Genomic DNA, 57238 nt, shown 5'->3' on the forward strand with positions numbered 1-57238 from the left:
TTATATGGTCACAGAACAACCCCTCAGTGACTTCTAATATCCTTATCATTTACAGTAGGGGGTAGATATAGTGACTGCACAAGGAAACATAAGCAAATGGTTAAGTTGCCTTCCTGTATTACACAAAGCAGCAATTGTAAGACGCTTTACGGCAGAGCTTCCAGTCCCTGTATAAAAGAGCATTGAGTGCGCGATGGTTGAGCTCCTGCATTAAACCCATTATTTACATTATTCACCTCAGCCTTCAGGTGATTAATCAGAAGAGGGATAAGAAAGCCGAGTAAATCACATGAACCAACTCCGTGGTGTAAATTAAAGAGATCTGGATAAATTCACACAATCCAGCCATAATAATTCTAAAGATAAAAAAAAGTTGAAAGAACTATAAACGAAGGAATTTCCCACAAAAAACTACAACTCCCGGCCTCCACCGCTCCATTCTGCGCACGCGCTGTACCCGTTCCGATGCTCTTAAAGAAAAGTGGAAAGCGGCGCTCCCTGGAGAGTTCTCTGATTGGCTGCTAGGTACGCCAATCAAGTCGCGGGCTGGATCAAGTTCCCCAGCCGCCTGTTAGTGTGTGTGCTTGAGCTGTGGCTGCAGAGAGGGGAGGCTGCTGTACGGGCAGCGGGTGCGTCAGCTCGGGGCCGCCGGCAAGATGATGAAGTTTCGGTTCAGGCGGCAGGGCCACGACCCGCAGAGGGAGAAGATAAAGCAGGAACTGTTCGCCTTCAACAAGGTGGGATGTTAGTGTGTGGGGAGCCCAAGTGCGACTGCAGCCTCCTGTGTGTGCTTTGTGCTGCACTGGCTCTCTATGTGGCTATTACCCCACCGTCTACTACTTCATGGTACATTCCCCTCTGTGTATGGCTCCCCCCCTTGTATGTCTCCCCACTTTCCTTCCCCTCCTGTGTATGGCTCCCCCACTTTCCTTTCCCCTCCTGTGTATGGCTCCCCCACTTTCCTTTCCCCTCCTGTGTATGGCTCCCCCACTTTCCTTTCCCCTCCTGTGTATGGCTCCCCCACTTTCCTTTCCCCTCCTGTGTATGGCTCCCCACTTTCCTTTCCTACTCTGTGTATGGCTCCCCCACTTTCCTTTCCTACTCTGTGTATGGCTCCCCCACTTTCCTTCTCCTCCTGTGTATGGCTCCCCCACTTTCCTTTCCCCTCCTGTGTATGGCTCCCCCACTTTCCCTTCCCCTCCTGTGTATGGCTCCCCCACTTTCCTTTCCCCTCCTGTGTATGGCTCCCCCACTTTCCTTTCCTACTCTGTGTATGGCTCCCCCACTTTCCTTTCCTACTCTGTGTATGGCTCCCCCACTTTCCCTTCCCCTCCTGTGTATGGCTCCCCCACTTTCCTTCTCCTCCTGTGTATGGCTCCCCCACTTTCCTTTCCCCTCCTGTGTATGGCTCCCCCACTTTCCTTTCCCCTCCTGTGTATGGCTCCCCCACTTTCCCTTCCCCTCCTGTGTATGGCTCCCCCACTTTCCCTTCCCCTTCTGTGTATGGCTCCCCCACTTTCCTTTCCCCTCCTGTGTATGGCTTCCCCACTTTCCTTTCCCCTCCTGTGTATGGCTCCCCCACTTTCCTTTCCTACTCTGTGTATGGCTCCCCCACTTTCCCTTCCCCTCCTGTGTATGGCTCCCCCACTTTCCTTCCCCTCCTGTGTATGGCTCCCCCACTTTTCCTTTCTCCTCCTGTGTATGGCTCCCCCACTTTTCCTTTCTCCTCCTGTGTATGGCTCCCCCACTTTTCCTTCCCCTCCTGTGTATGGCTCCCCCACTTTTCCTTTCCCCTCCTGTGTATGCTCCCCCACTTTTCCTTTCCCCTCCTGTGTATGGCTCCCCCACTTTTCCTTTCCCCTCCTGTGTATGGCTCCCCCACTTTTTCCTTTCCCCTCCTGTGTATGGCTCCCCACTTTTCCTTTCCCCTCCTGTGTATGGCTCCCCCACTTTTCCTTCCCTCCTGTGTATGGCTCCCCCACTTTTCCTTTCCCCCCTCCTGTGTATGGCTCCCCCACTTTTCCTTTCCCCCTCCTGTGTATGGCTCCCCCACTTTCCTTTCCCCCTCCTGTGTATGGCTCCCCCACTTCCTTTCCCCCTCCTGTGTACGGCTCCCCCACTTTCCTTTCCCCCTCCTGTGTACGGCTCCCCCACTTCCTTCCCCTCTGTGTACGGCTCCCCCCTTTCCTTTCCCCCTCTGTGTACGGCTCCCCCACTTTCCTTTCCCCCTCCTGTGTACGGCTCCCCCACTTTCCTTTCCCCCTCCTGTGTACGGCTCCCCCCACCTTTCCTTTCCCCCTCCTGTGTACGGCTCCCCCCACTTTCCTTTCCCCCTCCTGTGTACGGCTCCCCCACTTTCCTTCCCCCCTCCTGTGTACGGCTCCCCCACTTTCCTTCCCCCCTCCTGTGTACGGCTCCCCCACTTTCCTTCCCCCTCCTGTGTATGGCTCCCCCACTTTCCTTTCCCCCTCCTGTGTATGGCTCCCCCACTTTCCAGTGGATGTAAATAACCTATAGACCCTCGGTTACTAGTTATTACCCTCCTACCCAATTACTGTGGTTATTACACGCTCGTTACTGAAAGCTGAAATCCAATTATCTAACAGTGATTTGTCTGTGACCAGATCCCCAGTTCTCTGAGTATTTGTGCTTTACTTTCCCACTCACTACATGGGGATCCCCCAATCAGCAAGGGCTGCAGGGGTGTCGGTGGCCTCCTCTATGGATGTCATCTCATGTGTGCTGCTCCCATGTTACTACTGGCATGTTATTTGCATGTTTCCTCTCTCCATTGATACTGGAATGGAAATGAGACCCCTCATCTAGCGCTGAAGTATGTGCAGGAGATACAATCAGTTCTACTAAGTGACTGTTTATACCAGGCACCAACATATCCCACAGCCCCGTACAATAGAGGAGTATAAATGGTACAATCACATTCCATGTTTATGAATGCGGAGATTATTACCATCTTCTTATCCCAAATTTTATTTGCAGTGTCTTACCCCCAACTGTCGTAACAGGTTTGTTCGACCTTTGCGTTAACATTTTAGTAGGATGTAAAGAGTCATATTCTGAGACTATTTGCAATTGTTTTTTTTATTATTTGTGGTTTTTGGGTTATTTAGCTTTTTATTCAGCTGCTCTCCTGTTTGCAATTTCCACAATCTGGTTGCTAGTTTGCAAATTCCCCTAGCAACCATGCAAGTGACTGGAATAGGAGAGACCTGAATAGAAAGATGAGTAATAAAAAGTAACAATAACAATACAATTGTAGCCTTACAGAAAATTAGTTTTTTTTTTTTGATGGGGTCAGTGACTCCACCCCCATTTGAAAGCTGGAAAGAGTTAGAATAGTAAAATAATAACCCAAAAACTATAAAAGAAGGATAATTGAATAAGTCATTCTTTAACATACTGCATGCTTCATCCAAAACATAGAGCAACTATGGGGAACAATTGAAAGTGCAGGGGCCTCTCATGTGGCAAACCAAAAATGCTTCATGCTCAATTTCATGTTGGGAAGAGTGTCTGACAGTTGTAGTTTAATAAAGGAAACCTACCCAAATGTGCCACTGGCATGGGCCACAACCAAAACAGAAGGGCCGCCTGTTGGGCATCACTGAGTTAGAAAGGATCTCTATTAAAGGGAATATAAACCTAAAAGGGATGTCTATTAAAGGGGGATATAAACCTAAAAGGGATGTCTATTAAAGGGGATATAAACCTAAAAGGGATGTCTATTAAAGGGGATATAAACCTAAAAGGGATGTCTATTAAAGGGGATATAAACCTAAAAGGGATGTTTTTTAAAGGAATCTAATCTTAAAAGGGATGTTTTTAAAGGGGAATCTAAACCTAAAAGGGATGTCTGTCAAAGGGAATCTAAACCTAAAAGGGAATCTAAACCTAAAAGGGAATCTAAACCTAAAAGGGAATCTAAACCTAAAAGGGAATCTAAACCTAAAAGGGAATCTAAACCTAAAAGGGAATCTAAACCGAAAAAGGATGTCTATTAAAGGGCATCTAAACCGAAAAGGGATGTCTATTAAAGGGCATCTAAACCTAAAAGATGTCTGTAAAAGGGCATCTAAACCTAAAAGATGTCTGTAAAAGGGCATCTAAACCTAAAAGATGTCTGTAAAAGGGCATCTAAACCTAAAAGATGTCTGTAAAAGGGCATCTAAACCTAAAAGATGTCTGTAAAAGGGCATCTAAACCTAAAAGGGATGTCTTTAAAATAAGTGTTTTAAAGTAATGAAAATATAATGTAGTGTTGCCCTGCACTGGTAAAACTGGTGTGTTTGCTTCAGAAACGCTACTATTGTTTATATAAATAAGCTGCTGTGTAGCCATGGGGGCAGCCATTCAAGCACAGGATACACAGTAGATAACAGATAAGTACTACTATAGTTTATATAAACAAGCTGCTGTGTAGCCATGGGGGCAGCCATTCAAAGGAGAAAAGGCTCAGGTTACACAGCAGATAGCAGATAAGCTCTGTGTGTCTAATGGTGTTATCTGTTATCCATTAGTTATCCTGTACCATATAGCCTTTTTTCAATTGCCGCCATTGCTCCACTGTAGCTTGTTTATATGAACTATAGTAGTGTTTCTGAAGCAAACAGATCAGGGCAACACTACATGATATTTTCATTACTTTAAAACACTTTTTGGTGTTACTGTTCCTTTCAAGGGGAACTAAACCTAAAAATAACATTTATGTAATTGCATTTCTAAGCAGTCCGTCTAAATTCATAGATCCGTTTTCAGTGATTCTAAAGATTTTTTTTTTTTTTTTGTCATGGAAACTTCATGGAAATCTGTATCTGCCCTGCTGCTTTGGACTTTTGAAACATTGTAGCAAACACCAGCCAATTAACAAAACCCCTGGAGAAGCAGCATTCAGGGCACTGTGGGAACTGCAATCTTGGCTGGTGGGGGGGAAAAAAAATAAGACTCAAAGTTTTTTGGGGGGCTTGTAAAAGTTTTTCCATGTGTGAAATACATGCGGGGTTGAGGAGTGTCCGCTGCCCCATAGGGGTTACTGACGACTTCATTCACTGTGAGTTCTATTTACAGATTTACAGTCAGTGGGGAAGGAACCAAAAGAGAAAAGTCATTGTGTGCTTCGTATATTAGTCTCTACTAATAGTGACTTGCACAGTGCCCTCGTCAGTGAGTGAATACCCCCCTGCTGTGCTGTTGTATATGGGCCGGCTCCTATTATCCCCTGTTATCCTGTGACCTGTTGCTGCAGGGTATCCTCCTCTTACAGTGAGTTTGCATATGCCCCTCCTTTATTCAAAGAAATATAAAATTCTGATGTTCTCTTTTTATACTGGAAGACACAGTAGATTCTTTCAAGGAAGGGTCAGATGCCTTTTTTTTTTATTGAGATTAGCACAGTGGTGTAACTCCTTTCCCTGGCTATATTAGTGGCAATTGACAGCTAAGTACACGGTAAAATCCCCCCTCGTTAGCACAGGAAGTCGTTAGCCCCACTTAATGGCTGGAGAGGTGGCTGCATTTCCCAGTCCAGAAGGCCCTGTCTGCCTTGTGTTTGTAATAGAGTGGCCCTAAAACAGAGGTTTTCTAGTGAACATTGTGGCCCCGCTGTTGTCGTTCCCAGCGCAGAATAAGAGCTTCACCTTTATATTAAATCTCCTTAGTAAGGCTGATTTCACTCTCTGCTTCTGGAAGGTAACCTGGATGGTTGAAATCCCCTCTCCGGGCTCTTCCTCTTGTCTCCGTCCTTCAGTAATAAATATTGATCTGTGTGTAACTGCACTTCCCTGGCTGCAAATCAGACTTCTGAAACAATGTAGCAGAACCCTGGCTAATTAACTTCTGTGGAGCCATGGCTTGTCTTGAAAGGGTTGTGTACTTTTGAGTTAACTCTTAGTATGATGTAGAGCACTGGTTCCCAACTTTTTATACCTGTGAGCCACATCCAAATGTAAAAAATGTTGGGGAGCAACACAAGCATGAAAATCGTTCCAGGGGGGTGCCAAATTAGGGCTGTGATTGGATATTTGGTAGCCTCAATGTGGACTGATAGCCTCTGTTTGGCAGTAGACATTTTTATGCAACAAACTGCCTCCAAAACAAGAATTAAAAATAAATAAGTAAATAAGCACCTACTTTGAGGCCACTGGGAGCAACTGGCCACTGTTTGGGGAACACTGATGTAGAGCGTGATATCCCGAGACAATTTGCAATCGGTTGTCATTTTTTATTATTTAAGGATTTTGCGTTTAGCTTTTTATTCAGCAACCCTTCAATTTGCATTTTAAAGGGGTTTTTCACCTTCCAACACTTTTTTTTTTTTTTTTTTTCGTTCAGTTGGTTTCAGATAGAAATTAATTGGAAAAAGTCTTTATTCCTGGTGAACTATTTTCTATGTGTGACTGTTTTTCCTAATATTGAAATTTAAAGTTTAATTTTCCACCTTCTAAGGGGAAGGCCACACTGGACATTTGGATAGATTTGGTCGTCTGGCGACTAATCGCCTTGTCTTTGCAGCGACCAATCTCCCCAAACGCCTTCCCTCACTCTGCGGCGGTTTGTTTTCCGATGTCGACCGGAGTTGCCTCACGAGGAGACTTCAGGCGACTTTGGAAAACGAACCGCCGCATGTGATTAGTGCCAGAGTTTTTTTCATTTTAGCCGGCGCAGAGTGAGGAAAGGCGTTTGGGGAGATCCCTAAAACGCCCGGTGTGGCCTTACCCTAAAGCAGCTCCGGGAGGGGGGGGGGTCACTAGCAGCCAGAAGACAGGGGGAAGGCAGTTTTGGGAGATTGTCGCCCCGAAGAAGAGGCGATTAGTCGCCAGGTGACTAAATCTCCCCGAATCTGCCCGTGTGCTAAAGCCCCTTAGTTGATACATTTCTTATCTTTTTTCCTGCTGAGCAGAATCTCTGGGTTTCATTAGTCAGCTGTTAGAATTGATACAATAGTCGCTAATACTCCAGAGATGCTGCTGAGAAATGGATCAACTAAATGTTGCAAAACTGTAACAGTTCAGAATCTGCACCTGAATTACTGAGCTGCCAGACTCAAACACCAGAGACATTCAACTTTACACTTAGATTTTGGAAAAACGATAAAAAAAATGGAAAGTAATTAAAAAAAGTCTTTCATTCTGGTGAACAATCTGAAAACAATTGAACTGAAAAAAGTGTTTGGAAGGTGGTTAAACCCTTTAAGGAACAGTAACACCAAAAATGAAAGTGTTTTAAAGTAATAAAAATATAATGCAGTGTCCCCGTGCACTGGTAAAACTGATGTTTGCTTCAAAAACACTACTATAGTTTATATAAACAAGCTGCTGTGTAGCCATGGGGGCAGCCATTCAAGCACAATATACACAGTAAATAACAGATAAGTACTACTATAGCTTATATAAATAAGCTGCTGTGTAGCAATAGGGGCAGCCATTCAAAGGAGAAAAGGCTCAGGTTACACAGCAGATTAGCTCTGTACTATACGGTGGAATTCTTCAGACCTTATCTGTTATCTACTGTGTATCCTGTGCTTGAATGGCTGCCCCCATGGCTACACAGCAGCTTGTTTATATAAACTATAGTAGTACTTATCTGTTATCTACTGTGTATCCTGTGCTTGAATGGCTGCCCCCATGGCTACACAGCAGCTTGTTTATGTAAACTATAGTTGTTTCTGAAGCAACGACATCAGTTTTACCAGTGCAGGGCAACACTACACTATATTTTCATTACTTTAAAACACTTTCATTTATTGAAGTTACTGTTCCTTAAAAATTGCATATTTTGTTCGGCACAATTGTATTTTTGGGTTGATTTCCCATTTAAATACCCTTGTAACATTTCTGATGTGTAGTAAAATTTGATGGGGATAAATTCTGATTTCTATTCGTCGTGTCATTGCTGTTTCTGGTCAGTAAATAGCTGACTGGTTATTCTGGATGGCAGAATGGAGCGGCGCATTGATTCCCAGCAGATGGTTATTGACGTGCGTTGCAGGGCTGTGCTAGACAGTCCAATTCATGGGGGATAGTATCTTCTCTTCATATCCTTACTAACCTACTATAAACACTGGGCTAATAAGCAACTGGGCAGTAGCCCATAGCAACAAATTAGTAATTGGATTTTCTTTTAGTCCTCTGCAAGGAGAGCAGTGAAAGCACACATCTGAATGGTTGCCCCACATAACTGCCCATGTGCAATTTGGCCCAGTGTTTATAAATGATCCCCCATCGTTTTCATATTGACTGGGGCTGCTAGTCGCAGTGCCAGTGTTATCCCATAAATAAGCTTAATACAGTTAAACCGTAACCCGAAAAAATAATTGTTTTAAACAAATGACTATAATGTACTGTTGCCTGCACTGCTTGTGTGTTTGCTTCAGAAACACAGCTATAGTTCAAGCACAGGATACACCGCAGATAACGGATAAGCTATGTAGGATACAGTGTGATTCTGCAGAGTGTATCTGTTATCTACTATGTGTCCTTTGCTTTTTCTCCTTTTTCAGCTTTGAATGGCTGCCCCCATGGCTACACAGCAGCTTGTGTATATAAACTATAGTCGTACTTATCTGTTATCTACTGAGTATCCTGTGTTTGAATGGCTGCCCCCATGGCTACACAGCAGCTTGTTTATATAAACTATAGTAGTACTTATCTGTTATCTACTGTGTATCCTGTGCTTGAATGGCTGCCCCCATGGCTACACAGCAGCTTGTTTATATAAACTATAGTAGTACTTAGCAGTTATCTACTGTGTATCCTGTGCTTGAATGGCTGCCCCCAATGGCTACACAGCAGCGTGTTTATATAAACTATAGTAGTACTTATCTGTTATCTACTGTGTATCCTGTGCTTGAATGGCTGCCCCCATGGCTACACAGCAGCTTGTTTATATAAACTATAGTAGTACTTATCTGTTATCTACTGTGTATCCTGTGCTGAATGGCTGCCCCCATGGCCACACAGCAGCTTGTTTTTATAAACTATAGTAGTACTTAGCAGTTATCTACTGTGTATCCTGTGCTTGAATGTCTGCCCCCATGGCTACACAGCAGCTTGTTTATATAAACTATAGTAGAGTATTTAAAGTGAACACTCCAGTTTTACATAAGCAGCGCAGCAGTACATAATATGTTAATTATTTTAAAAAACTGATATTACTGTTCCTTTATGGGCTGGCCCTTGGTCTATACATGCAGGGAACTCGGCGGGTGGTCCGAGCTGCAACTCTTCTCCCTTCCACATCTGCCAATGACCATGTACCTATCAGATTTTCAGTTTGGATAGACTCACTGTAATCTGATTGGATGGCTGGGTGGCCTATCAAAAAGGGCAGTCCAATCTTCTTCAAGGTAGCAAACAGGTGGACCCAAAGTTGTCCACCTGGCCACTCCTCTAATCCAACCACATCCTTCCCCTTTGGCAGAAAGACCCACCCCGTTCACAGTAGATGGGGCCTCTGCCCTCAAGCTGAACCACTCCCTGATCAGCCCAAACTTGCCTCTTATCCATCCAGACCACTTCCAGGACTCCTCCCCCTCAAACCAGGCCACTCCCCTGATCTACCCAAACCACTGCCTCTTTAGAAGGAAGCCCCACCCCTTCCATGACCGATTGATCCTGCAGCAGGATTCCTGCTTATCCATGGTTGGGCAGTAAGGTCCAAGGTCTGTTGAAAAGAAGAACAAAAAACCAAAGTGATGGGCTCTCAAGGAATCTACAGAGACCACATAAATAAAGTTTAAAGGAGTGGATCGATTCTAAGCAACTTGTAAATTGGTTTTCATTATATATTTTTTATAGTTTTTGAATAATTTGCCTCCTTCTTTCCAGTCACTGACCCCTTCCAAAAAACAAATGCTCTAAGTCTACATACTTTTTGTTATTGCTACTTTTTATTATCTTTCTATTCAGTCCCTCTCCTATTCTAATCTCTTATTCAACTTATTGCATGGTTGCTAGGGGAATATGGACCCTAGCAACAAGAATCCTGAAACTGCAAACTGGAGTATTTCTGAATTAAAAGCTTAATAACTCAAACACCACAAATAATAAAAAATGAAAACCAGTTGCAAATTGTCTCAGAATGTCGCTCTCTACATTATACTAAAATTTAACTCCAAGGTGAACAACCCCTTTTAAATTAAAAACTTGTATTCGAGACACCATCCCTTTAACTTTGTGTGTTGTACTCCGAGTAGCAGTTAGTTATAGGCCTCCTTCCTTTCTCGGATACAGCAGTTCAGTCATGCTTTGTGCCTGAGATTCTAGCTATCTAGCCACGGCTGCAGCCCTTTAAGAGGTGGTTCTCCTTTAAGTAAACTTTTAGTATGTTTATTATTTATTATTTTTGATAGAAGAAAAAGACAAATAATTATAAAACTGACTCTTTCCAGCTTTCTGATGGGCATCGCTGACCCCATCTAAAAAAATAAATGCTCTGTAAGGCTACACACTTATTATTTCTAGGGATGCACCGAATCCAGGATTCGGCCGAATCCTTCTGCCCACCAAACCGAATCCGAATTTGCAAATGCAAATTAGGGGTTGGGGAGGGAAATCACGTGACTTTTTGTCACAAAACAAGGATGTAAAAAAATGTTGCCTTCCCATCCCTTATTTGCATATGCACAAACTGAAATCCAATGTTTTGGATTCGCCCACATCCTTATTATTACTGCTACTTTTTATTGCTCATCTTTCTAGTAAGGTCCTTTCATATTCCAGTCTCTTATTCAAATCAATGCATGGTTGCTAGGGGAATTTGGACCCTAGCAACCAGATTGTTTATAATGCAAATTGAAGAGCTGCTGCATAAAAAGCTAAATAATGCAAAAACCTTAGATAATAAAAAATGAAAACCAATTACAAATTGTCTCAGAATATCACTCTCTACATCATACTAAAAGTTAATTTAAAGGTGGGCGCTGGGTTCATCAGTAAAGGAGGCGGGGGGTAAGAAAGCTCCGCAAGAAGAAAGGAAACGACTCCACTGCAGCTTTTACATTTATGGGAACTGTGTATATGTATAGCTGGGGGTATTCCCCTGAATAAGTCCATGAGAGCAGTTGTTCTATACAGGGTGTGTGTGTTTATGGGGGTGGGAATGGTTTGGCTGGAAAGCACCCCTGCCTGTCCCTAGACTCCCTCCAGCTGCAAGGTATTAATGGCCTGGGCTCTTTAAAACTGCAGCTCATGTCAGATTTGGAGAACATGAAGAAATCCCTCCTGTGACTAATCATTTCCCTGGCAACGTGCGCTGCTGGGGCCCCTCGGCCGGAGGGTTAACACCTTGTTTTTGGGAAGGTCCCCTCTTTGCTTTTGTTTATGGGACCCTTTTGTTTTATTTATATTGCTTAATAAAATCCATTTTCTCTGTTCCTTCCCCGGCTGGATTTCTGCTTCTCCCACACTCCAGGCCTTACTCGCCCCAATCTGCCCTGGGAGCTGCAGTTGTAACAGATATTTACTAAGCAGCTGGGAAGGTTTTTATTTTCCCCTTTATGTACCTGCGTCCCAGACAATGCGAGTGGAAACAAAACAAGCAGATCATTTCCAGGCTTCCCTGTTTCCTGTGATCTATATTAGGGATTGTGCTTCTCGGCGAGGCCAGGTGTAATATTGTGCCGGCTCCATATCTGGTTTCCTTTTTTGTACACATCACACCTCTTCTGCTCTCAAGCAGGAATCCAACAAAAATCCTAAAAACGCAAGTTTTTTTAAGTTTAAAGGGGCAGTTCACCTTTGAATTAACTTTTAGTATGTGGTGGAACAGTTCTAAGCACATTTTCAGCCTGAAACACTAATAATTCCTCCCTTCTCTTCCACTTCCTGAATTCCCAGGCTGTGCAGGGGAGCCGGCGACTCTCGGCTGCACTGTAGGACAGCAACCAATCAGCCGCTAGCAGGACCTGATAGGGAACTGAAGCGTGTCTGTGCTGGTGTGACTGCAGGGCTGTGATTGGCCATTATTAAAGAGAATATTCATTTTTAGCTCAATGTGATAACCGCAACCTATATTACTCATAATTGCCTACAAAATTGTTTTTTTTCCATTTATCCTATGTCTCCTTTAAACGGTATACCAGGAAATGTATGTACATACAATATGGAAAAGTAAACTGTCTTGTCCAGTTTCTCTCCGTTAAAAATCCAATAGAGAGATTTTAAACTAAAAACAAATGCTCTGTAAGGCTACAAACGTATTGTTATTGCTACTTTTTATTACTCATCCTTCTATTCAGGCCTCTCCTATTCATATTCCAGTCTTATTCAAATCAATGCATGGTTGCTAGGGGAATTTGGACCCGAACAACCAGATTGCGACACTGAACTGGAAAGCTGCGAAATAATTCAACCACAAATGGTAAAAAATAAAAACCAATTGCAAATTGTTTAAGAATATCACTCTCTACATCATACTATAAGTTAATTTAAAGGTCAAACAATCCCTTTAATTTTTTTTTTTTTTTTTTTTCCTTGATGGGACCTATCCTACGCAATGTTTGATTTGTTATTCCATATTTATCTTGCATAGTGTTTTGAGTAATTGGGGGTTCCTGTTTTAGTTATTTGTCTGCTTGTTGGGGGGGGGGGGTCGCTGACCCCAGCTTGACTGTGGCTAAAACAAGCTGCAATGACTGATGTGTTTCTATTTGGTTGCTAGGGGTAGCAAACTCTAGCAACTGAACTGCTGTCTAAGTTTTTTTTTTTTTATTGTGTTGCTGGGATCAGTGACCCCCTTAACAACCATAAAAAATCTTATATGAAGTTCTCCTTTAAGTGGGGAATGAATGCCTCTGTCACCTGCTTCCCCTCCCCCCAGCTGTACATATGGAAGCTGTAAATCTGTTTTTCCAGAATCTTGTGTAAAAATGTGGAACTGCTGGTGCCTTTTTCTTTTCCCATCTGGAGGAGGCGCATGTGCCATAAGATTAATGCCCCTTCCTGGTGTCCCCCACCTGTCTATAGTATTTGTATAAGGATATTGGCACATGGGGTGTTTCGGCCACATCTGGAGGCAGTAAAAATCCCCTCCCAGTCACTGCTAGTGCTATTTAAAGGGTTTGTTCACCTTTAAATGTACACTTAGTATGATGTAGAGAGGGATATACTGAGACAATTTGCAATTGTTTATTATTTGTTATTGGGTTTTGAGTTATTTAGCTTTTTATTTGGCAGCTCTTCAGTTTGCAATTTCAGCAATCTGGTTGCTAGCGTCCAAATTACCATAGCAACCATGCACTGATATGAACAAAAAACTGGCATATACATAGTAGAGGCCTGAATAGAAAGAAGAGTAATAAAAAGTAGCAATAATTATAAATTTGTAGCTTTGCAGAGCATTTGTTTTTTAGATGGGGGCAGTGACCCCCATTTGAAAGCTGGAAAGAGTCAGCAGAGGAAGGCAAGTAATTAAAAAAACAAAACAAAAAAAGACTAATTAAAAATTTGCTTTGAATTGGCCATTCTTAAACATTCTAAAAGTTACTTAAAGGTGTACCACCGATTTAATGTGCCACGGCTGATTCGCATGGAGAGCTGACTGATAAACCTCCGGTCCACCTGTTGCTGCTCCGTTTCCCTCCCACGACCCCATGATATACTGCACATTCATTGGGGAACAACCTGAACTTTTGGGGAATCCTAAGGCTGTGACTTTGGACTCCCCAACAATCCGGTTAAATCATAGTATAGGAGTTGCTGTCTACCCCATAATCCCCTTCAGTGGCATTCCACCCCCCCCCCCATCTTTGTTCTGCTCCATTTCTATAGGGCCAGACTCCGCCCCTCTTTACGGTTTTGTGCTCTCGTTGTTCCTTTTTTTTGTGAAGACAAAAGCCCCATTTTCCCCAGCACAGGATTAGATGGTACGTGCCAACAATAGCCGACCCTTCCACCCCCTTCCCTAATTTATCCATTGTTTGCCTGGGAAGTTGCAGATAGATGGGGCCCCGGCTCTCTGAAGTCTCTCAGTCAAATACCCAAGTATTTGTAATGACTGGGGGGGGGGAGTAGGGAAGCGTTACACAACTGTGTACATCACAACTTCCTCTGTGTTTTGCTTCTAATTCATACACAACATCCTTCCATTCTTCTTATTGATCTAAATGTAATGATTATGTGACTCAAGGCTTTTCCTTCCCCTAACAGGTGGCCAGTGCTTCAGTGGCTTACGCTTGTGTAGTCGGGCTTGTCTTCTATGTGTCCGAAAAAGGGTTTATTTTTGCAGCTGGAATCTGGGGCAAAGTCCTGCCTCCTCTCATGGGTTATCTGGAATAAATGGAAGGGTCGTAAAAGCTAAAATATATTGTGTAATGTGCCCAAAAGTGCCTGCAGACCTTGGTTGCATAATGATGTGCCAATCGCTATGCTCTGGCTGCTGGGAGTACAGGTATGGCATCAGTTATCCGGAAACCCATACCTCCCAATATTTTGGAAATAAAAAGGCACACGCGTAGTGTGCTGAAATTTTTTTTGACCACGCTCATTTTTGTGGCCACACACCCTAATTTCCATGTTCATTTTACAAAATTTGGCATGTTATGAAAGTTTGAAAATATTTTTTTTTAATTTATTTTCATTTATTACAGTTTTGCTAATGAAGGGGAATTTCCCTTTAAGCTGTGAGTCTAACTTCTCCCAAGGGACCTGTTTTCTTATATTGTTACAATTACTTACTTTGCTTATCTAGATACATTTGAATTGTTAAAAAAAAGTATCTTATCTGCAGCTGTGGCTGTTCTGGGCTCTCTGCCAAAAGCCAATTAAGTTAGAAACGTTGTTTCTTTTTCTGACCAGTGCAGAGAGAAACTTGACTTTCCAGTACAAATGAGGGACTGCAGGTTGAGCTGTCAAGAGGGACTGTCTCTAAAAACGGGACAGTTGGGAGGTATGGAAACCCGTTATCCAGAAAGCTCCAAATTACAGAAAGGCTGCCTCCCATAGAATCCATCTTATCCAAATAATGAAAAATGTAAAAAAAAATATTACCCTTTTCTCTCTAATAATGAAACCGTAGCTTGTACTTGATCCAAACTAAGACATAATTCATCCTTATTGGAAGCAAAACCAGCCTATTGGGTTTATTTAATGTTTACATAATTTTCTCGTAGATTTAAAGTATGAAGATCCAAATTACAGAAAGATCTGTTATCCAGAAAACCCCAGGTCCGAGGATTCTGGATAACGGGTCCCATACCTGTAGTTGGCTCCTCCTCAGAATTATGCTCAAAACCAGAGTTGTAATCTATTGCAACCAACCGGCAGTTGGCTCATCTACAGGGCCGCTGCTTTTGTTTAAGGCATTTTTAGGGTATGACAGTTTGAATTTCCTATTATAAGGGGAACTTCCTTTCATTCTTTATTTTTTTTTTTTTTTTTTTTTTGGGGTCTGTTCAAAATGAGAGATTGAATACAAACGTTTCCCATTGAGCTCTGGACTCCTGTCTGCCGATTACTTTACTTCTTCAAGTGAACGTGATTGAGATGGGTTCACCCACAGCCTTCATTAGCCGCACGCTGATTGAGAGCACAAGGCTACTATGTGCATGTACGAGATATTTGCCACAGTGACTGATTTACTGTAGTTACAGGGGGTGCCAATCTATGTGCCCGCCCCATCTCTCTTACAAATTAGAACCCCTCCCCCCCACAGTGACTTTGCTTTTCCTTATCCTCTTAAGCTTTAAGCAATCTGGTGATCATGGTTTGAATCCCAACGTCTGACTTTGGATAAGTCTATTGCAGCACCTGGTTCTGATCCATGGCACAGGCTTTTTTTGCATTGTTAAAAGGAAAACTAAAAACAAATATAGGTAGGAATGCCATATTTTATATACTGAACTTGTACCAGCCTAAAGATTCAGTATCTCTGAGTAATGATCTAGGACTTCAGTTGTCCCCAACAGTTTCCCATCATGTTGGGCATCTTCTGTGTGTCTGTGGCACTGCACATGCTCAGTGAGCTCTGGGCCGCTGTTGGGAAGCTAAGCTTAGGCGTTGTCTCAATAATCAGCCCTATAGCATTGGTTGATTTAAATTCTGATGTTAATTGCACTGGTTTCTGTGCTGCCATTTAGTAATTATCTGTATAAATGACTAATCTGTAGTCAATCTTTGCAGCAGCGCACTCCGAACCTCCACAGAAAAACTGCCAAAGCCGAGGTTCAGGTTAAAAAGGATATATATTTTATTTATGCATCTGGTATACAAACAAGCGTCAGAGATGTGACACGTTCGTGTCTACGCACTTCCTCAGAGATCTGGTCTCTGAGGAAGTGCGTAGACACGAAACGCGTCAAAACCTCGGGCACACACCAGAACCAATAGATGTAACCGGTGAGCAGTCAGAAGGATTTCTTAATTTAAGTTTGCCTTCTCGGTTTCAGTAATTACCTGTTTATCCAAAATATACCCCCTCTTTTTATTTTTGGCGCTGGAAATATTGTTGGGTGTTATTATTAATCAGCCTATTATTGTGACATGTTTATTCTATGTGTACTGTATATTGTGAGTGGGTCCCTAAGCTCAGTAAGTGACAGCAGCACAGAACATGTGCAGTGAATCAGCAGAAAAGAAGATGGGGAGCTACTGGGGCATCTTTGGAGACACAGATCTTTACTGCTAAAGGGCTGTGGTTGCCTTGGGCTGGTACAGAAGCACAAAATATAATGTAAAACGTTTCTAACTACTTCTTTAGTTAAGCACTAGTTCTCATTTGTGCAAGGATGTTGTCCTATTTGTGAGACAGGTTCTATATGGCTCCAGTGCAGTCTTAAAGTGGTCTGGCTTGAGACTGCCATTTATTTTCCCCTGTCAACTGTCTGCACAGTCAGCCCAACGCACACAAGGGGATATTAAAGAGGTGGTTCCCCTTTAGGTTAACTTTTAGTATGTTAAAGAATGACCATTTCTGAGCAAACTTTCAATTGGTCTTCATTATTTTTTTTTTTTTTAATTATTTGCCTTCTGCTTCTGACTCCAGCTTTCAAATGGGGGTCACTGACCCCTTCTAAAAAACAAATACTCTGTAAGGCTAAAAATGTGGTGTTATTGCTGCTTTTTATTATTACTCCTCTTTCTATTCAGACCTCTCCTGTTCATATCCCAGCCTCTTATATAAATCAATGCATGGTTGCTAGGGGAATTACTACCCTAGCAGCCAGATTACTGATACTGCAAACTGGAGAGCTGCTGAATTAAAATCTAATTAACTCAAAAACGAAATATTTGGATCCTAGCATCCGCCGAAATTGCACTGAATATATAATATAAATAACTCAAACGCCACAAATAATAAAAAATGAAAACCAATTGCAAATTGTCTCAGAATATCGCTCTCTACTTCTCAGTAAAAGTTAACGCAAAGGTGAACAACCCCTTTAATAATAAATGTATGTAACATAGAGGGGCTACAGAGATTTTGGTTTAATTTCGCTACGTGTGCCAATTGAAAAGCAATGTCAGTGCAGTTGCTTGTGAGGATAGTGTTCTGTTAGAACTGTGCCGTTCCAGGGTGCTGGGAGTAGGAGCGGAATGCTGCAAGAGCGCTGCTAATTAGAATCAGATTGCGAGGGAGATAATTGATTCATAGCGGATGCAGCTGCTGTGTGATCTCACCCAACGTGAGGATCGTATCGCTCAGCTCTCACCCCAAACCATTCACATGAGCCCTTGTGCTAGGGTGGCTCCTGCCAGAACCAGGGGGTGATATCCCACAATCCTCATTATGGGACCGCAGTATATCCCTTTATGGCCCAAAACTCCTGGAATGGATACGTTCCTCATTTTTTCTTGTTTAGATTTTTTTTTAGGGAGGAAAAACAACATTTTTATATAATGGTAACTCCGTCCCTAGCAGATGGGATGCGCCTGTTTGCTTGCGCGGGGGCAAAGGGACATCTGCTCATTAGTGGCCAAGATAAGAAACCGCTAGATAATGCTTTGGCCTTCAATTCCCCAATCTTATTATTATTATTTTTATTTTATTTTTTTTTAAATATGGAATTTGGGTGGGGTAGCATCTGGTCCGCCAACGAGCAAATGTTTTATTAAAGGGATTCTGTCATGATTTTTATGGTGTAGTTTTTATTTATAAATTACACTGCAAATAATTCACTCTACAATATAAAATTTCATTCCTGAACCAACAAGTGTATTTTTTAGTTGTAATATTGGTGTGTAGGTGCATCTCAGGTCATTTTGCCTGGTCACGTGCTTTCAGAAAGAGCCAGCACTTTAGGATGGGACTGCTTTCTGGCAGGCTGTTGTTTGTCCTACTCAATCTAACTGAATGTGTCGCAGTGGGACCTGGATTTTACTATTGAGTGCTGTTCTTACATCTACCAGGCAGCTGTTATCTTGTGTTAAGGTCCCCAAAGATGCGCCGATTCTTCTTTGGTGAACAACCGATTTCAGTGCAGTCCGACCAATCCATCAAATTATCGTGCGGTTAGTGGGATTCGAACTAACGTACATCTTATGATTTTTCGGCCGATATCTGGCCAGGTTTAAAAATCTTTATGGGTCCCAGTGCAATTTATCTATGTTTGCAGGGCCAAGCAGGCAGCTGCTCTTCAGTTTTGCTGGCAATATCGCCTGAAATGGTCTTTTTAAATTACATTTAAACGTTAATTTTGAGATAATCCAGGTCTCACGATAATTATTGGATCTTTTAAAAAAATCGTTACATCTATGGCCATCTTTAGGGAGCTGCGATCTGGTTACCTTCCCATTATTCTGTTGTTAGGCTGCTGGGGTGGGGGGGGGGTTGATAACGCTCCAACTTGCATTAAAGCGTGATTGAAGTTTATCAGAGCACAAATCACATGACTCTGGGCTTCTGGGAAACTGACAATATGTCTAGCTCCATGTCAGATTTCAAAATTAAATATAAAAAAAATCAGTTTGCTCTTTTGAGAAACTGATTTTAGTACAGAAATCTGCTGGAGCAGCACTATTAACTGAATTTTTCCCTCAACAGTATCCCTTTAACTTGGGGGGCTGTTTAGTCCTTCGTAGAGAAATTTGAGACTTGCTTTGAATAAACTGTATACCCTGATTTACTATGTTCTGCCCCTTCCCCAAGGGGATTTGTAATCCTGCCCAATTGATAACTGGCTGAAAAATGCACTATATGATATCTATCAGATTGGTCATCAGGGGGCCCATACACAGAGAAACTGTGGCACATGGAAGTACAGCGGTGGGCAAAATGCCCCTGTAGCCCCTGATAATGTTCTACAATGGCAAGCTGGCTGGCACACTGAGCAGGGACCTCAAAGAGAAAGCCAGTCAGGCTAGTATTTTTGGGGTGGATGTGTGTCACAATGGGTGCCTGACCCAGAGCTGCTTTAGAAGGTGAAAAATGCCACTTTACACTTCAATATTAGAAAAACCGGTAACTCATAGAAAATAGAAAGTAATTGGAAAAAGTCGTTATTTCTGGTGATCTATCTGAAAACTACTTTTTGTTTGAAGGTGAACAACCCCTTTAAGATAACATTTAGTATGTTATAGAATGACCAATTCTAAGCAACTTTTAATTTGGATTTCATTCATTTTTTTTTTTTTTTTATAGTTTTTGGGTTATTTGCTGCCGCCTTCTGACTCTTTCCAGCTTTCAAATGGGGAGGGGGGTCACTTACCCTATCTAAAAACAAATGCTCTGTAAGGGCTCTTACTGACGAGCGTTTTTACCTGCCCTCCCCTGCGTTCCGTTTTTCTGCGTTCAGCCGCAGGGGAGCGTAGGAATAGACTCATTACATTTTTTCCAATGGGGCTGTTCTCACAAAAGGCGCGTGTAGGCGCCGAACGCAGGTTGAGACGCAACATGCTGCATTTTTCCTGCGTTCGGCGCCTTTTGTGAGTACAGCCTCATTGGAAAAAATGTAATGCGTCTATTCCTGCGCTCCCCTGCGGCTGAACGCAGAAAAACGGAACTAGCAACCATGCACTAAGATTGCTGAAACTGCAAACAGGAGAGCTGTTGGATAGTGATGGGCAAATAAATTTGCCAGACACTAAATCGCGGATTTCCAAGTTTTACTGTAAGCAAATTCATTTGCGAAACTCTGGTGACAACAAAAATTTGGCGCACACATAAAAAATGTCACGTCCAAATAATCACGCATAAAAAAAATTGACGCTTGCGTCAAAATTATTTTGACGGGCATTGACTGTTTCGCAATTTTTTTCGCTGTAAATACGGCAGATTCGCCCAACACTACTGCTGAATAAAAAGCTAAATGACTAAAGAAAAAAACTACAAATAATAGAAAATGAAAACCACCTGTAGAATATCACTCGGCAAAGTCTACATCATACTAAAAGTTTATCAGAGGTAAATAACCCCTTTATCCTGCATCCGCTGTGTTCTAAATAAGACTTTTTTTTTTTTTCTTCTTTCTTCCGCAGACTGTAGAACATGGATTCCCCAACCAGCCGAGCTCACTCGCTTTTGACCCCTTACTCCGAATCATGGCCATTGGAGCAAAATCGGGAGCCGTTAAAATGTATCCTTCATTGTGATTGGCCCTAGAGACTCTTGCCTGACATCCAGGCCCGGGACATAAGGAACGTGAGCTACACACACTCTGTGGATGGTAACTGCTGTTCTCAGCCTATAGCAGTGTGTGTGTGTATAGTAACTTTATTATTTGTACCCTTTTTTGTTCTGTTTATTTGCAGTGTAATTTGCCTAAACTTGTGCTCATTCTCTGGTTTCATGGGTAATTGGTATCACCTTGGCTGGGGGAAGGGAGCAAAACAATAGCAGCTCCGTCAATTTCCCACGATGGGCCAGGGCTTCTTATTAACCCATTTAGGCAACACCCTCCCCACATACGTATTGGTGCTTTTTTTGCACCATATCCTGTGCTAATTCTGGTTTTGTTTATTCTCCATGTCTTCCTATGGAATGTGAGTGGGTGTTTTTGAGATCGTACGGGTGTTCCTTCCCCACCATTGCTGTGTGTCTAACATATCGTTTCATGCATCCCTTCCACATTCATACAAGGAATACAGCTATCCCTGTAGGGGAATCCGAGGACACCCTTAGGGTAGGGTTGTGACGTGGAAATTTCTTATATTTCGCCATGGTTTCCGGATCGATTGTCCATTAAGGCAAAAGATCATTTAATTCTACTACAACAGTTGCCACCTGGCCGGTATTTTACCGGCTGGCCCGGTAAAAATGATGGATGATCACAATGTTTTTAATAGGAAAAAAGCCTGAATTTATAGGAAGGCTGGTATTTTTTTCCAGAAAAGTTGGCAACTCTACCTACCTAGGGTGGGCTGGTGAATATATATCTATTAGTACAAATTACATTTATCTATTATCCTGTAAAAATGTAAACAAACATGCACAAGGCACGAATAACCAGTAAAATATTTGTTAGTGATGTCACTAGTGTCACATGACTTATTGCAGCTTTTTTTTTTATTATAAGAAATAATCAACCTCCCTTCCTATTGAAATATGAGGTTGTGAGAACTTTCGCCAAAGTTCTAGGACCTGTATAATTCAGGCAGGTGCCTTTGGCCTTTATGTGATGCAGGTCTCCTACTATCCCTGTATTTTAATAGGGGCAACCAAAGGCTTTACAGGGGTATCTCGACAACAGTAGCAGGGCCTCGTCTCTGTGCAATATACATCATACCTGTACAATGTAAAGGGGTTGTTCACCTTTAAATTAACTTTCAGTATGATGTAGAGTGATATTCTGAGACCATTAGCCTCCTCCTTCCTCGCACAACGTCATGAAACAGTGACCAATTGCAGGCGGCGTGAAGGGATATTTCCCATTCTCTGCTTTTATTCCCCCCCCCCTCTCTGAGGTTATTTGCTGCAACAGCCAACATTGCTTTGTGTTGGCTCTAGGGATGCACCAAATCCACTATTTTGGATTCGGCCAAACCCCCGAATCCTTCGCGAAAGATTCGGCCGAGAACCGAATCCAAATTTGTAGGGATGCACTGAATCCACTATTTTGGATTCGGCCGAACCTCCGAATCCTTCACTAAAGATTCGACCGAATACCGAATCTGTACCCAAGTTTGCATATGCAAATTAAGGGTGGGAAGGGGAAAAGTTTTTTTCACTTCCTTGTTTTGTGACAAAAAGTCACAAGATTTCCTTCCCTAATTTGCATATGCAAATTATAATTTAGATTCAGTTCGGCCAGGCAGAAGGATTCGGCTGAATCCGAATCCTGCTGAAAAAGGCCGAATCCTGGATTTGGTGCATCCCTACTAATTCGCATTTGCAAATTAGGGGTGGGAAAGGGGGGAAAACATTTTTACTTCCTTGTGTTGTGAAAAAAAAGTCACCCAATTTCCTTCCCCTGCCCCTAATTTGCATATGCAAATAAGGATTCGGGTTTGGCCAGGCAGAAGGATTCGGCCGAATCCCAAACTGAATCCTGGATTCGGTGCATCCCTAGTTGGCTCAGAGCAGCATTGCTGCAGTATCCTAGGGCTCAGCTTGCCCCAGCACAATCCTACTGGTGCAACCTGGGACCCACTATCCAGAAAGCTCTGGATCCAAATTAGTAAAAATTATTTCCTTTTTTCTCTGTAATAATAAAACCATACAGGTATGGGACTTGTTAATCTTCGGACCTGGAGTTTTCCGGATAAATTCCGGAAATTTTTTTAATTTTCATATCTTAAGGCTACTAGAAAATCACGTAAACATTATAAATCCCATAGGCTGGTTTTGCTTCCAATAAGGATTAATTACATCTTGGTTTGGGTCAAGTACAAGCTACTGTTTTATTATTACAGAGAAAAATTGGATCATTTGGATAAAATGGAGTCTATAGGAGATGGCCTTTCCGTAATTTCGGAGCTTTCTAGATAACGGATTGATAACAGATCCCATACCTTGTACCATGTCCCAACTAAGATATAATGAATTCTTATTGGAAGCAAAACCAGCCTATTGGGTTTATTTAATGTTTACATGATTTTCTAGTAGATATATAGTGAATAAAGTACCCCCTATTGTAAAATATAAGGATATTATAAATTACCAAGGAGTTTAATGACCATATAAAAACACGAGGCTGAAGGTCATGGAACTGGAGTCATGTGACAGAAATGACATCAGAACTCACCGTTTATAACTGATGACATCAGAACTCACCGTTTATAAGGATATAATGTACAAGATATTCATAGCTTTTGTGTATTATAAGGTATGAAGATCCAAATTACTGAAAGATCAGTTATCCGAAAAAAAACCCAGACCCCAAGCATTCTGGATAACGGATCCCATACCTGTACCAGGCCCCCATAGAACTTTCTCCAGTATTTACTGAAATTGCTAATTACTTAGGGCTCCGCTCGGTCCTTCACACTCCTGGATTTCCTATAAAGAGTCCTAAGAGAGGCAAATCGTTTTTTGTTTATCGATACGGATGTGTTCTGGGAACCTAGTGCTGCAGGGAAGGGAAGTTGCTGCCCCCCCAAAACAAGTTACTGTAACCCTTTGCACGCTGCACTGTATTGTGCTCATACAGATGAATGCTTGGCTGGTCGTGTTTAGGTCCTAGCTTGGGGTAAGGATGGCAGATTTAGTGAGCAGGGGAGGAGGGATTTAGCTGTCTCCAGGCAACCTCCCCTCTGAATAGCCACTCTATGCTCTAACATAAGGGATGGAATGTGCCCCCTCTCCCCAACTGTCCGACTGAGTGCAGTTCCCATGGAGACGCCTAGAAGTATGGGCCGAGGGCAGTTGGGTGACCAGAGGCTGTGACCCGTTGCTTTGCTTTGCCTGGGAGACCAGCATCATTATTCCTGCTGTGTTTTTATCATGGAGGCCAGATTAGGGGAAAGGGCGTCTAATTTATATTCTGCCTCCCGAAGCTGCAAAACGGACTTGCACAACAGCCGGCGTGATTCCCTTTTGATTTATTAGTAAAGTAAAAGTTTTCCTTACGCACGGTTGCTATGCTACTGACCCTAGCAACACGCAGGGGGTTTGTGTATCCGTATCGGCTTAAAAAGTCAGGAGGTTTTAAGACTATTTATTGAGCAGCCTTTGCATTTTCCAAGAGATTAACAAGTGGCATCTGTAGACTAATCCATATCTGAGGCTCGCGGGGAATCCTCCCAATGGCCGGCCTTGGATTATTCTTCTTTAGTTAATCGGCTGCACTGTCTGCATGCTGGCGACACAAATTCACTGTATATGTAATGTGCTAGCAACATCGGCCTATACAGGTATGGAATCTGTTGTCCAGAATGCTCGGGACCTGGGATTTTCCTGATAAGGGGTCTTTACCGTACCTTAAGGGCAGAGACGCGCGCTCCGATTCTGGTATAAATCACCTCTTTTTTGGGGAGACTAATCTCCCCAAACTGCCTTCACCGGCTAGAATCTAAATTGCCGGCAGGATGGCACTCTGAGTGATTAGTCTGAAGTCGCCCAAAGTTTCCTCATGGGGCGACTTCGGAAAACGATGCGCACTGATTGCCTCGCGGCTAGACAGATTGATAACAGATCCCATACCTTGATCCCAACCAAGATAGAACTAATCTTATTGGAGGCAAAACAAGCCTATTGGGTTTATTTAATGTTTACATGATTTATCTAGTAGACTTAAGGTATGAAGATCCAAATTACAGAAAGAGCAGTCATCATCATTTATTTATATAGTCCTGTCCAGATACGCAGTGCTTCATCTGGAAAGCCCCAGGTCCCAAGCTTTCTGGATAACCGGTCCCATACCTGTATATTAGAATGACTAATTTGTAGCCAGCCCTAATGTTCAGAATCTTGGTTGGGGGGTAGCATTTATAGAATAGCAATTAAATTATTTAAATATGTATATGTGGCTTTTGATGGCTGCTGAAAATTGTAGTGAAACAGCTGACCGTGTATCATTTCCAGGACTGTGTGAGCAGAGCATGAATGAGTGCTGCAAGTTGGTTGGGATTATCTGCAGGATTGGTGCAGTGTGGATTTATTTATTTTTTTATTTAAAAGATGGGAGTGCGGATATTTGGAAGACAGGGAGTTAGGATCTGTCCAATAGGAGCTGAGCAGGTGGGTGGGCATACAGAGCTGTCTGTGTACTGGGAATATCCAGGTCAGAATTCCTAAGCACGTTCCTACCCTGGAACCTGCCCGGTTTCCCTTGCACAAAAGGGGAGATTGTGTTTTTGCAGCTGGGGCTGACAGTGAGTGAGTAATGGCCTCTGTGTCTGCTCCAGGGTCCCTGTCTTGGCTGCATTCTGCTGGCACCACAGTCACTTACAGCTGAGCTGCGCTGTGCCCAAATATACTGGCCTCTCTGCACTTTGCAGCTTTATTCACTGGAGATGATGGGAGTTGACGTGGTTTTGGAGTGCACTCGCCCTTCTGTCATGATTTTTATGGTGTCGTTTTTATTTCTTAATTACACCGCAAATAATTCACTATCTCATATAAAATTGTTGGTCATGAACCAACAAGTGTGTTTTTTAGTTGTAATATTGGTGTGCAGGTGCATCTCATGTGCTTCAGAAAGAGTCATGTGCTTTAGGATGGAACTGCTTTCTGGCAGGCTGTTTCTTCTACACAATGTAACTGAATGTGTCTCAGTGGGACCTGGATTTTACTATTGAGTGTTGTTCTTAGATCTACCAGGCAGCTGTTATCTTTTGTTGGGGAGCTGCTATCTGGTTACCTTCTCATTGTTCTGTTAGGCTGCTGGGGGGGGGGACTTCAGGGAGGAGTTGATATCACAGTGCCGCCGTAAGGGCAGTGACGCATGCTAAGATTCCGCCAGACGACTAATTGCCTCTTCTGGTGACTAATCTCCCCAAACTGCCTTCCCGCCGGCTAGAATGTAAATCGCTGGCAGGATGACACTCTGAACGCTTCGTTGTCCGAAACTTCTTACGACTTCTGAAAATTAAGCGCTACGACTGCCACACCGACTGTGATTTACATTCTTGCTGGCGGGAAGGCAGTTTGGAGAAATAAGTCGCCCAAAGAAGAGATTTTTCGCTGGGAGAGTAATCTCCTCGAATCTTAGCATGTGTCACTGCCCTAAAGAGTGACTGAAGTTTATCAGAGCACAAGTCATATGACTGGGAGCTCCTGGGAAACTCACGATATGTCTAGCCCCATGTCCGATTTCAAAATTAAATCTAAAAAAAAAAAATCAGTTTGCTCTTTTTAAAAATGGATTTCAGTGCAGGAGCAGCACTATTAACTGATTAACCGTGTTTTGAAGAAAAACTTGTTTTCCCATCTCCTGCCTAATAACAATAATAGAATTCAAAGCAACTTCCCAATATACATTCATTATATATTCTGGTTGCCTTAAAAGTTCTATGTGGCTGTAACTGCCGTTGAAAGCAGCATCTGTCCGGCCATTTATATTCTTTGCTTCTGTCTCCAGAAACAATGTAACAGAGCCCAGCTGACTCGCAGGCCTGGAGGAAAACGGACTTGTCTGGTCCTGACCGTAGAAACAATGTAACCGGCGCCGGCCCTCCTCCAGGTCTGATGATCTGTTGGCTTCTGCTACATTGTTCTGGGAATTCACCAGGAACACGTGCAGAACGGAGAGAAGATATGGGACATCTGTTTGCCAAAATAGAGAAGTCTGAAGTGTTTATTTGGCATAATAACAAATCCCCAGATTTCAGTATGACGCCACCTCCAGTCTCCTCTCCAACTCCCTGGTCTGTTTTCAACCAGCAGCTGCTCTTTATTTATGGTTTTCCCTCTTTTGCTTCCCGCTAAGGTAACCAAAAGGCCTTTTAGAAGGAGGAAGGCTGATATGTTATATCGGCCTTATAGAGGGAGCGAGGCTGATATGTTATATTGGCCTTATAGAGGGAGGGAGTCTGGTATGTTATATTGGCTTTATAGAGGGAGCGAGGCTGATGTTATATTGGCCTTATAGAGGGAGTGAGGCTGATATGTTATATTGGCCTTATAGAGGGAGTGAGGCTGATATGTTATATTGGCCTTATAGAGGGAGTGAGGCTGATATGTTATATTGGCCTTATAGAGGGAGTGAGGCTGATATGTTATATTGGCCTTATAGAGGGAGGGAGGCTGATATGTTATATTGGGCTTATAGAGGGAGCGAGGCTGATATGTTATATTGGGCTTATAGAGGGAGCGAGGCTGATATTTTATATTGGCCTTATAGAAGGAGGGAGGCTGATATGTTATATTGGCCTTATAGAGGGAGGGAGGCTGATATGTTATATTGTCCTTATAGAGGGAGCGAGGCTGATATGTTATATTGGGCTTATAGAGGGAGCGAGTCTGATATGTTATATTGGCCTTATAGAAGGAGGGAGGCTGATATGTTATATTGGGCTTATAGAGGGAGCGAGGCTGATAAGTTATATTGGCCTTATAGAAGGAGGGAGGCTGATATGTTATATTGGCCTTATAGAAGGAGGGAGGCTGATATGTTATATTGGCCTTATAGAAGGAGGGAGGCTGATATGTTATATTGGGCTTATAGAGGGAGCGAGGATGATATGTTATATTGGCCTTATAGAAGGAGGGAGGCTGAAATGTTATATTGGCCTTATAGAGGGAGGCTGATATGTTATATTGGGCTTATAGAGGGAGCGAGGCTGATTTTATATTGGCCTTATAGAGGGAGGGAGGCTGATATGTTATATTGGGCTTATAGAGGGGGCGAGGCTGATATGTTATATTGGGCTTATAGAGGGAGCGAGGCTGATATTTTATATTGGCCTTATAGAAGGAGGGAGGCTGATATGTTATATTGGCCTTATAGAGGGAGGGAGGCTGATATGTTACATTGTCCTTATAGAGGGAGCGAGGCTGATATGTTATATTGGGCTTAGAGGGAGCGAGGCTGATATGTTATATTGGCCTTATAGAAGGAGGGAGGCTGATATGTTATATTGGCCTTATAGAGGGAGGCTGATATGTTATATTGGCCTTATAGAGGGAGGGAGGCTGATATGTTATATTGGCCTTATAGAGGGAGCGAGGCTGATATGTTATATTGGCTGATTTTGGTACAGGGTGGAAATTATTGGTGCTAGGGGGTGCTGCACCTGTACCTTGTCATTTAAAGACTGTGACTACCGATACGATGTATGTTCATTTACACGTGATGTTCATGGGGAGTGAGTGTGAGTAAACGATGATAAAGATTTACATCAGAACAAGAGAGTGGCTGTCCCTGCCCTGCAAAGCTTGCCGTCTAAATATATGATTGGTGTGTATCACTTTAAAGGGATTTTTTTTACCTTTTTAAATTAATTTCTAGGATGATGTAGAGAGTAATACAACACAGTCAAGGGTTTTCCGGGGGCCAGTAACCCAACTAATGCCAAAGGATCCTCCAACGCAAAAATCCTATCTGCTCGGTTTTCACTTCTCCTTTATCTCTTCTTAGTTTCATACAACAATTGCGTCAGATTTACGAAAAAAGAACCATCCCCCCTTTAAAATCATTGAACAGGTTTAATGAGTTTAATCAGAATTATAAGGCCAGATTTTAGGTTTATATACCCTTTAAATGGGTTGTTCGCCTTTAAATGCACTTTAAGTATGACGTAGAGAGTAATATTCTTTGCAATTGGTTTTCATTTGTGGTTTTTAAGTTTTCAGTTTTTATTCAGCAGCTCTCCTGTTTGCAATTTCAGCCATCTAGTTGCTAGGGTACTAATTATCCCAGCAACCATGTATTGTTTTGAATAAGAGACTGGAATATGAATAGGAGAGGCCTGAATAATATATAAAGATGAGTAATAAGCAGCAATAACAATACATTTGTAGCCTTACAGAACATTTGTTTTTTTAGATGGGGTCAGTGACCCCCCTGTTTGAAAGCTCGAAAGAGTCCTAAGAAGAAGAAGAAGGCAACTAATTCAAGAACTATAAATGAAGGCCAATTGAATTAGCCATTTTAAAACATACTAAAAGTTATTTTAAAGGTGAACACCCATTTAAGAATACTTGGCATGCTACATACAAAACCTAGAGCAATGATGGGGAACGATTGAAATTGCAGGGGCTTCCATTTAAATGCTTGAAAGAGCCCGAAGAAGAAGGCAAATAATTAAAAAAAAAAAAAAATGAAGACCAATTGAAAAGTTGCTTAGAATTAGCCATTCTATGATATACTAAAAGTTAACTGACACACAGGGGAGTTTGTATGTAAGTATAGAAGTCTCAGTTGGGCACCAACACTTCCCGTTTATTTCCTTTAGGACTTGCAGTTAAGACTCGTGTACAGTGCTGAGTAAGTGGGACCTGCACCTCCTATGGATAAACTTCCCCTTATTTAACCTTTATAAATGTCCTGCCGTCAGCGTATTCGACTGCACAGTGAAGAACATGCATGAGAAGACCACAGGGCTATTCATGTCCCCCCACCCCCCTCCCTAGGCTAAAGTCTCCAGGTTGGATTTATCACTAATTGTAATTCCCCATAGAATTCACTTCTGCTCTAGTGTAGATAACTGCAGTTGTCTGGTTACTAGGCAGCCTGGCCCCAGCAACAGGGCAGTAGTTGAGAAAATATATTTGAAAGTTAAAATGTTGTAGAAAATAGTTGTAGAAAGGCTGTTCATTTGTATCTGACCCGTCACTGGCTGGATTCATGGGTATTACAATATAGATTAGAGGAGACCCAATAATTATATTAATGCAAAAAATTGTTTAAAAAGTGAAAAAATCTTCATTAGGACATTTACAGCCTAACGTGTCTTGTGCCAAATGGGCACTTACTCATCGGGTATGAGTAAGTGCCCATTTGGCACAAAACGCATCTCCTGATTTTTTTTTTTTGTTATTATTCTTTTCATCCCTTAAAAGATTATGGTGCACATTTACTAAGGGTCGAATTTCGAAGTGCTAAAACTTAGAAATTCAACCATCGAATTGAAAAAATTCGATTTTCTAATTTTTTTTTATTTTTATTTTTTTTTTATTAAATTTAGCATTTTTCAAACTAATTAAAATTGTTCGATTGTAGAAATCATTCGATTCGAACGATTTAATCGATCGAACGATTTTCAAAATAAAAAAACTTGATGGTGAAGTGTAGAAGTTTTTTAAAGAGACAGTACCTTGATTTTCGAATGGTCGAATATTCGAAGTTTTTCAAATTTTAATCAAAGTCAAATTTGGCCTATTCGATGGTCAAAGTACCCAAAAATTACTTAACGAAATTCGAAGTTTTTGAATTTGAAAATTCACTTCGAATTCACTTCGACCCTTAGTAAATGTGCCCCTGTGTGTTTTCACTTTACTCTAGGAACAGGGCTACATACCACGACAATTTTTCTTATTTGGATTCATAGATATCCCTAATGCAAATTTTTGTCTGGAGGGACCCCCCCCCCACACTAGTTGTTTAAAGTGAGTTTGTCGGACGAGCCCTCCCACTCCATTTCCCCCCCCTGGATAGTTGGCAGAAGATTTTGGAATTCCATCGGAGCCTGGAATCTTCCTTCCAGTTAAAGGGGCATTGGATTTTGGGGGAGAAAGAATGAAATGTAACACCGGCCAAATATAAACCTCCCAGGCTCAAAGTAAACATTGTCGTCATCCTGGAAATCATGTCGTATATCATATACTATAGTGAGTGGGCCCAGAACTGAATCTCCTCTCTAAGTATCAGCCTCGCTGGCCTGTAAGTTTTATTAACCTCTAAATACCTTTTATTCTCTATCTGCAGGTGTTTATAGGAGTGTGAGCGGCCATATTGCTGGCCTCGATTGAGACGCTGGGTCATTTAAAAACACTGGGCAAATCTGCACCTGGATAGTAACCCATGCCAACCAATCAGATGATTGCTTTCAGTGTTCAACCTGCAGCTGGCTGAAATAAAGCTAATCACTGGTTGGTTGCTATGGGTTGCTGCCCAGGAGCAAATTTGCCCAGTGTTTATAAATGAGCACCACTGACCCCCTGTCAACTGCGTTTTTTTGGGTTTTTTGGTTTTTTTTTTGTCTCCTTAACGTCTATCCTTTGTAGATATGGTGCCCCAGGCGTGGAGTTTACAGGTTTGCACAAAGACATGGCCACCGTGACCCAGATGAACTTCTTACCCGGACAGGTACAGGATCATGACCTCTATATTTTAATGGGAATGAAAGCCTCACCCCTCCACACACACTTTTTCTTTCTTGCCCAAGGAAGGCAAAAGTCTGTTCCTTTCTGCACAGCTGGTTCTGACTATTGAAACTAGCCTTTAGTTAGTCGGCTGACTTCTGCCACTTTGTTTCAGGAGTGAAGACCAACAGTGCAGGGAATATAATCCATGAGATACAAGTTTCAGTGGGGTTTATAGGACAAGTCCGTGTAGGACCCCTTTTAACCCCTTCATTACCACTGGGCTCTTTGGGAGTTGTATGTTTTACAGAGTAGCCGTCCGTGTTTGATATCTAAACCGTTCTCAATAGGGAGGTCATTCAAGGGCTCGACGGGCAGTCACTGGTTAAATACTTGACTGTCTTGCAAATGTCATCATGTTTTTCTCCTAATGAAGGAAATTTTCTGGCAGGGACTTAATCCCTCACAACTCATGATGCCATTGCACTGCAATGTGTTTATTGCCTAAGCCTTAAAGGAGAACTAAAGGCTAAAAATGTGGCTAAAATGCCATTTTATATAGTGAACTTACTTATAATTAGAAAAGTGCTTAGAATAGCCCCCTCATCAAATTTACATTCACTTATTTTATAGGTTTACTTATCCTTTAAAGGGGAACTAAACCCTAAAAATGAATATGGCTAAAATGCCATATTTTATATAGTGCACTTATTGCACCAGCCTGAAGTTTCAGCTTGTCAATAGCAGCAATGATCCGGGACTTCAAACTTGTCACAGGGGGTCACCATCTTGGAAAGTGTCTGTGACACTCACATGCTCAGTGGGCTCTGATTGGCTGTTGAGAAGCTAAGCTTAGGGGTCGTCACTAATTATCCAGCACAAAATGAGCTTCCCCTGTAATATAAGCTGATGCTACAGGGCTGATTATTAAATTCTGATGCTAATTACACTGGTTTCTGTGCTGCCATGTAGTAATTATCTGTATTAATTACTAATCAGCCTTATATTGTGACATTTCTATTCTATGTGTACTGTATATTGTGAGTGGGTCCCTAAGCTCAGTAAGTGACAGCAGCACAGAGCATGTGCAGTGAATCAGCAGAAAAGAAGATGGGGAGCTACTGGGGCATCTTTGGAGACACAGATCTTTACTGCTAAAGGGCTGTGGTTGCCTTGGGCTGGTACAGAAGCACATAACATGTACAACGTTTCTACCTACTTTTTTAGTTAGGCTTTAGTTCTCTATTAAGGGGCAGAAAATCTGGAGTGCAAAATTGGGAGTAAACAAATTGACTGCCAGGTATCCAATGCTCTGTTTGTTGCCCTAGGGTCGCCTCCTGTCTCTGCTGGATGATAACACCATACACCTGTGGGAGCTGCAGCAGAAAGATGGAAGTTCTTACCTTGAGGAAACTCACAGCTTCATTCTTCCTGGCAAGCCAGGGTTCGACTGTGCTAAGTACTATGATGCCCTTCTTTCTTTCTCTCTCTCTCTCTCTCTCTCACGCTTGTCTGGGGGTTGAGGGGTATCAGTGGGTTGGTATAGGGACCCATTTATAGATTATCCAGCATGTTATTGCTTGCACAGGATCAGTGGGTTATATACATGGACTGGGTCTGTTGCAGCCCAGATGAGCCGTGAGAATACAGGGCTTTCCACCAATGTGTCCTGACCTCGGCAAGCAGACTAAAGGTGGCTGTACATGTAGCGCTCACCTTAAGGTGGGTAATATCGGACCCAATGATCGGATCACAACGTTGAGCATTCAGGCGGATCATGGACCTCGTCTACCCAATTGGATCAGCCAATCGACATCTGCCTGACTTTTGGCCAGATATTGATCAGGGGAGCATGTCAGAGGCCCCCATACACTGGGCAATAAACTGCCAACTTAATCTGTCAGCAGCTTATATCTGCTTGTGTATGGGGGCTTTAAGGCTCCGTCTCATGGGTCTGATTCTATGCAGGCTGAGAATAGTCCATCATCTGGCTTCTGCTCCTTTTTATGGTTAACCGAGAGGCTCCGTATTGTGCAGGGATTATTGCATGAAAAAACAAAAGTATGCATTTTTTGCACTGAAATACTCTCCATGTGTCTGCACACAGATTGCTGCAGTGCCTCTCTGTACTGACACAGGATTGGCCGTTTCTCTGGCCAAAAATCAGCCCCTTCTTGCAGTAACTATAGCTGGCCGGGCACATGATGGCATTGGCTGTCTACCTGGCCATTCAGGACTGAGTCGGATACTTATTGGTCCATGTATGGGGTCCAGTAGATCTCTAGCTGGCTAGATTAGCCTAATATCTCTTACCCATGTTTAATGTCGCTCCATCCATGCCAGTGGGTCTGAGTTTGTGAACCGGTTGCTGGTCCAGGGGTCAAGTGATTGAAGCTGCCTGGCTTATTCTGGGTGGGCAAAATGAACAACGGGTCACTCATACCTCTTCCTACTTTGTGGCCACCTTAACCCACAAGTTAAGGGTTCACCTTTTTACAACCCTTTTAAAATAGCGGCTACAGAACCACATGGTTTTGGAAGACCACAGAGATGATTTGCTGCTGTGCCCATTAAACTCCCAGGGGATATGTGAAAGTAATGTCACCCCTTTCTATCAGAGGGAGCTGTAGACTCGGTTGAATATTGGAAGTAATTCAAGCGTGTGGGTGAGAGGTGCACCATGTGGGTGAGAGGTGGCTGGAGAAGGTTTATGCTTTGGGTTGTGGGTCAGGGCACAGAGGTGTTTGACTATGTAAAGCACTTGCACCAATTGAATGCTGTGAATAGAGAGCATCACTTGCACCAATTGAATGCTGTGAATAGAGAGCATTTCTTTACAGGGGACTGGGAAAAAAATCCATTATTCTTCAGCTGGTTGATTCCTGAACCAACTTATTTACATATGCAAATTAGAGCATCATCAGCCAAACTGCACCACCTATGGGCAAAAAATGTTATTGCCTTCAGCACTATAAAATCACGAGGTGATTTTTGTTTTAAGGGGTGCAAAGTGTGCTCCACTTCTGGCAACCGACGGAAACCACCTACTAGATCTCTGATCTCTATTGTTTAGACAATTGGTCAGCTCCACATGATCTTACCTCAAAGCAGGGGTGCAAATGCTGAACAGAAATAATTTTTTTTTTTTAGGGTTAAAGGGATACGGTCATGGAAATTTTTTTTTTTTTCAAAACGCATGAGTTAATCGTGCTGCTCCAGCATAATTCTGCCCTGAAATCCGTTTTACAAAAGAGCAAACAGATATTTTTTTTATATGTAATTTTGAAATCTGACATGGGCTAGACATATTGTCAGTTTCCCAGCTGCCCCAGTCATGTGACTTGTGACAATATTACAACTTAAAAAAAACTTGCTGGTTCAGGAATTAAATTTTATATTGTAGAGTGAATAATTTGCAATGAAAACAGTGTAATTTAGAAATAAAAATGACATCTTTAAAATCATGACAGAATCCCTTTAAGGACCATTAACATCCGATGCACTTTTTAATATGTTTATTGCTATCATTTGCAGCTCTCCTCCGAGTGTCACGCGAGTGACTGTCATACTGATAACGGCCTCATGTGAAGTTGCGGGCCTTGGGACGGAAGGAGGAGGGGTGTACTTTATCCAGATCCCAAGCTTAAAACTGCTGGAGGAAAAGACTTTGCTTCAAGATGAGATCATAAAAAGGTAAATTGGTAGTTCCCCTCTAGCATGCTCTGCTTTATACTGAACCCCTGCCCCTTTAAAGGCTGTTCTTGAGCGACTACAAGATTCCATTCTCTTTCCTCTATTCTGTCAGCTTGCCTGAGGAGTACAGGTGCGGGAAGACTCTGGGACCCGTTGAGTCTTTGCAGGAACACCCGTGTCAGCGTGGGAAGATCCTGATTGGCTACAGCCGAGGCCTGGTGGTTCTGTGGGATCAGGAGGCTCGGAAAATGGAACACTTGTTTCTTGGGAATCAGGTGGGTAGGGTTAGGCACTGGCATATTGATGTTAGAAGGGTATGTGTCCACTTACAGCCAAAACCAGAGGTTGGCACAGGCAACACAGGGCTAAACAAACCCTTTGACATGTTCATTAGGGAGGTACATTCTCTTGCCCATGCATGACCTGCTTTAAAATGATACTGTTATGGGGGGTAAAAATGTTTTTTTTCCCCAAAAAGCATCAGTTAATAGTGCTGCTCCAGCAGAATTCTTCACTGAAATCCATTTCTCAAAAGAGCAAACAAATTTTTTTTTTTTATATTTAACTTTGAAATCTTGACATGGGGCTAGACATATCAGTTTCCTAGCTGCCCCAAGTCATGTGACTTGTGCTCTGATAAACTTCAGTCACTCTTTTCTGCTGTACTGCAAGTTGGAGTGATATCGCCCCCTCCCTTTCCTCCCCAGCAGCCAAACAACAGAACAATGGGAAGGTAACCAGATAGCAGCTCCCTAACACAAGATAACAGCTTCCTGGTAGATCTAAGAACAGCACTCAATAGTAAAATCCAGGTCCCACTGCGACACATTCAGTTACATTGAGTAGGAGAAACAGCCTGCCAAAAAGCAGTTCCATCCTAAAGTGCTGGCTCTTTCTGAAAGCACATGACCAGGCAAAATTACCTGAGATGCACCTACACACCAATATTACAGAAAAAAATACACTTGTTGGGTCAGGAATGAAAGAGACTTTGTTAGGGCTGCACCCCTCCTCTGGAACTCTCTCCCACAGTCTGTCCGACTTTCTCCCAACTTTTATGCTTTCAAGAAATCTCTTAAAACGCACTTCTTTCGAGAAGCCTACCCTCACTCTGCTTAACTACCAAATTTCTCACCCACTTAATTCAATCTTGCCCACTCCCACACCTTGTGTATTACTCCCTTCCCTTTAGAGTGTATGCTCTTTTGCATAGGGCCTTCCTCACCTTTTGTACCTGTATTGATTGTGATGTATGTAACTCCATATGTTCTATGTATATAATTCATGTGATTTAGTTGTATAATCACATTTACTCTACGGTGCTACACAATATGTTGGCGCTATATAAATACATAATAATAATATATCATAAAAATCATGACCTAATCCCTTTAGCGTTAGCCTGGCAAAATTGTAGAGGTTAATGGAGGCAACCAACGTGCCCTGAAGTATACGCACACACATGACTAAATGCCCTATAAGGGTCAGGGTACACACAGGCTTTGGGGTCACTCTGAATAACAATCTCTGAAAGAGAGCTGGTGCTTCAAAAGGAATTCCTTAGTTTGTTGGAATTTGTATTGCTTGTATTCCTGCTCTAATTCTAACATCTTTGTCTTGCCTATACCCTACAGCAATTGGAGAGCGTCTTCTGGGGGCGCAAAGGGTCTTCTTTCATCAGCTCTCACAGCGACGGAGGTTATATGGTGTGGGAAGCGGGTAGTGACTCCAGCACCACGTCGCAGCCAGTCACCTCTAAAATACCATATGGTGAGTAGCTGGAGACGTTGGTTACATTATGTTTTGCTACAGATCAATGAACACCTCCTTATCTGAAAACTAGATACATGGGCAGGAGACTTCTGTCCTGTAGGGTAATGGTACACAGGGTGATTTGTGTGTTGATGCCTGGGTGCTTCCAGCTCAACAGGTAACCAAACAATTGGCTGACAAATCGCCCAGACCCATGTGTCCTGGTGATTGCGTTTGCATTGAATGAGGGGCTTCCCTGAGTGTTTTCACCCACCTACTGAGCTTGAAATTGCTCCATGATGTATATTTTCCCTTTAATTTACCATGTAAAAATAGGTCCTTATTTTTATCAAAAACCTACAAATCTAATTTGTCGTCTTCCCGTTAAGGTCCATTTCCCTGCAAAGCCATCAACAAAATTCAGTGGAGGTCCAGCAGTTCTGGGTAAGTATGTGTTGCATGTAGCGGTCTGTGTCGGTGCTATCGATTTGGTGAGAAACTTCCTGCCGCAGACTGTAATTATTATAATGACAAGGTGTCTACTGTGTTGCTATGGCCCCTGACAGTTTTTTTTCTGTGTCCTTTATCAGAAACCCATTCATCATATTCAGCGGGGGAATGCCCCGGGCCAGCTACGGGGACCGGCACTGCGTTACTATTCTTCAAGGGCAGAACCTGGTTACCCTGGATTTCACTTCTCGTGTTGTCGACTTCTTTACAGTGTGCCCTCTCAAGAGTGAAGATGGTAGGCCTTGGCTCTGTCTGACTGTGCCCTTAAAGGAGAAGAAAAGCTACAGAGGATGTTTATTGCCAATAGATTAGCCACAATAGTGCAGGCTATAAGGCTATATTTATTCTGTAGAATGCTTTACCATACCTGAGTAAACGGCTCTAGAAGCTCTCTGTTTGTTTAGGATAGCAGCTGCCATATTAGCATGGTGTGACATCACTTTGTGCCTGAGTCTCTCCCTGCTCACTCATAGCTCTGGGCTCAGATTACAGCCAGGAACGGGGAAAGGTAGGGGGAGAGAGGAGCAAACTGAGCATGCTGAAGCCCTAGCCCTGGAGGTTTAAGCTGAAAACAGGAAGTCTGATACAGAAGCCCATGAGTACACAATAGAAGGAAAGAAACGCTGTGTTTCTTTTGACTGAGGACTCAGAGCAGCATTACTTTGAGGGTTTACTGGTGTATTTATATAGACCTTTCTGATAAAGCTTACTTAATTTTAGCCTTTCCTTCTCCTTTATTAAAGGGCCACTGCCTTCAAAAACATGAAGCTTCCAAGGCTTCTTTGGAAAACTTATATCAGTTTTGCTAAATAAAACACCACATTTCTCCCTCTGAGTGAGGCTCTGGTGCCTGGTTTATTAACTTAGGGTTCCAACATGTTGCTGGGATACAACGCCTATCTTTCTTCAACGTTTAGAAGACAGGAATCGCTTTCATATCCAGGGTTGACATCGGGGGGCCCCAGTGTAGACCTGATCTGACTAATTCCCCCTTTTTCATTCAAACTCTGTCCCTTTAGCATGAAGCCCAGACTGTTTGTTGGTAGAAGTCCTAGAGGATTCACTATCACAGTGTCTGCCTGAGACTCTTGGGCCCAACAGAGAAGTGGACACTCGGGCCCATTCTTGCATTAGGCAGTGTCTAATGGTTGAAATAAGAAAGGGCTAATAACTTTGGCTAGGACACGCCCCCTTTGAATATACTTTTAATAATGCCTGTGCTCCACTTGCAGACTCTGACAATCCCACTGCTCTGGTAGTGTTGGTGGAGGAGGAGCTGGTGGTGATTGACCTGCAGACTCCTGGTTGGCCGACTATCCCCACTCCTTACTTGGCTCCCCTCCATTCGTCCGCCATCACCTGCGCCTATCACATCTCCAACGTCACCACCAAGCTTTGGGAGAGGATCATCAGCACGGGAGAACAGCAGAACCCCCAGCTTTCTTCAGTGGTAAGTACCCTATCTTGCGGTGGAAGCTGTGTGCTTTCAAGGTATGACTACATTCTGGAACTACCTTGATCTTGACTTATACTCCTGGCTAGCCAAACAACTGGAGGGCTACTGTATTGACTTTTATATCTACTAGGTGTTGCTAGAATTTGTGCTCAACTGTGATCTGTCCTGTTTCAGAACTGGCCAATAGACGGAGGAAGGAATTTAGCCGAGGAACCTGCCCAGCGAGGGCTCCTTCTTACTGGGTAAGCAGACTCTACGTTACTATATCCTATGTACAATATATCACTGAAAGGCGTAGCTGTACTATAGAGCTATACGCATCCGTCTTACTATGTACATTAGAATAACAATGCTGCCCTTACTGCAAAGGAACCCGTAGTTTGCTGATGATGAAATCTCCTTTCCTACAATTTCAATGGATGTTCTCTTTTGCGCTTGGAATGACCGGGAGATAAGGGAAAACGTATTGTACTTCAGTTAGTGTTCATCATATCTCAGCCAGCGATCTCTCCCTTCTACACTTATTTAAGCCTCTTGTCATTTGAAATGGTCCATTCCCTTAATAAATCTGGTTGCCCTTTTCTGTACTTTTTGAAGACCTTCCTCACTGCCCCCCCCCCCCCCGCTGTAATCTGAGCCCAGAGCTATGAGTGAGAAGGGAGAGACTCGGGCAGGAAGTGATGTCACACCAAGCTAATATGGCAGCTGCTATCCTAAACAGAGAGCTTCTAAAGCTGTTTACTATATTAAATATAGTCTTATAGCTTGCATTATTGTGACTGAATTATCGGCAATACACCGCTTCAGTGGCTTCCCTTCTCCTTTAAATAGCTGTGTGGGGAGGGGAGTTGGAATTACATGCTAAGATGAGGTTTCTATATACAAATGTAAGTGTTGCAGGAGACAGATGAGCAGTGAGAGCCTCTCGTATCTCCCCCGTTGGGCGTGGGCTGTCTCTCCGGTTTCATTTGGCCTCTACTGGGAGGAAGAAAAAAATGGGAAAAACTTGTTTTGGGAGGGGGGAAATCAAATGCAAGCAGTGGGATTCTGGCAATGCTCAGGAGCGTGATATGGAAGTGTTAGAGCGCAGAGCAGCGTCAGCAAAGCTCCAGATGTTTTTGTGGGGGGGGAGAGGTTACACTCCTCGCATTGGCCGAGTCCCTCATTACTGGCTCTGTGGATATGGAGACATTTCCCTGCATGCATTGCAATTGACCCTTGCACGATCATTCACGAGTACTCTGTGCAGGGGGAGATTCCATTTGGCAGTTTGAATAATTAAGGACCTGACCCCCCCACCCCGGCTTTTGGGACATGTGTAGCCTTGGGAGTTGATTTAGGGCAAACGCACACACCACGGTCAGTGTTCACTTCCCCTTTAATCATTTGTCACACATCCAGAGACTGCACAAGCTTGTTGCAGAAAGTAATCGGCCTTGAGACTTTTGACTGTTAATTAAGTCCCTTTCACCCATCTGTTCTGTGATTGGCCATATGGACACAGATCAGGTAGGGGCGGGGCTTCATATTAGGAGTCTGGCGCTTCCAGAGGTATAAGGGATGGGGATCATTCTGTATCTGCATTTATTTATTTAACTTTAGTGTCCCTGGCTGCAATGTCCTCTAAGGGGGTCGGTGACCCAGGTACCCAGGTATGTGCTCTGTACATGGAGTCAAACAGATAAAATACAGACATTCCAAGAATCGATAGAAGAGCTCGCCGCAACTCCCTCGAAATCTCGTGCGGGTTCCAAGCCGCTCTCACTCGGCAAACTCTCCATGATCGTTTAGATTCTCAACTGCACTTTTCACTTAATTGTTTTTAAACATCTCTTTCTTTATTTTGACCTTTAGAAGTCCCAAAACGTGTCGGTAGATTTAAATGTATCCCACTAAACCATGCTGACGGCCATTTTTAAACAGAAAAAATAAAGAAAGATGTTTTAAAACTATAAGTGAAAAGTGCGATTGATCTCGAGCAGTTTCAATCCAAAGAATATTTCTAGGCTCATGTTTTAATTCTCCCTACTGGAGCAATATTCTTTCTTCCCGCATACTTAAAGGGGCGGTTCACCTTTAAGTTAACTTTTAGTATCTTCTAGAATTGCCAATTCTAAGCGACTTTTCAATTGGTCTTCATTATTTTTTTTTTTTTTTTTTTATTTGACTTTTTCTGACTCCTTTCAGCCTTCAAATTGGGGTCACTGATCCCATCTAAAAACTAGGGATGCACTGAATCCACTATTTTGGATTCAGTAAACCCCCAAATCCAAAATATGCAAATTGAGGGTGGGAAAGGAAAAACGATTTACTTCCTTGTTTTGTGACAAAAAGTTGCATGATGTCCCTCCCCTTCCCTAATTTGCATATGCGAATTAGGATTTACATTGGGCTGGGCAGAAGGATTCGGACGAATCCTGCTGAAAAAGGATCCAGAATCCTGGCTGCATCCCGAACCTGATCCTGGATTCACCACATCCCTACTAAAAACAAATGCTCTGTAAAGCTCCGCATAGACGCGACGATTCTTCTTGCTGAACGACCGATTTTAGGGCAGTCCGACCAATCCTACGAAATTATCGTGCGGTTAGTGGGATTCGAACGATCGTACATCTTACGATTTTTTGGCCGACATCTGTCAGGAAATTGATCGGCCAGTTCAAAAAATCTTTGTCGGTCCCAGTACAATCTATCTATGTTTGCAGGGCCAAGCAGGCAGCTCCCCTTTGTTTTCCTGGCAAATTGGTCTTTTTAGTTGACGGTTAATTCGTACGATCGTTCCGAGAAAATCGTGGTCTCACGATGAGGATCGGATCTTTTTAAAAAAATATCAACATCTATGGCCAGCTTTAGGCTACACATGTATTTATTGTTACTTTTTATTACTCGTCTTTCTATTCAGGCCTCTCCTATTCATATTCCAGTCTGTAATTCAAATCAATGCATGGTTGCTATGGTAATTTGAACCCTAGTTACCAGATTGCTGAAACTGCAAACTGGAGAGCTGCTAAATAAGTCAAAAACCACAAATAATAAAAATGAAACCCAACTGCAAATTTAATTTAAAGGTGAACAACCCGTTTAATAGTGCAAGTTTTCCCTTCCCCTGCATAGTATGTGCTTGGAATGTGAATGCTGAGAGTATGAAGCAAACCTTGTTTGTGTCCCAGGCATGAAGACGGCACGGTGCGTTTTTGGGACGCCTCCGGGGTGGCGCTGAGACCCCTGTACAAGCTGAGCACGGCTGGAATCTTCCAGACAGACTGCGACCACAATGAGAGCTTCAACCAAAGTAACGATGAAGAGTGGCCCCCGTTCCGCAAGGTATGAAGCCCTTTCCTTTTGCCCCGAGCACCAGCGTTTGGGGCTATTCTGTCAGTGCTCTGGAAGGGTTAAACACACACAGCGCTCAGTTCTGGCATCTGCTCCGGGAACTTTGGCTGCACTTGGGCTGGAGATCTCTTACAAAACTGTGCTCCACCCGAAAATCCTCATCCCTTCTTGTAGACTGACTTGTGTTTGGCCCTATCCTTCTTCCCCCAGTGGCCCTAACCCATTTTAACCCTTTATAGTAGGGATGCACCGAATCCAGGATTTGGTTCAGGATTCAGCCTTTCAACAGGATTTGGATTCATCCGAATCCTTCTGCCTGGCCTAACCGAATACAAATCCTAGGAGGAAAATTGCATGACTTTTTGTCACAAAGCAGGGAAGTAAAAAATGTTTTCCCCTTCCCACCCCTAATTTGCATATGCGGATTCGGTTCAGTATTCGGCCAAATCTTTCGCAAAGGATTTGGGGGTTCGGCATATGGGGGGGGGCAAGACTCGGTCAGTCACATACACAACCTAAAGCAATAAGTGATTGGGGCAGACTCATTAAAATTGATCATTTACAGGCAGAAACCATGGCACAATATACATCTGGTTAATAGTGATGGGCAAATTTCTCTAGTTTTTCCGAAAAATTTTGTGAATTTCCCGCGAAAAATTCACAAAACTTAAATTTTTACTACCACGTCAGTTCGCATGAATTTTGACTCTTGCGTCAATTTTGACACCGGCATTAAAGTCAATGGGCATCCGAATAGTTTTGACAAGAGCGACTTTTCTGACGCGTGTTCTAATTTTGATGTCTGCGAATTTTTGCGGGGAATTTGCAAAACGGCTAAAAATTTACAAAACTTGAATTTTTACGACCATCAGTTTGCATCAATTTTGACACTTGCGTCAATTTTGACAACGGCGTTAAAGTCAATGGCATCCGAATAATGTTGATGCGCAACGGTTTTGACGCAATCGACTTTTCTGATGCACGTTCTAATTTTTTTGACACCTGTGAATTTTCTTGGGAGGGTCACTAATTAATTTATTTGCCACCGGTGAAACGTGGAGCTTCGATGCGAAGTCGTGCCTGTCTAATTTATTCACTCATTGCTACTAGTTATTATTTTTTATTTCACAAATAATAACATTCATAGAGGGGTAAAAAAATCATTTTTTGGGAACATCAGGACAACATTTTTATGTAAAATCCAAGAAAACATTTCTTTAAAATCAGGGAAATGCACCCATTGAAATGCATTATAAATTGGTGGGACCACAAATAAAAAATGTAAAATGCGGGAAAACTTAAAATCAGGGGACTTAAAATCGAGGTTTCACTGTAGTTGTCCAACAACAATTCCCTCTATAAGAGCCTATCTTACATGGGTTAATTTTAGGGATGCACCGAATACACTATTTTGGATTCGGCCGAACCCCCGAATCCTTCGCAAAAAAAATCGTCCGAATACGGAACCAAATCCAAATTTGCATATGCAAATTAGTGGTGGGAAGGGGGGAAACATTTTTTACTTGTTTTGTGATAAAGTCATGAGATTTTCCTCCCCACCCACAATTTGCATATGCAAACTAGGATTCGGTTCAACCAGGCAGAAGGATTCGGCCGAATCCTCCAGAAAATCCTGAACCGAATCCTGGATCCCTAGTTAATTTGGTATGGCTTCCAACCAGTTGGCTTATGCATTGTATCAGCTGAGGTTCAGGCCTCTCCAATAACTGCTGTTGCCTGGAGAAAGCTGAGAAATGTTGCCATATGGATTGCTTTATTAGTCAGTGGAGAATGCCTTGGCTGAAACCACATGACCCATTCAGAGAAGGAATGTTCTGTATCTGGAATATAAAAGGGTCCGAAAAGTCTGTATCCAGGTTCTCATGCAGATATTGTTCCCTTTTTTTGTATTCCCCAAGAGGCATATCAAAGGTTGAATTTCAAATTCATGTGCGTTTTTTTTAAAAACTCCCATGATCTCGAAATCTGACCAATTAAAATAGATTTTTAAAAAAAATGTAATTTGTTCTACTCGGGTGAATTGGATCGCCCCGAAAACTCGAATTAAATCTGATTAAAAATTTTAAAAACGCGATTCCAAAAAAAAAAAACCTCGAATGTCAGGAAGGCTGCAAACAACTCAAAATTGATCCCTGGACCTCTCCCCTTGACTTAAACGGCAATTCGGCAGGTTTTAGGTGGCGAATAGTCGAATTTGAGTTCTTTAAGGGCCAGAGTATGATGAATCTCGAAAATCGAATTCAAATTTTTTAAAAACTCGAATCGAATTTGACCTTTTTGACTATTAAAAAAATCTGAATTTTCAATTCAACCCTTGATAAAACTGCCCCCAGTGCTAGAAGAATTGCAGTTCATTTTTCATGCATTCATTTTGCTCCTACTCTGTAGGTTGGATGTTTTGACCCTTACAGCGATGACCCGCGCCTGGGCATACAGAAGATTGCACTTTGCAAGTACAGCGGCAAGTTGCTGGTGGCTGGCACTGCAGGGCAGGTATGTGGGGTGTGGCCTTCCTTCTATTAGAAATGTGGTGAAAAAACGTTTTTTTTTTTTTTTTTACCCTGTACAGAGCAGCCTCGTGTTAAAGGTGAACTTTCCCTTTAAAAGGATTCTGTCATGATGTAGTTTTTATTTATATATTACACGGTTTACACAAATTTGCAGTACAGAGTAACTGAAGTTTATCAGAGGACAAGTCACATGACTAGGGGCAGCTGGGAAACGAACAATATGTCTAGCCCCTTGTCAGATTTCAAAATTAAATATAAAAAAAAAATCAGTTTGCTCTTTTGAGAAACGGATTTCAGTGCAGAATTCAGCTGGAGCAGCACTATTAACTGATGCGTTTTGGAGGAAAAAAAAATATACATTTTTTCCCATGACAGTATCCCTTTAAAGAAGTTAGTGAGATACTGAATCTCTTTCCGGAGCTGTTAATGACCATTCACTCCCTGCAGGTTCTAGTGATGGATCTGAATGACGAGAAGTCGGAGCACACCATCAATGTGGCCACGGTGGACCTGCTGCAGGAAAGGGAAGGCTTTACGTGGAAGGGCCACGATAGGCTGACACCAAGAAATGGTTCCCTCTTCTTCCAGTCGGGTTTTCAGACCACCATGTTGGTGCAGTGTATGCCTCCGGCGGCTGTCACTGCTATTGCGCTGCATTCTGAGTGGAATCTGGTGGCGTTTGGGACCAGCCACGGCTTTGGGCTCTTCGATTATCACCGGAGGAGTCCTGTGCTTGCCAGGTAAAATGGACAGAAATTGTGAGTAGATTATAGGGTTGCACCCAATCCAGGATTTGGCCAAGATTCTGCCTTTTTCAGCATGATTTGGATTTGGGTGAATCCTTCTGTCCGGCCGAATTGAATTTGCATATGCAAATTTGGGGCAAGGAGGGAAATCATGTGACATTTTGTCACAAAACAAGGAAGTACAAAATTTTTCCCGTTCGCAAAAGATTCGGCCGAATACCGGACCGAAGGATTCAGGGGTTTGGCTGAATCCAAAATAGTGGATTTGGTGTATCCCTAGTAGATTAAGAGGTTTAGAGCAAGAACAGTGTACTCATGAGGCTTAACGAGGTGCGGGGGAATTAGGCAATTGTTAACCTTGGATCCCATAAAACTATGGCAGCATATGTATTCCCATGTACTAAGCACAATTCTGCAGGAACAGCCCCTAAGTTTGCTCATAGTCTGTACAGAGAGATCCCATAAAACTATCACCGCACAGGTATTCCCCTGTACTAAGCACAATTCAGCAGGAACAGACCCTAAGGTTGCTCATAGTCTGTACAGAGAAATACCATAAAACTATGGCAGCATAGTTATTCCCTGTACTATGCACAATTCTGCAGGAACAGCCCCCTAAATTTGCTCATAGTCTGTACAGAGAGATCCCATAAAACTATGGATCATAGGTATTCCCCTGTACTAAGCACAGTTCAGCAGGAACAGCCCCCTAAGTTTGCTCATAGTCTGTACAGAGAGATACCATAAAACTATGGCAGCATAGGTATTCCCTGTACTATGCACAATTCTGCAGGAACAGCCCCCTTAAGTTTGCTCATAGTCTGTACAGAGAGATCCCCTAAAACTATGGATCATAGGTATTCCCCTGTACTAAGCACAATTCTGCAGGAACAGCCCCTAAGTTTGCTCATAGTCTGTACAGAGAGATCCCATAAAACTATGGCAGCATAGGTATTCCTTGTACTAAGCACAATTCTGCAGGAACCGCTGCCATGATGGGGAAACAATCCATTCATTAGTCTCTTGAAGCAGAATTAAATCCCCTGCAGAGCCCTATGAATTGTAAATGAATGTATAGATTTCTGTGATTGGCAGCACTAAATCTAGTCTTTATGTATCCCACCCCCAAAGCCAGGAGTCTGTGCTCAGAGGCTGCCAGTGTGACTCTCTCGTGGTACTGGGCTGTTTATACAAAGGTTTTATTCAAATGTGAGCAAATCATTGGTGGTTGTAGGAGAAATGTTACGGCATTAGAAGCAGAATGATTGGAGGCCATCACTTTGGTATCAGAATCCCTGTACAATGACCCACATTAAATGGGTTAAATGATCCCTTTAACTCCCGTGGCCCCTGAATTTCAGCAGCATTTGGCTTCCTCATATGATTCTAATTGAATCCTTTTGTGGGATTTATCTGGCACCGGAATCCTAATTCCACTTGATGGAAAGTCAGTGTGTATGTGTACAGTTTGTGTGTCCGGATCGATGGACACGAAACCCTTGACTCAATTGCTTCTCATTAGCTCAGCTCATTAATAATGTAAAATGATGTCTTTGTAGTTTCTGCATGTGATCTTTACACACAGGCGGTGTATCCTGATACGCTCAGTGCTACTGGGGATGATAATGTGGTTTGGCTTCCCCTGCTGGGAATATCACTTCTGAATCCGACCCCATTCCCCGGTTGCCAGGGTCACAGAGCCGTCCGTCTGCTTTTTTTGGGTTTTTTTTTGGCTGGAAGGGGTCACAGCTGAAATGTTGTCTTTCTGTAGGTGCACCCTGCACCCCAATGACTCGCTGGCTATGGAGGGTCCGTTATCGAGGGTGAAGTCTTTAAAGAAGTCCCTAAGGCAGTCGTTCCGCAGGATTCGGAAGAGCAGGGTCTCTGGGAAGAAAAGGCCGAACACCGGCAGCCCACCCAGCAGGGTAAGGAGGGGTTTTGTACTTTGCTTTAAAGGAGAACTAAGCCATAAAAAAATATGGCTAAAAATGCCATATTTTATATACTGAACTTACTGCACCAGTCTAAAGTTTCAGCTTGTCAATAGCAGCAATGATCCAGGACTTCAAACTTGTCACAGGGGGTCACCATCTTGGAAAGTGTCTGTGACACTCACATGCTCAGTGGGCTCTGATTGGCTGTTGAGAAGCTAAGCTTAGGACTCGTCACTAATTATCCAGCAGAAAATGAGGTCTGTAATATAAGCTGATGCTACAGGGCTGATTATTAAATTCTGATGCTAATTGCACTGGTCCATGTAGTAATTATCTGTATTAATTACTAATCAGCCTTATATTGTGACATTTCTATTCTATGTGTACTGTATATTGTGAGTGGGTCCCTAAGCTCAGTAAGTGACAGCAGCACAGAGCATGTGCAGTGAATCAGCAGAAAAGAAGATGGGGAGCTACTGGGGCATCTTTGGAGACACAGATCTTTACTGCTAAAGGGCTGTGGTTGCCTTGGGCTGGTACAGAAGCACAAAACATAATGTACAACATTTCTACCTACTTCTTTAGTTCTCCTTTAAATGAGACATTTTGTGTAAATAATAACAATGTGTTATACTCTATTTAGATATAGAAAAATTGTGCATAAAAAAGTAGTGTTTCAGGCTGATTTATTGAATATTTCTGCAAAAACCCTAATAATCCCTCCCTTCTTTTCCACTTCCTGCTCCCTGAATTCCCAGACTGTGCAGGGGAGCCGGCGGCATTCAGCTCACTGCACTGTAGGACAGAAACCAATCAGCAGCTAGCAGGACCTGATAGGGAACTGAAGCCTGTCTGTGCTTATGTGACTGCAGGGCTCTGATTGGCTGTCCCCCTTCTACTACTGTGCTTCTGGTTGGGTTTGTTAGGACACGCCCACCCCTCATTTGAAACAGACGGGACCAGAAAACATCAATAGGGAGCTCCAATAAAGGGGCTATTTTTAATGATGATAATTTTTAGCACCATGTAAAAGCAACACCATATATGACTTATAATTGCCTTCAAAATTAGGTTTTTTTTTTTTTTTTTTCCTTCATTTATCATGTCTCAAAGAAAAATGTGTAATATGGGGTTTAAAAAAAACTGTCATTTCTCTGTTGCTGTTAGTTACAAGAAGCCAACGCTCAGCTGGCAGAACAAGCTGGACCTCATGACCTTGACATTGCCCCCGTGCAGAGAAGGATTGAGCCCCGCTCTGCCGATGACTCCCTGTCGGGCGTTGTGCGTTGCTTGTATTTCGCAGACACATTCCTACGGGACGGTAAGGAATCATGGGGGGAGGTGCTTAGCTTCTCCAGTCTAAACTATGAGCATTACATCAGTGGGGCATTAAGGCTCATAGTACACATTGTCCACCATAGTGTTTTGACTTGAGTTGTTCTTCAGATTAACTTTTAGTTTGACGTACAGAGTGATATTCTGTGACAATTTGCAATTGGTTTTCATTTTTTATTATTTGTGATTTTTGAGTTATTTAGTTTTTTTTTCAGCAGCTCTCCAGTTTGCAATTTCAACAATCTGGTTGCTAGGGTCCAAATGACCCTAGCAACCATGCATTGATTTGAATAAGAGACTGGAATATGAATAGGAGAGGCCTGAATGGAAAGATGAGTAATAAAGGTAACAATAATGATACATTTGTAGCCTTACAGAGCAGCAGTTTTTTAGATGGGGTCAGTGACCCCCATTTGAAAGCTCCAAAGAAGACAAATCTTTCAAAAACTATATTAAAAAAAAAAAAAATGGAGACCAGTTGAAAAGTTACTTGGAATTAGCCATTCTATAACATTCCCTTTAATGGGAACTGGGGTCAGCAAATTTAGGCCAGAAAATGTTTAACGGAGGGGGGGTGGCATGTATTTGGTGGGGGGGGAGAGATTGGTGTCTGCAAGGAATTGAACCTTAATGCTAATGTTTTATCTTTCTCCAACCCAACAAGTCGCCCCATGAGCCAATCAGATTGCTGTGTTGAAGCCTTGGCCGCTCGTGTTTTGTATTGACTAAATAAACCCCCGTTTTTGTCATTCAGCGGTCCATCACGGCCCCACCATGTGGGCAGGCACCAATTCCGGCTCAGTATTTGCCTACGCTTTGGAGGTGCCGTCTCGGGAGAAGTTATCGGAGCGCTCAGCGGAGGCTCTGTTGGGCAAGGAGATTCAGCTCATGCATCGGGCCCCGGTAGTGTCCATTGCTGTGCTGGACGGGCGAGGAAACCCCCTGCCTGAACCATTTGAGGTTTCCCAGGACTTGGCCAAAGCACCAGATATGCAGGGGACCCACTCTGTGCTCATCTCTTCTGAGGAACAGTTTAAGGTCAGTACTGGGTAGAGCTGGTTTCCCCCCTTACTGACACCACATGGGCTTCATAATGCAATATGGCCGCCTATATGGTATTGTTTCCTTTAGTCTCCCAAGTGGGCTGATGCTTGGATCCCCCCGAAAATGCTGACTGTTACAGTCCAGGTATGGGGGGGACAGTACCATTCTGGGAGTATCTAGTTTTAAAGCATGTTTTTATTTATTTTTTTTAAACCTGTGCCTGAGATGTGCTATAAACATTTAGCATTGGGGCATAAGGACAAACTGAGATTGACTGGAGCATTCGGATCCATCATGGTTGTTTCTTTGCTGGACTGCAGCCGTACGTTCTGAATGGCTGCTGGTTTGTGATAGGAAGGAAGTGGTTATGGGTTGTGATTAAACGGAAATGAGCTTCTTTCCCACAGCAGCACTGCACCAGCTTTAACATTACTCCTTGTTACTCTGGTACTGAGACGCCAGCGGGTTTGTTATTGTATTAGTCACCCGAGAAGCTGTCCTGGCATCTGTAATGGAACTTAAAGCAGCTGTGCACCTTTGAGTTACCTTTTAGTATGATGTAGCAGGCAATATTTTGAGACAATTTCCAATTGGTTTTAATTTTTTATTATTTGTGGTGTTTGCGTTATTTAGCTTTTTATTCAGCAGCTCGCCAGTTTGCAAGTTGTCATCTGGTTGCTAGGGTCCAAATGACCCTAGCAACCATGCAATGATTTGAATAAGAGACTGGAATATGAATACGAGAGGCCTGAATAGAAAGATGAGTAATAAAAAGTAGCAATAACAATACATTTGTAGCCTTACAGGGAATTTGTTTTTTTTGTTTTTTTTAGATGGGGTCAGTGACCCCTATTTGAAAGTCAAAAGAAGGCAAATCATTGAAAAAAAAAAAAAATAAACTATAATAAAAATGAAGACAAATTGAAAAGTCATTTAGATCTGGCCATTCTATAACAGACTGAAAGTTAACTTTAAAGGAGAACTAAAGCTATAAATGTTGTACATTATGTTTTGGGCTTCTGTACCAGCCCAAGGCAACCACAGCCCTTTAGCTTGGTGTCTCCAAAGATGCCCCAGTAGCTCCCCATCTTCTTTTCTGCTGATTCACTGCACATGCTCTGTGCTGCTGTCACTTACTGAGCTTAGGGACCCACTCACAATATACAGTACATATAGAATAGAAATGTCACAATATAAGGCTGATTAGTAATTAATACACATAATTACTACATGGCAGCACAGAAACCAGTGCAATTAGCATCAGAATTTAATAATCAGCCCTGTAGCATCAGCTTATATTTCAATTTTATTCTCCTTTAAGGTGAAGTACCCCTTTAAAGCAAAGTTCTGTTTTTATCGTATTCGCCTTCTCCTCTTCCCAGGTATTTACGTTGCCCAAGGTAAGTGCCAAGACGAAGTTTAAACTGACTGCCCACGAGGGCTGTCGCGTGAGGAAAGTCGCCCTCGCCAACTTCACCAGCTCCTCCTCGGACGACTACTCTGAGAACTGTTTGGCCTGTTTGACCAACCTGGGGGACATCCACGTGTTCACTGTGCCGGGACTGAGGCCTCAAGTGAGATACGACTGCGTACGGAAGGAGGACATCAGTGGCATTGCCTCCTGTGTGTTCACCAAGTACGGGCAAGGTGAGGCCAAAATAGACCAATCATGGCTGCAGCACATATATGGGCTTTTGTTGTTTGTATAGAACAAAACCTAATGGTGGTTCTTTGCTGACTCCAGGCTTTTACCTGATCTCTCCCTCCGAGTTTGAACGCTTCTCCCTGAGTGCCAAGAACATCACGGAGCCCGTGTGTCTGGTGGAGTTTGATAGGCCCCACGATCCTTCACACGTCGGGTAAGTGGACTCTGCTGTTGCTGTTGACATTGTTGTGGTCGCCATTCCTGAGCTCCTATTTTAAGGAAAGCTATACCCCCCCCCCAACAATGTAGGTCTCTATAAAAAGATATTGCATAAAACAGCTCATATGTAAAATCCTGCTTCATGTAACTAAACCATTTTCATAATAATATACTTTTTTTAGTAGTATGTGCCATTGGGTAATCATAAATAGAAAACTGACATTTTAAAAAATAAGGGCCGGCCCCTGGGATTGTACGATTCACGGTGCAGACAAACTATACTTGTTAGGTCACATGAGCCAATTAACAGACAGTTCTGTCTTTTGCTTCCTCACTACTTCCTGTTAAAGCAAGGCCAGACGTGGCGATTTTACATTGCGTTTTTGAAAAAGCTCCGTCGGGCAGAAATACGTCACGCATGTGTTTTTCAGCACGTAGGTTTCTTTTCCCAACATGCACTTCACTGTTCTCGTTCCCCATAACTCTGCTGGCTGGAAATAGAAAAGCTAGAATTTTGACGCCATATTTAAAATACGCTGCGTATTTACGTAAAGTGTGGTTTCAAACTTGCAGATCCCATAGAGTCTATCAATTTGGTAGTTTCTTGACGTAATGGCGTTTCCTCTAAAAAAACAAACAAAAAAAACCCCCAATACTGGAATCCCGTTGCGGATTTTGGCTTACAAGCGCTCCCTTGAGAATTGCCATAGTGCATTTTCCATTAGTTTCAGTGGTTGTGCAGTTTGTGTATTTACGCACAACTTGAGGTTTTTTTAAAAAAAAAAAAAAACGCCACATCTGGCCTTGCCACAACAGTTAGAGCTGCAGTATTTCTGGTCAGGTGATCTCTGAGGCAGCACAGAGAATATGATAAAATAGGGGCTCAAGGGAAAAGTTGTAAGAGGGCAATATTTACTTTAAAGAATCTTACCAAACTGGAATATATATTAGATATAAACTATCTGCTGCTTAAGTATTCATTTTAGGGGTATAGTTTTCCTTTAATTACGGCCTGATTCCTTTCCATGGTCCAGAAAGTTTCTAGCCAATTTATTGGTCAGGGTTTACTGGTATTCAATTGGTTGGTCTGGAATGGACATTTTTGTGTTGCAGCCATAAGGCGACTCCATCTCCGAAAGCCAACGGGACGCACATCCTGAGGGACTTGGACGCAAACCAGAAGGCGACAGAAGGTATAATATAATAATAATTGGTCAATTAGGCCAATGGCCCTCGTTAAAGGGATTCTGTCATGATTTTTAAGATTTTAGTTTTTATTTCTAAATTACACTGCAGATAATTCACTCTACAATATAAAATGTAATTCCTGAACCAGCAAGTGTATTTTTTTTTTTCTTTCTTTAAGTTGTAATATTGGTGTGTAGGTGCATCTCAGGTCATTTTGCCTGGTCATGTGCTTTCAGAAAGAGCCGGCACTTTAGGATGGAACTGCTTTCTGGCAGGCTGTTGTTTCTCCTACTCAATGTAACTGAATGTGTCGCAGTGGGTCCTGGATTTTACTATTGAGTGTTGTTCTTAGATCTACCAGGCAGCTTGTGTTAGGGAGCTGCTATTTGGTTACCTTCCCATTGTTCTGTTGTTAGGCTGCCTGGGGGGGATGAGGGTGATATCACTCCAACTTGCAGTAAAGAGTGACTGAAGTTTATCACAGCACAAGTCACATGACTGGGGGCAGCTGGGAAACTGACAATATGTCTAGCCCCATGTCAGATTTCAAAATTAAATATAAGAAAATCTGTTTGCTCTTTTGAGAAATGGATTTCAGTGCAGAATTCTGCTGGAGCAGCACTATTAACTGATGTGATTTGAAAAAAATGTGTTTTCCCATGATATCTCTTTAAACGTATCCCTTCTCTCTTGTGCAGGGAACGCGGGTGAGCGCATGCCAGAATTTTCGCCCTCTCCTCTTGACTCGCCATTGAACAGCATGGATTTGACTCTGGACACCACGGGAGACATTACGGTGGAGGACGTGAGGGATATACTGGGGTGAGCCTCGTCTTCCGACATTATTAAATAACCGCTTTACTAATGTAGTTTTATCAGTGGGATACTGGGTGGGCAGGATCATGTTGTACCCGTGGCAAAATAACAATGGTTCCCCTGTGTCGTGTCTGCCTGTGTCTCAGCCTTACAGATAAGCAGGCGTTAATAATAAAGCAGGTTTAACTCTAATTTCACTATTGCCCTGAAGAACCAGAAAAGTGAATTTAGAGTACTTTCGATTCTACTGCTCTGCACTGATATTACGTCTAGTTGAGACAAGCCTGTTCATTGAACTCTGGTAACCACTGCCACTCTAAGTACCTGCACGACCTGGATAGATGCCACAGCTTGGACATTTTATGCCTTCAGAGCAATTTGTTTTATAACAAAAGAGGAGGAGACTTAAAAAGCAAACGTCCTCACATTGGCTTCTCTCTCTCTGTAGAGCAACAGATGAAGCCGAAAAGAATATGAAGAATTCAGCAGATGACCCTCTGCCTCCTGAGATATTGATTAAATAAGGTAATTGGGCGGGGCTCTGTTTACGGGGTTGCAAAATGGCCGAATGCGGCTGGTCTGGTTGTAACTCAACTCCCCTTGTTTTTTCCCCAACCCTTTGCAAGGTCTAACCTTTCTGAAGCACCTCCTCCGACTGGTTCCTTAACTGTACGGGCTTGGACCATTTGTGAGGGGAGCAATGCTCTGGGTTGAATCCACATTTTGGAGGGGAAACGTAGGCCAATGGAATGTTCCGAGGAGGCCGCAACTTCAGATCAGTTGGCTTTTCTGCTAAATTTAACTTTTCACCTGCAACCCACCCATCCCTCTTGATAGAACCACTGGAGTTTCACTAGACCTTTCCACCGGCTCATCCTGTTCCTTCAAGTCATGACTTGGACGGTTCTGCCATCAACGACGACTGTCGGCAACCCCAAAACTGTTTTTGGTTGAGGCAACCAAAGGCTCATTGATATGCAAAGGGCTCATGGGATTTATTTGTTTTGTATATTTTCTAAAACACTTGGCATTGTAGGCCAGATTCTTCTCTGTAGCGGAACCCAATAACTCCTTCCTTCTGACCAAATCCCGTCAGGTTTGCACGGTAGACCTTGAACAGAAATCCAGAGAACTCGCTCGTTGGCGGAGCAGGACATGAATATTAAAGACGCATCTTGCACGACCTTCTTTGAGTGCCTTTGGGGTCGGGTTGGGGCAGATCTAAGGGAACAGCACAATTAGTCGCATACTGCTCCTCCCCCCCAGAACTTCAGCTTATCTAGTCATCGGGCTTCTAATGGTGCTTTTCCCACACTGGTGGTTGGTTGTTTCACAAGCGCTGTTTTCAAGACTGGTAAAGAATCGAGCCCTCTGCTTTCTGATTGGACGCCGTCAAGCTGTGGCCATGAAAGGGCTGTAGGTCAGCGCTGCTTTGCTACTCTGCACGCCCCTCCCCTGAGGAGCCATTCCTGAGCATTCTGAATGTTTGTATCTTGCACGTCCATTTTTTTTTTTTGTAACCACTGGGGCCAGAAAGTCTATTGCACCGCTACAAATGTTTCATATACAGGTCCGTGCCCAAGTCGAAGGCATTCTTATAATTCTGGCTGTGATGTCACTTATAATTCAGGCTGTGATGTCACTTATAATTCAGGCTGTGATGTCATTGGAGGGGGGGTTGACTGTATACGCTCATTGTCTTGCAAATGAATATTAGGCCCAGTCCTTCTCTCTCCTCCCGCCACGGACTGCTTTGTAACAAACTGTGACTTCACGACTCCTGCAGCACCTCAGGGGTCCAATCTGAACATTTATAGCGACTGTTGCGTGTTTAGAGATATTTTTGTATGCCTCCGTTTCTAAGGCTATTTTGGTACTTTTTTTTTTTTTCCCCGTCCTCCCCATGTAAATCTTGTCCCGGGGAGGCCATGGGGGTCACTCGCTAACAGTACAGTTTGTCTTGGAAAATTATCCAGTTTACATGGATTTTATTTTTCTGTTTAGAAATTTTTCAATATTTTTTTTTTTTTTTTGTTAAGGGATTTGCTTAGGTTAAAAAAAATCACTGTTTTATTAAAAAAAAAAAAGAGGAAAGAATAAAGTATTCACTTGTTCGTCACTTTATTAAAACTGTCCTGAGCTTGTTTATTGGCCTGGAATTAAGTGCTTGCTTTTTAGCTTGTCTCTGGCGGGAGTCACCAGTGGGAATGTATTTAATAATCAGCCGTGTTTTCAGTATGTTGTGAGTGGGTCCCTAAGCTCAGTAAGTGACAGCAGCACAGAGCATGTGCAGTGAATCAGCAGAAAAGACGATGGGGAGCTACTGGGGCATCTTTGGAGACACAGATCTTTACTGCTTGCCACACTGGGCGTTTTGCGGAGATTGGCGAGGCGATTAGTTGCCAGGCGACCAAATCTCCCCAAAACGTCCAGTGTGGTCTTACCCTTAGGACTGTGGTTGCCTTGGGCTGGTACAGAAACCTAAAATACTAAAATTTGGATGGGGGGGAGGAGGTTTGGGGGGGGGAGGTATGAGAGGAACATTAGGGGAGAGATGAGGATGATAGCTATATATACTTGGTATCCAGAAATAAAATTTTATTTGATATAACTCATTCAGACTTTTTTTTTTTTTTTTCCCTTGTATGGCCCAATAAACCTCCAATGTTTGCTAGGGACCCAACCTCCCAAATTGGCATTGATACTGTCTAGCAGGCTAAATGTACTCTATCCATTAGTAGCTCAATCCTCATCCTTACAGGAGAAGGAAAGGTTAAAATTGATGTAAGATTTATCAGAAAGGTCTATATAAATACACCAGTAACCCATCAAAGTAATGCTGCTCTGAGTCCTCTGTCAAAAGAAACATCACATTTCTTTCCTTCTATTGTGTACTCATGGGCTTCTGTATCAGACTTCCTGTTTTCAGCTTAAACCTCCAGGGCTAGGGCTTGAGCATGCTCAGTTTGCTCCTCCCCTCTCTGCTGTAATCTGAGCCCAGAGCTATGAGTGAGCAGAGAGACACTCAGGCAGGAAGCGATATCACAGCAAGCTAATATGGCAGCTGCTATCCTAAACAAACAGACGGTGTCTAGAGCCGTTTACTTACATATGGTAAAGCATTCTAAAGAATAAAAATGGCATTCTAGCTTGCATTGTTGTATGTAATCTAGTGGCAAACTGCCTCTGTAGCTTTCCTTCTCCTTTAAAGTCCAAATTTTGCTTTTTAAGATACAATAGCTTGATTGCCAAACCTCTTTACTTATTTTTTTCAGGATTCTTTGAGGTCTGGCATAGTGCTGAGAGACTGGCAAATTGCTAAAAGGATCTTGTTCTCAGCCTCAAAACTATAGGCCAGTTAGTCTGACGTCAGTGGTAGGAAAGATTTTCGAAGGGTTAAAAAAAAGATAAGATATTGGACTTCAAATTACAATTTGAGTGTGTGCCAGCATGGTTTTATGTGTAATAGATCTTGACTAACTTAATTTTTTTCTTTTTATGAGAAGGTAAGCAGGAACCTCGGTTCTGTAATGGCAGTGGATGTGATTTACTTAGACTTTGCTAAAGCATTTGATACAGTGCCACACAAAAGGTTACTGGTTAAATTAAGGATGATACTAAATTGTGCAGAACTATAGGTTCCATGCAGGGTGCTGCCACTTTGCATAGTGATTTGTCTAAGTTGGAAAACTGGGCAGCAAACTGGAAAATGAGGTTCAATGTTGATAAATGCAGGTTATGCAAATAATATAAATGCAAGTTATACACTAAATGGCAGTGTGTTGGGAGTTTCCTTAAATGAGAAGGATCTAGGGGTCTTTGTAGATAACACGTTGTCTAATTCTGGGCAGTGTCATTCTGTGGCTACTAAAGCAAATAAAGCCTCTATCAAAGGCTATTGTGATACTAAGCTCTAGTTAGTATAGATATGGGTATATAGAATTTATGTGAAAGTAGGGAGGGGTGTG

The 57238-nt window shown here is 42.7% G+C and overlaps 1 protein-coding gene across 3 annotated transcripts; it reads left to right on the plus strand.

The window, feature by feature from the left end:
- Positions 1 to 511: 511 nt before the first annotated feature.
- LOC733426 (lethal giant larvae) lies at positions 512 to 55394 on the plus strand. Of its 3 annotated transcripts, NM_001095657.1 has the most exon segments (26): positions 657 to 737; positions 20424 to 20521; positions 30991 to 31072; positions 32397 to 32512; positions 34603 to 34620; positions 34623 to 34650; positions 34652 to 34761; positions 34874 to 35036; positions 36396 to 36531; positions 36903 to 36957; positions 37104 to 37258; positions 38256 to 38473; positions 38654 to 38721; positions 41650 to 41734; positions 41736 to 41754; positions 41757 to 41803; positions 44222 to 44326; positions 44791 to 45083; positions 46861 to 47014; positions 48191 to 48344; positions 49113 to 49396; positions 50785 to 51049; positions 51147 to 51261; positions 52380 to 52459; positions 53153 to 53276; positions 53719 to 53794. In NM_001095657.1, coding segments are annotated over 26 exon segments (3129 nt in total).
- The last annotated feature ends 1844 nt before the right edge of the window (positions 55395 to 57238 follow it).

The sequence above is a fragment of the Xenopus laevis genome, chromosome 9_10L (assembly GCF_017654675.1).
Source record: "Xenopus laevis strain J_2021 chromosome 9_10L, Xenopus_laevis_v10.1, whole genome shotgun sequence".
Lineage (NCBI taxonomy): Eukaryota > Metazoa > Chordata > Amphibia > Anura > Pipidae > Xenopus > Xenopus laevis.

What these genes read in the sequence shown, in the direction of transcription:
- LOC733426 (XM_018234568.2), top strand. Translation starts at nt 657, where the DNA reads ATGATGAAGTTTCGGTTCAGGCGGCAGGGCCACGACCCGCAGAGGGAG. An exon ending in CAAGATGAGATCATAAAAAG is followed by an intron (nt 34,762 to 34,873) that starts GTAAATTGGTAG and finishes CTATTCTGTCAG; the next exon opens with CTTGCCTGAGGAGTACAGGT. An exon ending in TGGAGGTCCAGCAGTTCTGG is followed by an intron (nt 36,958 to 37,103) that starts GTAAGTATGTGT and finishes GTCCTTTATCAG; the next exon opens with AAACCCATTCATCATATTCA.